The following is a 72,089-nucleotide window of genomic DNA, read 5'->3' on the forward strand; positions in this document are numbered from 1 at the left end:
AGCGTGACCATTTATCATCGCCTGAATTAATAAGGAAAGAACAGAAGAAAGATGGCTTGCTGCCAAACGGCTTGGGGATGCTCAGGGCTGCACAGATCAATCAGCGGGACACCCGGGCTATTGTCTGCTCATCAATTCATTTTCATTGAGTTTCAGAACAGAAAACACTAGGCGTTTTTCCGAGGCATGATCCCAAACCGACCGCCTATACTTGTTTTCCATTCTAACCTTTTATTCCCATAGGACACTCATCAAGGTGGCATATTGTGTTTAGATTAAGCTCCTTCTCTGGAAATCAGCTAGTGGCAGAGTACGCTCCTTTCCACTGCCCAAACGCACAAAACTCCCAACAATCCTTTGAAACTAATAGGCAAAAGAGATTCACATCAAGCACATCTGAGATGCAATGGAAATCCCTTGTACACTTGTGACAGCGTAATAGACGATAAAATGCTTTCTAAAGTACTGGGAGACACACAGGCCACAGAGGACAACTGCGAAATAGATTTGTAGAGGGCTGGGATAGCGGACATTCTGTTGTTTTCTTTTGCCCAGGAAGCATTCCCCTTCTACCAAAAATGGTTTTCGGACTTTTTCTCGGTAAAGCATGCTCTCTGCAAGTTTCAGATCTTATGCTTCTGATCAGACTTCACACTATTTTTAGTGTTGGATGACTTGACTTAGGTATGGCTCTCATTCCCCAGATAACGGTGTTTGGTTTATGAATGGACTCATGATGCAACAGAGCCAGTGAGACATAGAATTTAAAGGATCTTGGGCTTTTCTTTCTTTCTTTCTTTCTTTCTTTCTTTCTGTATTTCTATTTCTTTCTTTCTTTTTCTTTTTCTCTCTTTTCTCTCTTTCTTTCACTCAAGATGCTAACTACATAAATGGGGAGTCTCCAAAAGCCACTATGGTTGAGAACTTCTGCCAAATGGTGGAAGAATGAAATGAGAGAGAGACTGAAACCAGTCCTGATGAGATTATTTGAGCAGCTGCATGAAACCCCTCCTGAAGCTAGTGTGCTTCTGGATTAAGTGAACAAACATTGCTAATTTTTAAAAAGTCAAGTTTGAATTGGGTGTATATTACAATAAAAGGAATCAACTAATACAAGCAAAATTTATTGACTGGGTTACTGAATTTAGACCTGTGAATTCTAAACTGAAATGGTCCCCAAAGTTTCTTTTTGGACAGAACCTAATGAATTTCTCACTTGGTAATCAGAAACCAGGTGGTGGGTAATAGGGAGGGCACGTATTGCATGGAGCACTGGGTGTGGTGCAAAGACAATGAGTATTGTTATGCTGAAAAGAAATAAAAAATTAATTAAAAAAATTAAAAAAAAAAGAAAACATGAAAATATCATATAATTGAATTCCCTCCATGAAATTAGTTCTACCCTCTGATATGAGAAGTGAGGAATAGGGCCTTTGACTTCTGATAATTGTTCGCAGGGCAGTATGGACCAAATCTTTTGATGATGATAACTATTAAATCTTCAGAAAAATAAAATAAGGGTACTGAGATTTTAATAATGGAGGCAAGATTTATTTGGCCAAAACCTAAGAGAAGGCGATACTTGAGGGATGCAGTGTAAAGAATTTGCTATTCTAATGGAGGAATCTAAGAGTCTGAGCAGTATTTCTAGAAGGTTATAGGGAGGGGCAAAAGCCTAGGTTTGCTAAGGGGGAAATCAAGACTAAAATCCCTGAAATTTCTGTTGAGGCCCTGAATGTCTGTATTGTAGGAGGAAGAGTAAATTGGGGAAAAAAAATGTTTTTCACATAGGCTGATCTCAGATAAGAGACATATGGATAATCTAGAAAAATAACAACTTCTAAAACTGAATTTAAGTAATCCTAGATTAATAGAGCCCCACCACATGTGGCAGAAACAAACAAAATCTTCTATGGAGGAAGATAACATCACCACAGACCACAGATTATTGCTATAATTCTTAGAAACAATGGCTGGCACACAAGCACAGATAACAAGACACACTAGGAAATTAAATGGCATGAAAGGGCTTAACCGGGGGGAAAGCAAAAAAGAAAAAAGAAAGTTATTCACAGAATCTTCAGATATTAAAGCTAGACTTTAAAATGATTATGCTTACATTTCAAGGAGCTGAAAGATAAAATATATTGACAAATAATGAGATAACTATATATAAGTGACAGAGAGGATCTCAAAAGGATCAAATAGAAATTCTAGAATGGAAAACCTGAACTACTGAAATTAAGAACTCAGTAGAAAGATTTAACAGATTAGACCCAGTTGAATGGGGAATTAGTTTTTTCTGAGGAAATAATTCAATTTTAGTGTAGTACAATTCACCAACACTTTCTTTTTAGTTAAAGTGCTTTTTGTACTTATTTAAAAATGGTGCCTTTCTGTGAGGTCGTGCAGAAAGTCATCTAAATTATCTCCTAAGGTCTTTATTGTTTTAACTTTCCTATTTATATTAGCAATCCACTGTAACAATTTTGTGTGTGTGTGTGTGTGTGTGTGTGTGTGTGTGTGTGTATGGGATAGAGGACAAGAGTTTTTTTCTCCCACATTGCATCCAGGTATCCTAGAACTACAACTGAAAACACCATCTTTACCCATTACTCTGCAGAGTAATTAGAAGGTAATTCAGACCACTACCTTCATGACTTCATAGAAGAGGACTACCATGGAGTGGTAGAGGATATTTTAAAAATATATAACTGAGGGGAGCCTGGGTGGCTTAGTCAATTAAGCACCTGACCTTCGATTGTGGGTCAGGTCATGATCTTAGGATCATGCGATTGAGTGCCACATTGGGCTCTGGGCTCAAAGGGGGAACCTTCTTGAGATTCTTTTTCTCCCTCTCCCTCTCCTTCTGCACCCCCCCTCCCCACACTCTCTCTCAAATAAATCTTTTAAAAATATACAACTTAAAAAGTAATAATATACAAAATAATGAGTCTCAGTCATACAACAATAGACCACCCAATTTAAAAACTGTGTAAGAGGGCGCCTGGGTGGCTCAGTGGGTTAAGCCTCTGGCTTTGGCTCAGGTCATGATCTTGGGGTCCTGGGATCGAGTCCCGCATCGGGCTCTCTGCTCAGCAGGGAGCCTGCTTCCTCCTCTCTCTCTCTGCCTTCCTCTCTATCTACTTGTGATCTCTCTCTGTCAAATAAATAAATAAAATCTTAAAAAAAAAAACAACTGTGTAAGATACTTGAAGAGGATATTGACAAAAGAGGATATCCAAATAACCGTGACTATATGAAATTCTACTCAGCCTCATTAATAATAAAAAAAACCACCATGAGCTACTATAGCACAATTTATCAGAATGGCTAAAATTAAAAAGAATTAAAAATTAAAAAGAATACCAATTGATGTGTAGCAAGACAAATGCTTACGTACTGCTGGTGCAAGTATAAAATTGGTACTACCATTCTGGAAACAAATTAGTGATACCTACCGAAGTTGAACATATGCATATCTATAGACCCAGCAATTCTATTTCTAAACATATACTTAACAGAAATTCATGAATGCAGCAAGTGACAGAGACAAAGATTTTCATGGCAGCATATTTTTGTAAGTCTCTAACTGTAAACAGTCCATTAACATCAGAACTTATTAGAATTAGAATTGTCCGGGGTGCCTGGGTGGCTCAGTGGGTTGAGCCTCTGCCTTTGGCTCAGGTCATGATCTCAGGGTCCTGGGATCGAGCCCCACATCTGGCTCTCTGCTCAGTGGGGAGTCTGCTTCCCCCCGCCCCCTCTGCCTGCCTCTCTGCCTACTTGTGATCTCTCTCTCTGTCAAATAAATAAATAAAATCTTAAAAAAAAAAGAATTTGCCTACTTGTGATCTCTCTCTCTGTCAAATAAATAAATAAAATCTTAAAAAAAAAAGAATTAGAACTGTCCATTAACAACGTACAGTGATATAGGTCTACAATGAATATATAGCAAAAAAAAAAAAAAAAATATATATATATATATATATATATATATATATATATATAGTTACAGGACCAAAAGCTAGATGAATCTCATAGATATAGATATGTTCAAAAGATGCCAGACAAAAAATATTATATACTATATGATTCCATTTATATAAAGTTCAAAAAGAGCTAGACCTAATCTACACTGTTTAGCCATTGCAATCTTACATGGTAAAACTATTAAGATAATTACAATAAATGTCAGGAAACTGATTACTTTGGGGAGAGTAAGAAGGGAAAAGTAAAGGGCTTCTGGAATAATGGCAATGTTCTACTTCTTTCTTTTTTTAGGTTTCAAATGTATTTTTTTCTTCAATCATGCCATGTTTTAATGGGTACACAGTGCTTTTACTTGGCATCAAGTATGAGTAGGTTTTGAAACAATTCAGTTTTATACCAGCTGGGATGGTTACTGATTTCTCCATTCTTTTAGATGATTCTGCCAACAGGGATAGGTTCCGTTCTGTTTCAGTTTGTGTTGCTGTATATGCCCACACAGCAACACAGAAATGGCTCGACTAGCTTACACAGTATTACCATATTTGTCAGAGAAATCAGGTATCTGTTTCTGGTGGTTCTGCCTTGCCATTGTTTGCTGAATGCTTTGAACTCAGAGACAACTTAGAGCATTTTTGGCCACGGGAACACTGTGAAGCTGAGGACAGAAGAGTGGCAACTGCAGCTATTTGTTTGCTCCGAGTTTGTGCCAGGTCCCCTTGCAAAGAAGCAATGATTCATTTCTCGATATAGGTCGCAGATACATGAGTTTTTCCTTTATAATAATTTATTAATATTATTTTTACATATTTTCAATATATATGTTATATATCATAGTTAAATACCTTTAAAAATGTTAGCAAATGTCAACTGATCGAAGCAACCTCATGCTACAGGTGCATACCCTGTAGCATCCCAGGGAAAAGTCTCTGGAGTCAGAAGCCTGGGTTTAAATTCCAGGTCTTTGCTAAGAGATGTGTGGACATAGGTGAATAATTTAACTTTTTTTTAAGCCCCCAACATGGGGTTCAAACCCATGACCCTAAGACTAAGGTTGAGCTGAGATCAACAGTCAGAGGCTTAACCAACTGAGCCACCCAGACACCCCGAATTTAACATTTTTAACTCTTTATTTCTTAACATGTTGACAGGATGAAATTAAATAAATCACGCAAAACACTTAGCAACTGTCTGGTATATCAGTTAAGTTCAGTTTTTAGTTATTCATCTAGAAAAATATTCCCTGTGTGAGACAAATTCATACCTTGGCAGGAATGGTTTTATTTCACACCCTTCTCCAACCAGCCCTTGCCTCTTTAATACTGCTAACACGGCTGGTGACAGAAATGGAGATAATCACAGTTATATCACGTGAAACTGTGGGTGCTTTACTGTTTTGCAGTCACTGCCCAAAAGATGGGTCCCTAAATCACTTGGCTCTGACAGCCAATAGGGCTTGCATCCATGAGTCCCACAGTATTATGAGAAACAAAGGAAAAGACATTAATAGGCACAGGAGCACTCCTCTGTGGCTATACACACAGGCCCATCACAGAGAGGCAGACAAAAAGTGCATCTCTGAGTATCTTCCTTAATTGCATACTTTTCCAGCTGCTGCCTGAGGATCCAGCTTCCAACCAGCACACATTTAAATTCTGAATGTGATCATCCCCTTTGAGACAAAGCAGATTTCAGCATACCCTCAAATACTAGCAGTCACTAAAAACAGGGAGAGTGGCTTGGACAATTACAAAGGTTTGAGAGACAACAAGAACTCGGGCTGGGCTGATAGATAAGGTTCATATCCTACATGAGAACACTGTCAAGACTGGGAGAAGTGACTGTTCTATCTAATGCATAGAAATCAACCCAGAGAAGTCAAGGAAAAAGAAGGAACAGAAAAATTTATACCTCAAAAAGAAACAAGAAAAAACTCCAGAAATAAACCTTAATGAAATGGGAATAAGTGATTTGCTTGATAAAGAGTTCAAAATAATGGTCATAAAGATGCTTACTGAGATCAGAAGAACAACACATGAACAAAGTGAGAATTTCAACAGAGAGGTAGAAAATATAATAAAGTACTAAACAAAAATCATAGACAAGAATAACACAATAACTGAGCTAAAAAAAATTCAGTAGAGGGGTTCAACATAAGACTACATCAAGTGGAAGAAAGGCTCTGTGAACTAAAAAACATGGCAGTAGAATTCATCCAGTAAGATAAGCAAAAAGAAAAACAATGGGCAACAGAGAAGAGAACTTAAGGGACCAGGGGACTTCATAAAGCTGACCAACATTTGCATTATAGGGGTCTCAGAAAGAGAATAGAGAGTGAAAGGGGAAGAAAACATACTTAAAGAAATGATGGCTTAACACTCTCTTAACTTTGAGAAAGACATTCAGATCCATGAATCCTTGAGGGTTCCAATAAGGTGACTCCAAAGAAACCCACACTGAAGCATAGTGTAATTAAACTGTCAAAAGTTATGGCAAAAGAGAAATCTTAAAAGCAGTAAGAAGAAAAGAACTTTTTATACACAGGGAATCCTTGTAAGACTTAGTCACCTTTTCAGCAGAAACATTGCAGGTCAGAGGCACAAGTACTTGGGAGTAGCATCAAGGGCTGGAAGAAAAATACTGACAACCAAGGATCTTCTACTAAGTAAAGTTGTCCCTTAGAATTGAAGGAGAGAAAAAGAGTTCTCTAGACAAATAAAAATGAAAGGGGTTCATTATCAAGGGACTGGCATTACAAGAAATACTAAAGGGAATTTTTCAAATTGAAACAAAAGGGTTTTAATAGGTAAGAGGAAAACAAATAGTAGTATAAAGATCACTGGTAAAGAGATAATTAAAGTCACAATATTTTAATGTCATAATGATGGTGGATAAATCACTTATAAGCTGTATGAAGGTGAAAAGACAAAAAGTATTAAAAAGTTCTATAACTATAGAGGTACCTGGTGCCTCAAATAGTTAAGCCATTGTCTTCACCTCAAGTCATGATCCCAGCATCCTGGGATAGAGCTAAGCATAGAGTTCCCTGCTTGGTGGGGGTCTGCTTCTCCCTCTCCTCTGCCTCTCTCCCTGCTCATTCTCTCTCACTCTCTCTTTCTAAAATAAATAAATAAATAAAATCTAAAAAAAAAAAAAAAAAAAAGATCTAGGGCTCCTGGGTGGCTCAGCGGGTTAAGCCTCTGCATTCGGCTCAGGTCATGATCCCAGGGTCCTGGGATCAAGCTCTGCATCAGGCTGTCTGCTCAGAAGGGAGACTGCTTCTTCCTCTCTCTCTGCCTGCCTCTCTGCCTACTTGTGATCTCTCTCTCCCTGTCAAATAAATAAATAAAATCTTTAAAAAAAGATTAAAAAATATCTATAACTACATTAAGTTGTTAGTGGAAGCACAAGGTAAAAGACATAAATTAAGACCTCAAAACATAAAATGTATGGGGGGTGGTAAAAATGTAGAACTTTAGTATGAATTCAAAGTTAAGTTGTTATCAGCTTAAAATAAACTATTGTAAATATAAAATATTTTATGCAAGCCTCATGGTAATGATAAAGCAAAAACCTATAGTAGATGCCCAAAAGATAAAGAGAAAGCAATCGAAGTAGTATATACCATTACAGAAAATCATCAAATCAAAAAAGCAAGAGATAAAGAGGAGAAGGGAAATATGTGACAGTCAGAAGCAATGAAAAAAATGACAATGGTAATTTCACACCTATCAATCATTATTTACTGATAATATTTTAAATGTAAATGGATGAAATTCACTAATCAAAAGGCATGGAATGGATAGAAACAGGCGACCGAAAAACTCATTGCATCCCAAAGCACCAGAGTACACATTCTTCTCAAGTGCACATATAACATTCTCCAGGACAGATCATATGTTAGGCCACAAAACAAGCCTTAATAAATTTAAGAAGACTGAAATCATGTGAGGCATCTTTTCTTACTACAGTGGCATACAACTCAAAATCAATTGTGAGAATAAACCTGAAATATTCACAAATAAATGGAGATGGAACAATCTATCAGTGAAAAACTCACCGGTCACAAGAGAAATCAAAAGAGAAATAAAAAGATCTTAGGATAAATGAAAATGGAAATACAACATACCAAATTTATGGGATGCAGAAAAAAATAGTTCCAACAGGAAATTTACAGCAAAAATGCTTACATTAAGAAAAAAGGCTGTTTCCATAATTTGGCAGCTGTAGATATTGGTGCTTTAACATTGGGATGCATGTATCCCTTTGAATTAGTATGTTTTATATTCTTTGGATAAATACCTAGCAGTGAAATTCCAAGATCATAGGTTAGTTCTATTAACTACCGAACTTTTTGAGAAATCTCCATACTGCTTGGCCCAATTGTCCATTGACTGACAAATGGATAAAAGATAAGTGGCCTATATATACACAAGAGAAGATCACTCAGTCGTAAAAAAGAATGAAATCTTGTATTTCTCATATGTGGAATTTAAAAAACAAAACATGAGCAAAAGGGAAAAAATGAGAGCAAGAGAGGCAAACCAAGAAACAGACTCTTAATTATACTGAATAAACTGATGGTTACCAGTGGGGTGGAGGGATGGGTGAAACAGGTGATGGAGACCAAGGAGCGCACTTGCAATGAGCACCAGGTGTTGTATGGAAGGGCTGAGTCACTGTATACTTGTGAAACTAATATTACACTGGTATGTTAACTAAATGGGATTTAAATAAAAATTTAAAAAAAAATTAAAAAGGAAGATCTCCAATAAACAACCTAACTTATTTATACTTCCAGGAACTAAAAAAGAGGTAACTAAACAAAGTGAGTAGATAGAAGGAAACAACAAAAATCAGAGCAGAAACAAATGAACTAGAAATTTAAAAAACAATAGAAAAGATCAGTAAAAGCTAAATTCTTGGGAAGATAGTGCCTGGCTAGCTCAGTCGGTAGAGCATGAGACTCTTAAATTCTTGGGAAGATAAAGAAAATAGACAAACTGTTACACAAATGTTCTGAGAAAAGAAAGAAAAGTCAAACAAAATTAAAAATTAAAGAGGAGACATTACAACTGACACCACATAAATGCAGAGGATTCTCTGGGACCAGTATAAATATACAAACTATGAAGATGAAACCATGAATAGAAAATAGGAACAGATTAATTACCTGTAAGGAGATTGAATCAGTAATCAGAAACCTTCCAACAAACAAAAGTTCAGGACCACATAACCTTACTGGTGTATTCTACCAAACATTTAAAGAAGAATTTATAACAATCCTTCTCAAGTTTTTCAAAAAAAATAGAAGAGGGAATACTTCCAAACTCATTGTACTAACCAAGAATTAACCTGATACTGTTTATCAATTCCTATACCTATCTATCTCAAAGAAAATAAAACCAGGATATCAAAGAGATGTTTGCACTCCCATCGTCATTGCTGTATTATTCACAATAGCAAAGATATGGAAACAATCAAAGTGTCTGTCAACAAACCAACAGATAAAGATGTGATGTGCACAGCAGCCTTCCACAATAAGATTTGTTCAGCCATAGAAAGAAGGAAATCCTGCTGTTTGTGGCAACATGGATGAAGTTTCATCTTGAAGGTAGTACACTAAGTAAAATCAATCATATAGAGAAAGACAGATCCTGCATGGTATCACCTAAAAATGGAATCTGAAAAAAAAGTCAAACTCAGAAGAAGTAGCAAAGTGGTTGTCAGGCTGGTGGGGAATGGGGAGAGGTTGGAAAAGTGGTACAAATATGCAACTGTAAGACAAAGTCTGGGATCTAATGTATAAGATAGTGACTGTAACTGATTACACTGCATTGTATAATTGAAATCTGCTAAGACAGAACTTACATGTTCTTACACGCATAAAAAGATAAATATGTGAGGTGATGGTGGTGTTAATTAGATTGGAGAATCCTTTTCAATGTATATATACATGTATCAAATGTGTACTTTAAATGTCTTACAATTCTATTAATCACTTGATATCTCAATAAAGGTGAAAATTTTTTATTTCAGATGATATGATGATACCATTCTTCATGAGCTAATAATTGTTACATGTCTTATTATTTAATTGTTGTTCTGGGTATGATATATTGACCAAGGTGCCTTTGATAACTTTTAAAAGCAAAGAAGTTCTATAACTCTAATGGAGTGTATTAGCTAGATTTAAAAGCAGCTTAGAAACTTATCCCTGACCCAAGAAAAAAAACACTTATCTTTTTAATCTAGAATAAGCAAATTCCTTATATGGGAGTATACTGTGTGTACAGCATGCAGGGCTGCAGCCTTATTTCATGGCAAACAATTTAGGCTCTTGTTTTTTGTTTCTTTTTTTTTTTAATTAAAGCAATCAGAGATAAATGGTAGACTGGATTAAAGTTCATTACTTTTTAAAATAAAACACATGCTGTCAAAGACATTTCAGATTTATGCTAGCTCACTGTAAGCTAAGTCTCCAGAACCGTGAGGGGCAATCAATCCTTTGCACTTTTTTTGTTCTTACAGATTATTTGGTGAATAAGTTTGAGGTGCAGTGGATAAATGATCAAAAGAAACAATCCCAAATGGTAGAGACTGAATCAGAAAAACAGGAAGGTTCTCCTTCATGAACTCAATATTGCTGTTCTCCTGTTGTGTTGATCATTTGCTTCCTTATGTTGCAATACAGGGAACCGTGTTGCCCTGATGGAGGATGGCTCCCAGTCAGCTGTTCTGGCCATTTGGAACAATACTCAAGGTACAAAGCAACAGCTTCTCAGTAATGAGAAGGCAAGATGGGTAATGCTCCCCTGGGTTCAACTTAACTTCTGGGTAACAGTTTATCTGTTAGGATTGCATGTATCCTTTTACAGAGCACAATCATGAGGAGCTAATAGTTTTTTTAAGAATGCAAATCTTGCCTTTTAGCTTGATCAGGAGCTCCTTGAAGACTCACAAGTTTTGTATTTGCCATATGGCCTAGAACAGTGCTGGGAATAAAGAATTTTTTCACCCCTCTAACCAGATAGCTAGACCCATTTTATTTTCCACAAGTATTCAAGGTGGCTCCAGGCAATATAGACGATCCATAAATACAATTAATTTAAACCTGTCTCTGCTTTTAGATAACAAGATATAACCTGTGTCTTTTTCTGTACAAATTTTGACTAAGTCCTCAAAATTTAGGCCAATGGTTAAGCATACATTTTAAAGAGATGCTCGATAATTCTCTGTGAAAATTTAACAAAAGATAAAAAAAAAAAAAGAAAACAACAATCTACTTACTACCTCCCCCATCTAAGCTGGAAAAAAAAAAGGACTAGAGACTGGTGGAAGGGGTTTTTTGAAATAAATTCATGTGAGGAGAGAAAGGATGGAGGGAGTTACTTGCTACCTTTTCCCTTTCTTAGTATTTGAAGCATCTGTGAGACGGGCACCTTATTCATTGACTAGACCTGCCCGTTATAGCTTGTAGAAGGAAGAGGTGTCGGCAGTTTATTTTTCCACAGTTTGAAGAGGCAGACAAAATTGAACTCTTGAGAACCAAGTGAACTCAGCCATGCTGCGAAAATGTTAGTCAATATCTGCCTGCGTAAGTGTGGGGACCTCAGAGGTTAGAAACTGTGGATGTACCATTGGAGAGGTGTTCTAAAGGTCAGCTGGGAGATCTATCAATTGGGTCAGAAGTGCCTTTTGGGATCTCCAAAGAACACACTCAGGAATCCTACAAAAGAGCCAGAATTTGGGTGACTGCTAAGACAGAATTCGACAAGTGTGGGAGAACTATAGACACAATAAGCTGAGTAGATAAGCCTTTACTTCTTGTCCTTTCATCCTTCTGTCACTCTTTGTCTTCTCCTTTTCCCTTTTCAAATACCCTATTACACCAATCTTTGAGGATCAGAGTCTAAGAAACGAGAGTTGAGCAAGGAAGGAACAGGAAAGAATGGACAGACCCCTTTTTCTTCCAACTTTGCTCTGGGTACTGGCCGGGGGTGGGGGGAGGAGAAGCTTTAATTGTCTGAGAGACTGAAGTCTTGATTTAGACTGGGTCAGGGTTTTTAATTTCTCTGTGTGAGAAAACCATGGGGGTCAAAGAGTGGAGAAGAAAGATTCAATTCTTTTTTTTTTTTTTTAAAAATTTTATTTATTTATTTGACAGAGAGAGAGAGATCACAAGCAGGCAGAGAGGTAGGCAGAGAAGAGGGGGCGGGGGAGAAGGCTCCCTGCTGAGCAGAGAACCCAATGTGGGGCTCCATCCCAGGTCCCTGAGATCACGAACTGAGCCGCAGGCAGAGGCTTTAACCCACTGAGCCACTTAGGTGCCCCGAAAGATTCAATTCTTGAAGACAATAATTGAGAAGTCCAGGATGTTTCCTGATTAAATTGAACTGATTCAACAAAGGAGTTATAGTTAATGGGTCTAAAATATTAAAGTCCTTCGATGATTTGTCAATTAAATGTCCAGAGAAATATATTTAACTCCTCTCAAACCCTAAAATCAGAATAGCAGACCTTCTTACACCTGGGGAGCAGAGATTCATAGACTTTATAGAAGACAAAAAACAGCTTTCAGTTTGACAAGAGCATTTTAAGCACAAGAAAAGATTTTTTTTCTCCTCTGTTATTAGAAAATACATAGAGTAAAACTCATACTGATTTTAGAGAAAGTTGTCATTATTTGTGATCACCCAAATGCCTACCAACAGGAAATAGGTCCATAAATTGGGATATAGACACACTGTGGAATCAGAAGGAACCAAGGATTATCCTACAAGGTGCAACAATATGGATTAATATCAGAAGTGCAAATCAGACACAAGAGTGTATACCGTGTGAGTCAGTTTATGTAAAGGTAAAAAATTGGCACCATTAAGTTAAGTGAGCTGGTGGAAATCAGAGACCATGGTTACCCTCACTGAGGAGCTATAGTTGCACAAAAGATCTTCTGGAATTGTGGTAATATTCTGTTTCCTCATCTGGATTTGTAGGTGTGTTTAGTTTGTGAAATATAAGTTAATGCTTACCATTTGTGTACTTTCAAATACATATGTCATAGTTCAATAAAACATTCAAAATTTTTTTCTACCCCTCCTGCCCTTGTCAAGTAAATCAACTGTTAGAAGTACATACACAGGTTAACCTTATGCCTGGGGGTAGTGACTAGAAGGCAGTCTGAGGAGGCTCTGGAGGTTCTTTGGATATGTTCACTTTGTAAATATTCACTAGCTGCATACCTATGTAACGTGTACTTTTACTTGTGTGTGTGTGTGTATTATTTGATAAAATTTATATTAAAATAATGGAGCACTTGAATCTGAAATTTCAAACTTTATGTCCTGAATAAGACTTCAAAAATCTTTTTTCCTACTTTATTAATTTCCTACTTTATTATTTAATAAAATTTACAAGTTAGCTCTTTGCCAAGATAAAACTTACCAGCAATAATTGAGTATTTATTGATCAGAGGTCCAACTTGAGATCTATGAAATACTTCTTTGGAACTCCAGTTGTGTTTTCCCATTGGCCCGTTGTGATATTAAAATGACCATTCTGTTTGGGTTGGTGACAACTATATCCCACCTTGCGTATATTTAAAACATGGTAGTCCCTACATGTGATCTATCCACGTGGCTCACAGTCTTCCTGCAAGTCTTGCAAATATATCACATTGGAGTCTCAGGTGCAGCATCTCTATCATGACTCTCAACAATGTAGGTGAGGAGTTGTGAGACAGCTGATATCACAGGACTTAAAAACCAGGGAAGCACCTGGAACAACAGATGGTCCATCAATATGACAATTGGAGGCAGTTTTAATTTTCTGGGGTTATAGATCCTCAGGCCTTACTCTGTTAACTACATAGAGACAAGAAGGGCAGTGAGAGTCATTTTACCAGATAACTAATACGATCTGGTAAATAGAATCATTTTACTAACTACATATAAGATTATATAAGATTTACACTGGCCCAAAATAAAAAGATTTAAGGTGGCAACAAATGTATCTGTTGTGATTGGGTAGTTATCATTTTAATTATGCTATCTTTAATGAGGAAGGTAGAGAAACTATACTATTCAGAATATAGATGAGCTTTAGCGAACATGGATAGGGAAGATAAATACTGCATGTATCTTATTAGCTTTTCCATCAGCAAAGCTAAATCTATTCAGTATGTGCCATTTGAAATCAGAAACCACTGCATACCCATGAAAAATGCAGGGTTGTAGGCGCTATTTCATTCACAATAACACTGAAATAATCTCAGAAGGACAAAATGGTACACTGTAAAATAGACATGATGCTGTTAATTACCGAGCAGTAAATAATAAGAGGAAATCATGGAAGGAATAAGAGTAGGAAAATTCTTTCAGTTTCTGCCTTAAGCAATACATGCTTGGCAGCTGGATAAAATGTTTAATGTCAACCACATACAGCATGCCTACTGGAATAATCTCAGTAAGGAAGAGGCAAAAAAAAAAAGTCAAGAGTATTACCCTCACCATTGTGATCTTGAATTTTTCTTTTTAGATAAAATTGTTATAGTACGTTGTATCCCATTAGTTTGCTTTTGTTTTTTGTTCTTACAGAGAGAGAGAGAGACAGCGAGAGAGGGAACACAAGCAGGGGGAGTAAGAGAAGGAGAAGCAGGCTTCCTGCTGCGGAGGAGCCCAATGCAGGCCTGGAGATCATGACCTGCGTGGAAGGCAGACGCCAAATGACTGAGCCACTCAGTCTCCCCTGCTTTTAAGTTTTGATGATAAGAAATTCAACTGGCCCCTAAAGTGTATTATTAGAGGAAGTGTTTCATTGTGATGAAGAAAAAATGATAGGAGAAAACCCCTTTTCTCAAGTGTTCAGAGCTATGCAGTTCAGAGGCAGGCAACAGTTCAAGCAGTTACTATGTCTATTATCAGGGAAGTCAGTGAGACATGAAACAAGGACGAACCCCATTTGCCTGGGCAAAGAGCCCAGGGAGGAATAATTGCTAGTTGGGGGCGCAGCTGCAAAGAGAGGTTGATCAAATCCAAAGATCAAATGCTTATTTCATTCTGATGAAAATCATTAAATCATGAATCAGCTTACCCCAGGCTCCTCTACTCTCAGGGAATGACTATGTATACATCTGCATGTAACTGTCCCTTAATACATTAAAATGGTGGCAGTGGCTTTCGTTATGAAATCCCTAGATATAGACAATTTATCAAAGTGCAAGTTGTCATCATTCACATTTTATTTATCTACCAGAATGAGATTCCATGTTCCAACTTAGCATGAGAAATTTCAAAACAAAACCAAAACGTGGGAGAACAAAATGAAATTTGCTTCCAACTTTTAAAAATATAGTGTTTCTCATTGGGCTGCTCTTTATTCATATAGTACTGACTATAGAAAAACATTCCAAAAGGTTATTACAAATTATATGGTATAAATAGATTAGTAAAGTGATAAAGAAATATTTAAGAATTAAAGAATATTTCTTCACCATCAAAGAATTCATAAAATGCCTACGAAGAGGTATCTGATGACTTAAGCGCCAGAAATGAGTAGCTTAAAAATAATTCTGTATTATTTTTTATCTAAAAAGTTGACAATAGTTGTAAAGATCGGAGTTTCTTACGTCCAAAGACAGGACAAAAGGTTTCGGTTTTACACACACAGTAAACTGATTCCACTTTGTTTTCTGCTATCAGCTTTAGTTACTACCAATCTTCAGATGATTTGCGAATCTTTTTTTTTTTTTTAACATTATTTATTTATTTATTTGACAGAGAGTGACCACAAGTAGGCAGAGAGAGAGAGGAGGAAGCAGGCTCCCTGCCAAGCAGAGAGCTGGACACGGGACTCGATCCCAGGACCCCAAGAATATGACCCGAGCCGAAGGCAGAGGCCCAACCCAATGAGCCACCCAGGTGCCCCGGATTTGCAAATCTTTATCTATAGTCTCCATGTTCTTCTAACAACTAGATTCTACTCTACATTTCCTTTTGAGTGTCTCAAAGATGGCTCCAACTCAGTTTGTTCAAGACTGAACTCAAGGTCAGCCACACCTTCCATGTTTGTCTTTCTTCTTCCTGCCACAAGAACTTTGCTCACTCTGGCCTCTGCTGTTCCTCTTTCACTTACTTCATTCCTCTTTCAGCCCTCAGATCAAATGTTATTTCCTCAGAGGCTTTCATACCTGTGACAAGGTTAGATTTCTCTCTGTATATATAGTCATATTCTCTGTAACTTCCTCTTAGCACTTATCACAGTATAATTTTACATTGTACTGTATTTATGTTGCCTCTCATATTAAGTTAGCATTGTCTCTTGTACATACATACAAAATAAATGTTTATTGAATGCAGGACAGAATGAGTGAATACCTACATAGCTGAATTGTGCTATCTTTTATTCTGTGGAAAATGCCAAGCTGGTCTCTACATTTGGTCCCTGCAGTCACTATGAAAATGTGCCTCTTAACTATGAGTAATAGTACAATTGACGGAAGGTCCTGAATGCCGGATTCTGAAATCCCTCACTGTGTGTGCATCCAGGCCATGGCTCTACCATGTAGTTCTCTGGCCACAACAGAACATGACCAGGAGACTCAGGAAAGCCCATTCCTGGGAGATGCAGAGCTCCTCTTGTAAGAATGGAGGGCTCCACACTGACCTTGCCAAACTATCATACAACCTTTCCTCCCTCTGTCCTTCACAAGGGTCTGACCTGAATCATCATCTGTCTTTCCTAGTCTCCCTTCCCATTTTCCCTCACAGAAATTCATCCTGGGAAATATCTTTCATGTCTAACTGCGTCACAGTGCATGTTTCTCAAAGAACTGAAATTAACACAGTCTGACAAAGACCGTGTGCTTGGTGGGAATGCAAATGTGCTAATACAGTAGGGGAGATGCAGTGTTGAAGGCACTGTGCCTTTGTTCTAGTCCATATTTTGAAGAATGTCATTTGTGGTATTTATTCAATATTTCACACATAGCTACTGCGTGATACTGAATTATATGGTAACAGCTTTGTACCTCAGGCAGAACAGACACAGTAGTGTGCAATTAAATGAGATATTTAAGATGAAAAACAGTATGACACCCAGCACATAGTAAAAGCACAATAAATATAAGCTATATTGCCATTTGCAGGGTTATTCCCATCATTATTGCCACTTTCCTCTTCAGAGCTCTGCTCTCCTTCAAAGCATGGAGTGAGGTGTGTAAAAGGGTTTTACCCATTTAATTGTCTGGCCTCCCTAAATACTCTATAACTATTTCTGATGATGGACACAACTTTACTCAATACCAATCACAAAAGAATGCCTTGTTTCATTCTATTGTTGATTAAATACAAGTCCAGTCAAGCAGACCGCCCCCACCCCACCCAACTTGCCGCCAACTTAAGCTGATCAAAATTTACGGCTATATTAAGCAGACGGTAACAGTTTGGACACAGGAGATGAAACCCTGTTAGGATTCACCTTGGAACAGAGCAGTTTTCCTGTGATTTGACCCTGACTTCTGAGAAGTCGCATATTGATTTTGGAACACTTGGTCACTGTGGAATATTTCCAAATATATCTCTCCGGCTGTGCTAGAACATTGTTCAAGAGCCATAGTTACTAAAACTTGCTTCTAATTTTTGTAATCTATTTTAGTAATGTCAGAAGAAATATCGGAGCCCAAATAAAAATGTCAAAATGGCCATTATTTCAAGTGAAAGAATCTCACTGAAAATATTTCAGTCTTTTAATGTTTTCTGATCGTCCTGATTCTGTGTCAACAGACCTCTCCCTTTCCAAGGCTCAGTGACGTTGGCACAGAGCTTGGAGCTTCTGATCAGAAAGGGAAGATCTGCTTTTTACTATGTGCCTGTAGAATATGAGGCATTAATTGAATTTGATCTTTTTTAAGTCCCAGGGAAATGAAAACATTTATAATAATTTATTTTTCTAATTGAGAAGATGGTGAATAGGAACATCCAGAAGGATTAAGATGACTGGATTTGAAAAGTATAGAGACAAAGATTTGCTTGAGAGATTTTTCTCTCTTTGTTAGAAATATTATGTATATGCTGTTAATGAAAATCTTCAAAATGTTAAAATTATTATCTGTGGACGGTAGAAAAATGGGAGTTAATTTTTCTTTCTTCCAACTTGTAATATTTTAACATATAAGTCTGGGAGGTACCGTTTTAAAGATGAAGTGAAAGGAATTGGCTAGGGCTAAAAATTAGAGATTAATAGGATTCAGGCTGTCACATTAGCTTTCTATTCTTTTGAGGGTGCTGGAAAGAAAAGTCTGATGTCAAGTATGGCCTCTCTGAAGAAGTTGTCTGATGCTCTGCTAAATTCAATCTCCATACTTGCCCTGTGGCCAATGATACGTGTTTTTATCCTGTAACTGCTTTAGAGCTGTGAATTGTTTTTACATTGAAATATTACATTAAATTCTGAAGAAGAATGGCCAATTAACACGATGGACTTTAACTCGGGATATGTTGTGCAGGTGGAGAAAATATTTCACTTCCAATTTTTTTTTTAAATCACATTCATGTTGGTATTATGTAGACATAAAATCTGTGCTACTAACCCACAAGGTTCTGTGCATATTATAATATTCATTAGTTAGGATCACGAATTAGTAAAGGTTTAATTACTGGTCTCTTAGAATAAAATATTACCAAACAACCACTTGGAAAATGCAAGGAATTCTTACATAACTCTTGACTCAGTGGAGAAATAGAAATAATATCAAAGACTATGTAGAAAGTAATGGCAATAAAGAAGACAAAGACGATAAATATAAATAATGTTATGCTTGGAAGAAAAATTATAGACAAACACATTATTAAACAAAACGATAGAAATAAAAGAATGGAGTTCTTAGCATTAAAAACCCAGGAAAAGGGTTTTGAAGGGTCAGGGGTGGGAGGTTGGGGGAACAGGTGGTGGGTAATGGGGAGGGCACGTTTTTCATGGAGCACTGGGTGTTGTGCAAAAAGAATGAATACTGTTACACTGAAAAAATAAATAAAATGAAAAAAAAAAAAACAAAAAAAAAACCCAGGAAAAATAGTCACAAATTAAACCTAATGAAAGCAAAAGTAAAGGAGTAACAAATAATTTTTTTTAATATAAAGAAGAAACTAGAGAGAAAGACATTTCAGAAAGAACAGAGTTAAAAAAAATAAAAAACAAAAAAACCCAAGAACAATTTTTTTTAAAACCAACTAAGTAACAATGACCAGCAAGGAGTAATAATGAAATAAAACACTGGGACACAAAGATTTTAAAATGAGAGAAAGCATCAGTTTGGGAAATGGCCTAAGATATAATGCAAACATAATTACATATATATTTTAAAATTCTAAGCCAAAAAAATTTAATATCTGGCTAAAATGAATGATTTTCCAGTAAAATATAATATACAAAATTAGTGCCAAGAGAAATAGATAAATTTAACAGTCCCATAATGGTAGATATAATTTAGAAAATTGTCAAGGATGAAAAAATTTCAAAGCAGTAACAAATAGGATTTAGCATTAAACTTAAAGTATGATGATTCTCAATCAAGCAGGTTTATCTCAGGAATGAAGATTAATTGAACCTAAAGAAATGTAATAGCATAGTTCATTATATTAATAGGCCAAAAGTGGAAAAAATATATAATCATGTCAGTAAATATCAAAAAGTCAGTTGACAGGGGTGCCTGGGTGTCTCTGTTAGTTAAGCATCTGACTCTTGATTTTAGTTCTGGTCATCATCTAGAGTTCTGAGATCAAGCCCCATGTGGGCTCTGCACTGGGCATGGAGACTGCTTAAGATTCTCTCTCTCGGTGCCTGGGTGGCTCAGTGGGTTAAAGCCTCTGCCTTCGGCTCAGGTCATGATACCAGGGTCCTGAGATCAAACCCCACATCAGGCTTTCTGTTCCGAGGAGAGCTGGCTTCCTCCTCTCTCTCTCTGCCTGCCTCTCTGCCTACTTGTGATCTCTGTTTATCAAATAAATAAATAAAATCTTAAAAAAAAAAAAAAGATTCTCTCTCTCTCCCTCTGCCCACTTCACTTCCTGCTCTTGAAAAAAAAAAAAAAGGGTCAACTGACACAATTCAACCACTATTCCTGATTTAAGGTGTGTTTAATACATTATGAATTTAATGTTTTTCAATGAAATTATCATTTATATACTTTATTTTAATGAATACTAAAGATCATCTGTAAAATAAACATGTGAAAATATCCAGACTAGTTCTATGTAAATGAACAATAGGGGTTTATCTTACAAGAGAGAATGACATTAGAGAATGGACAATTAAAATAGTTCAATTAAAATAGTTATGTACCATGGAAGGAACAAGTTGAACAGTAGAAGCTAAAAGAGAGTCAATAAATAAACAGATCCAGGAATTCAGCACATGATTAAAGTGGCATTTCAAGTCAGGAATGAAAAGATGGGTGTGGTCTTTGTTAAAACAAGTGGAAAAACACATTGCACTTTTCATTCACTTCAAAATAAATCCCAGGGAATGAAAAAGACATTAGGGAAAAAAATCTTAAAACATAAATAAAAATGTCAGTATGAATTTTAAGATGGCCTTGAGAGTAAATATGTTTCCAGAATAACTGAGTCATGAGTTCTTTGATTTTAAAAAAGATACTCAATTAATCTAAGTTGCTAATTAAAAAGCATAGTTCTTCCTGAAGGGTTTAAGACAAACCTAAAATAATCCTATTAGTCTGTAATTAAATAAATACATTTTAAGAAAGATTTTGCACACAAGCTCAAAGTTTGTAGCATTTTAAGTTGTATTTATAAATTGATATATTGATTTACATTTTTAGACTCTTACAAATGAAATCATCATTTCTTAACTAAATCTTAGAAACACAAGTTAAATGTTTCAGTGTGTAAAGTCATATGCTATTACCAACAGTCCAAATGATCTTACGATAATTTCTGCTTATGATCAAAATTCCAGACCAATAGATGACTCAACTCAACCTTTTATTGCCAGCAGAGGGTTACTTGATGGCTCTACTAGGCCGGATTCATGCAAGTGAATCCTTAAAACAAAAGCTTGCTATTTTAGAGTATATTTACATCATCATCTCTACACTTAATTTTATAATCCCACAGAATTTAAACATGCTTTTCTATTAGGGAAGCAATGTGTCAACACATCTGGGACAGCCTAACGAAGAAGAATTTTAGGGGATACTATTTCAGCTGACTGAAGGTGAATATTGCCCAGAGATTTGGGAGATCTGGAGCTGCAGAGACCCAAGGCAATTTTTCTTAGGATCGTAAGAAAAAAAGTGAAGCCAAGTGTAAATTTTTTAGGCCAGAAGAAAACCTGAGTTCATGCCCTCTCTAAATGAGTTGGTCTGTGGCCGACATCCTTAAGATTCAAGTCATCCAGTATTTTAAATTCTCAAGTTGTGATGAGGCTATATTTCTTCAAAAAGTGTGTTATCTGACCTTCTTCACACCTTGGTTTGGACTGTGCATTTCTCTAGGTCTCTTAAGGTATTTAAATGACATTCTCATATCTCTCTGACTTTGTGTGGTTTCCGGCCACCATTTCTAGGGCTCCTATTCTCTGGTGCATGTGCTTTCCAACACTACTGGAACACCATTTCAGACACTTTTATTGTTGTTCTCAAGCTCTCTGCATTTCCTCCACCAGCTTCACTCAGAACTGAAGATCTGTCTTCCTATTCCCCAAGAAAAATGAAGTGATCAGATGAAAACTTCCAGACCTCCACCACGACACTATCCACCATCAAGCCCCTGCCTCCCAAACTCAAATTAACGACCCATGCTGTTACTCAATGTCAAACCTTTTTCTCTTGGCTATTCAGCAATTCTCTCTTCCCTCTTTCTCATATCATGGTTTCTCTCCCCCCTAGATATTTTCCATTAGCATCTAAAAATGCTGTTATTTTTCCCATCTTAAAAAGAAACAAAAACAAAAGAATGATCTCAGCCCCGTTTCTGGTGCCAAGCCAGCTATTTCTTTATGTCTTTGCTTTGCTACAGCAAAACCCCTAGAAATAATTGTTTGTATTTGCTGTTTCTATTCCTTCTCCTCTTATTTTCTTTTCAATCCATGCCAATCAGGCTTTTGCCCTCAACATTCCATTTAAACTTCTCAATGTAACCAGTGGCCTTCCTGTTGCCAAATTCACTGAGCAGCTCTGTCTTTATCCTAATCTTTCATCAGCATTTGATAGGGCTGATCACTCCAGCCAGACACACATTCCTCCCTTTGTTTACAGGACACCACCTGCTTTAGGATATCCTTCCACTTTACTAGTTGCTTTTCCTTAGTCTCCTGAGCTTTTTCTCTTCAATTGTTCCTAAATCTTCTGCAGTTGGAGTAACAAGGTTCCAGTTCTTGTCTTATATTTATCTACATTAACTATGTATGCTATTACATGTGATAGCATCCAGTAGCCTGACGGTTCCAAAATGTCTTTCTCCAGTCCAAATTAGTCTCCTCATCTTTAGACTCATCAGTCTACCTGCATCAGTGGGACCTCCCCTAACCCTAGGGCTAATAGAGGACTATAACTCACTGTGTCTAAAACGGAACTCCTGAGTCTATCCCCAAAATCTACTCTACCCACATCCTTTGCCATCTTGGTTGATTTTAACTCCAGCCTACTTGTTCAGGCCAAGAATCATGGCATCATGCTAAACTTTTTTCTTTCTCTCATATCCCACAATTAATTGGTTAAGAAATCATGTTAACTCTATCTTCAAACTATGTTCCAGAATCCATTTCTCTCCTGCCCGTGTTCCACCCTACTCTGAGCCATTATACAAATGACTGAAATAGCCTTTTTAACTATCTCCCAGCTTCGATCATAGTCTCCACATATTTTGCTTCTATTTCTGACTGACGCTACTAAAATGTAAATTCTATTAATAGCTCTCACTTCACTCAGAATAAAATCATCACACAGACTTACTGGGTTTCATATGACCTCCTCCAACCCCTTTTCCCCATTTTTGACCCCACTTCCTGCACATCTCCTCCTTGATAACTCAGCTCCACTCACACTTCCTGCTACTAGGCAGCCTCAGGTCCTTTGCTCAGGCCTTCCTTACGAGTAGACTGCAACCCCTTAAATGTCCACTTGTTTACTCTCTCACATCCTTCACACCTCAGCTCAAGTCTCACTTGCTCAATGAATATCCTGCCCTTCCTATTTAATATTCTGACCTGCCTTTACGATGGTCCTCCCCCCTAATTCTCATTACCTTGCTCTACCTTTCCTGTTCACATAGCACTTGCCTTTACTGTACTGTAGAACTTGTTTACAGGTATTCGTTGTACATATTTGAGGACAAGCTCCATGAGGGCAGGGATACTTGTCCTTGTTGTTCATTGAGGTATTATAAGCTCCTTAAAGCAGTATCTTAAACAAAGTTGGCACTTTAAAAATGCATTTGCTAATTAATGAGTTAATCCCAATGGGAGAACATTTGACACATTAACTTCTAAAAAATTTAAAATTTCTGTGGTAAAAACTTAAAATCAATGAAAAGCACCAATGGCAACCTTTGAGGACAAAGGATCAATTCTCTTTTAATAAAGAGTCCTTACAAATCAATAAGAAAAGGGCAAACATCCCAATGAACAGATGGGAAATTAAAGAAGAATTTCACAGAAAAAGAATACAAATGGCCAACGAATTAAAAAAGATATGATCAAATCACTCATAATTTAAAAATGAAAGATAACACAATGATATATTACTTATTTTCTCCAGCAGAAACAACAGATTTTTTTAGATGATCAAGGATCTCATAGATGAAAATCGATAGTATAAAATAAACATGTATCAATGTTTAAATGAAATATATAAAATAAGCATGTTTCAATATATAAATGAAATGTAAACAACAGGAAAGGCTGTTAAGAAAACTAGCAAGCCAAGGGGCGCCTGGGTGGCTCAGTGGGTTAAGCCGCTGCCTTCGGCTCAGGTCATGATCTCAGGGTCCTGGGATCGCATCGGGCTCTCTGCTTGGCGGACAGCCTGCTTCCCTTCCTCTCTCTCTGCCTGCCTCTCTTGTGATTTCTCTCTGTCAAATAAATAAAATCTTAAAAAAAAAAAAAAAGAAAACTAGCAAGCCAAGCAAAACTATTGCAAATAAAGATGGTGGAGGAGCAGGAGAGAAAAAATGTGCAAATGACATACAGCTGAGCTATTGGAAGTGAGGTAACAAGTGGGGAGAGAACTTGAGAGCTGGAAGCTAATTCTGAGGAACTACACAAAATGAGAATTTAGCAGAAATGGCAAATATAAAAATTAAAAGACAAAGAAGATATTTTCTCTCTCTGCTAATTTGATCAGCTAGGTATTGAGATAAACTTTTTGCTAACAGTTAAAATATTAAAGTGATATTTTAAATTAATGTTGGAAGAATCTTTGTAAAAGAAATATAGAGCTGACAAGAAATTAATGAATGATCAGGTCTATGCAAAGGCAGGAATTCCTGGAGGTGAGAAGAGCACTGACACTGTTTGTTCTGAGAGTTTGTGCCGAACTTAAGCAGTAGAGCTTAGATTTCTGACAACCTTCCATGGTTTAGGGTATAGTGATCAAGGCGCGCCTGGGTGGCTCAGTGGGTTGAGGCCTCTGCCTTCCGCTCAGATCATGATCCCAGCGTCCTGGGATTGAGCCCCGCGTCGGGCTCTCTGCTCGGCGGGGAGCCTGCTTCCTCCTCTCTCTCTGCCTGCTTGTGATTTCTGTCTGTCAAATAAATAAATCTTTAAAAAAAAGGGGGGGGTATAGTGATCAAGAAAAAGAGCAGTAATTATTGATATTGATTCTCCAAAAGGTAATTCACTCGGGTAACAATACCCTGAAACAAACCTTTCCAAGCCTACCCCAATCCTAAGTGACTATTAGGAAAGCTGCCTTGAATCTCACAAAAACTTCAGAAATTGTGAGATATTCCTTATAATAATAGACTACAAAATATTTGAAAGTTTGATAAAGTCAAGAGTTGAAATTGAGAACAAACAGGCATCCTCAGAAAAATACAAGTTGGTGACACCTTTCTGGAGAGCAATTTAACACTAAAACAACTTTAAATTAATATCCTATGGACTCAAAAAATTTACTGCTAGAAATTTATCCTCATGTCCACAGGATAAACATACAAAGGTGTTTAGTGTAATGTTTCCAGTTTTTGATTAAAAGAATCAATGAGTCAGAAATATTTAAATAAAGTAAACATGCAGTGGAATTCTCTGTAGTCATTACAAAGGACAGGGTAGATCCATATATATACTCTTGGAGAAAGTTCTCCAAGACACAAAAGCCAAGTACAAATAGATTAATTCCATTTTTGATAAGGATATACATAGGCAGACATCAGTATAAGCATACAGAAACATGTGTACATGCTAGTATTTGCAAACAGTTATACCTAGGAGTGCTAACAGTCCTATTTCCCATGAAACATGGATGACAGTAGGTAGAGAGAACTTTCATTTTTTCCTTTTTATGCCTATATGCAATTCTAATTTTACTATGCTTATTAGTATTTTAATGAGTTTAAACTGTAATGTTAAAGAAGACATGCAGAATTAATCCTCCTCAATACATATAAATACATTTTTATGTCAGGTGTTTTGTTAGATGCTAAGAATGTACCCACTAAATGATCATGGTGCCTGGTCTTATAGACCTTCCATTCTATTTGAGCAAGCTGAATGAAATTATGATTAAGAAAGATTTATCTTATGGCCAAGCAAATAGATGGCTTTTAAAACATATGAAAATCATTTCCTTTATGTAAATATTTCCTTCTATAAGTGGATTTTCTTATATTATTCATTCATACAGTGCGGTTTTTATTAGATGTCAAGTATTGATAGCATTCTATTTATTTATTGTCAACTGTTCTAAACTTTGGAAAGCATAAATATATGTGGTTTTACTGTATAGATTAATGGGATATATAACTATAGTATCCCCCAAAACAACGTGCTTGCCATATGTCCCTATCCTAATGTTGGCAGTGAGCTTTGCTTCTACATCTATCTAGTGCTAATCAAGAGATGAAGAGAAAATGAATGCCGATTACAATCCATTGTTTAGTCACATCCTTGGGATTTCTGTTCAGCTGGCTTCAATCTGGATATCCAAATTAAACTTGTTATTTGGATTTCTATTATTATTTACAAAATGTCCTGCAAACTAAATAATCATACAGTTAAATTTTCATATATTAGGATCAGTATTTTAAGAATCTATTGAAGAAATTAGGTTGTTGAAATTGTTAGTCTCCTATTAAAGACTCCAAGGTTCAGGGGGTTCACGTGCTTTGTCCAAGGTCACTTAATCTAGGTAGATTCAAGTGTCCTGACCCCCGTTTCAGTGGTCTTCCTCCTACAGAATATTACCTGTACCACTGCTGTAGATTCAGGTGGGATTTCTATTTATCAGTGATGCAATTTCCTTTTCTCTATAATCCTAGAGATATTCTGCACATATTACATGCTTTTTATGTATGTGGAATTATCTTCCAGTTTTTAATTAGCCTATTCAAAACATAATTATTCTTTCATTTTCTCTTTCTATTTTTGTGCAGGATTCAAACAGATAATTACAGGTGTAGACCAAAAAGCTCAGAGGAAAAAGAGAGCAAATAATTTCCTTAATACTATCATACTTATGGACAGATTTGTGATGCTGGTTGGAGTCTGCTAAGTAACTCTGGTTTGGAAAATCCTGGACAAATATCTTTATTAATAAGAAAATGCCAAGTTATGGAAAGGAGGAAAATCCCCCAAATTGTAATGCTCTTCCCTTTATTGTTTAATAACTAATTAGCAAAGTCACCTATTTCTTGACTTGATGTTTTAACTATGTGGCACATATTTAATTGTTAATATTTATTTTAAATATTATATGAAATTTTTATATTTAATAACATTGAAAAACAAGAATTTTTAATTTTTTTAATTTTTTATTAACATGTAATGTATTATTAGCCCCAGGGGAACAGGTCTGTGAATCGCCAGGTTTATACACTTCACAGCACTCACCATAGCACATACCCTCTCCACTGTCCATAAACCTACCACCCTCTCCCCCTCCCTCAAGCAACCCTCAGTTTGTTCTGTGAGATTAAGAGTCTCTTATGGAAAAACAAGAATTTTTTTAACAAAATTCTGTACTTAGCATTTTCCCCCTACGTTCGATCCTGACCTATAATACTTAAGTTTGAAATGTAAACATGAGAAAGAGTTTTAAGGGAATTTAAAAAAAATATTTTGTTTATTTATTTAATTGACAGAGAGTGAGAGAGTAAGAGAGGGAACACAAGCAGGGGAAATGGGAGAGGGAGAAGCAGGCTTCCATCCAAACAGGGAGCCCAATGCGGGGCTTGATCTGGGATCATGACCTGAGCCTCAGGCAGACGCTTAATGACTGAGCTACCTAGACACCCCTAAAGGAATTGTTTTACTCACAGAATTATGTTTAAACATTCTCAGGGCCCAATAGGATTAGATAGTGAAGGGTTATTCCTGCATATTGGACTGATTAAAGAAGTTTAATGCTCCACCAACAGATTTTTTTCTTTCTATACCCAATTTCATATGCTTTCTCTCTGTATAATTATGATGAGCCTAAATTTGGGACAGGAAAAGAAAGGAAAATAAAAAATTTTAAAAAAATGCAACCACACCTGAGTTGTTAAACTAAATGATGAGTGCTATTCAAAGAATCTAAATTATTTGCTGAGCACTTGAGTAGCTTGACAGATACGTACATACTCAAGTCTCTACAGATGGAAAGTTATATATAGCAAATTACTCACTGTAAGGGCATTACACTGAAGATAGTAGATATTGTTAGCATCCATAGTTCCCTTTCCATCCTCCTTCATCTCCTGTCATTCAGGGAAATCATTACTTGGTCAGAAAATTAGAGAAGAGATTTAGAAAAGAAGCATTCCTTGTAATATTTCAGCTCTACCAACCACCCTCCCTACCCCCTGTCTACCCGCCCCCAAAATAAATTTTTTTTTTTCAGAAGAAAAGAGATGAATGAGCCCAGGTGTGTAACTCAAATCTCCTCAACACCTGCATTTGGTCTCTATTTGATACACACACTTTCTTCCTCTTGAGTCTCCCTATCATCTCTAATGACTGGCAGAAAGCAAATCTAAGCAATGATTGGGGCTGAGAGATACCAGGTGTGCTAGTTCATTAAAAAGAACTAATGAAAGATTGTAACACACAATTCATATGATTGCAAATAGCCAAAATATGATTATAAAACATTAGAAAAATATTGAGTTTTCTGCATGCAAATGCTAATGTAACTTAACTTCTCATGTATCTGGGAGACCATTTTAATGCCAACTTGCATTCGTGAAAGCCTTTTCCTCAGAGACAGGCACAGCAGTGCTTGTGGATAATGAATGACAGAAATCCTGCTTCCTGCCTTCTCATTGGCTCAAGGAAGCAGTAGGAATGAAAAGAAATAAAGTCAGATTTTTTTTATACTCTATATTCTTTAAGATAACAGCAGGGGATCCAATCTGTGAGGGGAAAGCACTTCTTCCCAGAACATTAGACCAAAGAATTGAGGCATGTCTGGAGTCACAGTCTGCATTAGTCATGAAATTATTCCTCAGCCAGTATTATTGGATGGTTTGTGTATCACCTCCAGAGGTGAGGATGATGACTTTGCTCTCTGTCCACCTCTTATTAGAATGTTAAGAAGAAGGGAAAGAAACTTGATTGAGTCACATGATAACCTTTGGTAAAAATTTTAGACTTTTGTGTGAAAAAGTATCATTTATGTATAGTTGTTAAGGTGCAGATTTCTGGACCCCACACCTCATCTGATAGTGGGCATAACAAATTATCACAAAATACAGTGGCTTAAATTTTTATTTTGTTCATGGTTTGGGGGTCATAAATTGAGGAAGGGCTCAGATAAGATGTTCTCAATTAGAGTTTCTTACATGTTTGGAATTAGCTGAGACTACACTCATTTGAAGTATCAAGTGTACTGACATCAGTATTGCTTACACATATGGCCAGCAGGTGAGGCTGATGGCTAGCTGGGAGCTTAGCTGGGGCTCTTAAACAAAATCCCTCTATGGGTTTCACAAACACAGTGGCATCAGAGTAGACAGACTTTCATGGAAGCTCGTTTCTGCCACAATGAGTGTTGTCCCAACAGAACCAGGTTGGAGCAGCAGTGTTTCCTGGCCTATCCACAGAGGTCACATAGTATCACTTCTAGTACAATCTGTTGGTTGAAGTAGTCACAAACCTGCCCGGACTCATGAGGAAGGGACACAGTGCCTACCATTCAATGGTGGGGTTATCAAAGAATTTGTGACTGTTAAAAAAAATAGACTTCCCTCTGAGATAAATTATTTACATTCTCCCCACTTATAAAATAGACACTCATCTCATGACCTATAGTCTCAAAGTCTTCTCTTACTGTGAAGTCCAGGCTCCTGTCATGTGATTCAGGTCTAGAATAAGTGTTCTTACATTCAATCCTTGAGTACGGGTCCTTCTGATTTGAAAACCTAGGGACTAAAGATTGGTTAACTGTCTCCCCTTCTTCCCTATATAACATATAACTGGGTACAGGTATGGGATAACCATCATAAGTACTCCTATTTGGAAAAAGGAAAATGGGAGATAGAAGCAGTCTCTGGTCCATAGCAATTTTGAAATTCAACTAGGCACATGTTTTCAGTTTCCTGAATTAGGCTCCACCATTTTCCAGGGATCTTCACTCTCCTTCTGGATTCTGGGTTTAACTTTCTAGTAATTTTTCCCTTTCTATAAAAAATAGTCTGTGTTTACATGAGTATCATTCTTGTTCTACTTTCCGGTTATTTATTTTGTGCCAACTCTTTCCTTTTCACCACAAGCTAATATAATGTCTTTAAAAGCCTGGTGGCTGGGACACCTGGGTGGCTTAGTCAGTTAAATGTCTGCCTTTGGCTCAGCTCATGATCCCATGGCTCTGGGACCAAATCCCACATTGGGCTCTTTCCTTGGTGGGGAGACTACTTCTCTCTCTGCCTGCCATTCTCCCTGCTTGTTCTCTCTCTCTCTGACAAATAAATAAATAAAATCTTTAAAAGAAAAATAAAAGCATGGTAGCCTTTCTGTGTATATATTTATAAACCATTCCACTTAAAAAAAAAAAACACACACATACACTCAGAAATCTCTTTGAAATAAACATCTTTCTCTTTCTGTGGTTCCCTATGTAAGTGCCATGGGATGACACTATTAAATATTCTCAGGAGCCCTACTGTTTTACAGAAAGGGTTTTCCTTAGAGAAAAGGACTTTAAGAAAGTCTATCAGATACTACTTAAATCTTTCTATCTTCTTAAGAGATTATATTTAATCACATACGTGTCATCATTTTTAGTAAGATATTTTACTCAGAGTTCTCTGGCTTTGATATTTGCCCTGTGGCCCTTTCTTATTTCTTTTCTGAATTAATATAACATCACTTAAAATCTCAAAAGCCTTTGTCATTTTCATATGCAATATTCAACATTTATTCAAAAATAACTAAGCATACCAGAGAAAAACACTTGATAATGAAAACTGAAAAAGTGAAAAATTTCTACTTAGAACTAAGCACTATGAGAGAGTCAAATAAAGACTCTACAAATAAAAAATACTGAAATAAGGACTCGAAGTATGGGTTTCATGGCAGATTAGACACAGGAGAATAAGAGCTAGTGAACTAGAAGATAGGTAAGAAGAAAATGCCTAGATGGAATATAAAGAGAATAAAGAATAAAAAATACAGAAAAGAGTATAAAAGATATACTGAATACAGTAAAATATAAATGTATCTTTAGAATTTTAGTAGTAGAAAGCATGAGGACAGAAACAATATTTGAAAAGAGTAATGACTGCAATTTTACCCAAATAGATAAAATATATCAAAAATTGCTAGGAACCCCATAGGTTCAAGAAGTGCTGGGAATCCAAAGTAGAATGAATAACTGGTCATATCACAGTAAAATTACTCAAAAATCATATAGAAAGGAAAAAAATCTTAAGGATAGTTATGAAAGCAACAAAATCTGACCTTCAAAAAAGGAATGATAAGACCAATATGTGACTTTCTCAACAGAAACAAAAGATGCTAAAAAGGCAATGGACTGACATTTAAAAAATGCTAAAATAGAAGAAGTCTCAACACAGAAATTTAAACCCTAAAATGAAAATGAATAAGATATTTTTAGACAAACAACACTTGGAAGAATTTGTTACCATCGGGACTATGGAGAAGGAAATACTAAGGGGAGTTCTTCAAAGAGAAGAAAATTAACTGAGATGGAAACAAACACAAAGGAGGAAACGAGGAGATACAGAAAGGGTAAATATGAGGGTAATCTGTATAATAAAGTGGTAAGTATACTGTCCTATGGGGTAGGATACTTCTGGAATGAAGTCCATAAAAATAATAGTACAATGAACAGGAGAAGTTAAAGGCCCTTACATTGTGAAGTCTAATATATTTACTAGACTCTAATAAGTCAATATGAATGCTATAATATTTAGTGTCATCACTAAAAGAAGAATAAAATGATGGATAACTAAAAATCCAATAGAGGGGAATATGGAATATTAGTATAAAAGACAAGAAAGATAGTATTTCTGAACTGGTAGAACATATGGAAAACAAATAATAAGATGGTCCACAAATTCAAATATATCAGTAATTACATTAAAGGTAAGTAGGATATTTCAATTCAGATACTCCATTGTCAGACTGAATTTTTATTTTTGTTTCATTTTTTAGACTGAAATTTTAAATACCTAATTCTATGTTGCTTACAAGAGTGTGATTTAAATCTAAAGATACAAAAAGGTTGAAAGTAGAAGGATGGAAAAAAAAAAAGCCATATGATTTAGAAAGAGCTATGCCTAAAATAGGTCTTACAGTGATACTAAGTACAAAGCAGAGTATAAGGGAAGAAGTTTTAGTGGAGATAAAGAGAGGCATTTCATAACCCTGAGTCCATTCACTAAGAAACTGCAAGAATCCTTGACTTTTAAGCACCAAATCAAACAGTTCAGGAGTAGGCCAGATGTGACAGAAAATGAAAAACTAAGAAGAATAACAAAAACAAACATTTCAACAATGATGTACACTTTCATCAGTATCAAATAGGACAAGCAATCCTCCAATCAGTCAGTATAAAATACTTAAGTAACACAATCAACAGATTGGTATAATTGTCATATAGAGAATGTTCCTCCAAATACTGCAGAATATGTATTATTTTAAAGTCCATGCAAAGTACATACCAAAATTTACAATACACTGACCTATAAAGCAAGGGTCAACACATTTTCAAGGACTAAAACCTCCAGTATATTTTCTCTGACTACAGAAGAATTAGACCAGAAATCAATAATAAAGATAATGAGGAATTCTCAAAATATTTGGAAGTTAAACCTGATATTTCAATACCATTAAGTAAAACAAGAATGACAGAAACTAGAAAACATTCTCAACTGAATGATAATAAAAAACAAAATATAAAAAGTTAGGAGATGCAGTAAAAGTCACTAATAGAGGGAACTACATAGCTTGGCTATTTATATAAGAAAAGGAGAAAACTGAGAAACTATTATGCAAAGCCTAGGAAATTGATAAGGAATAGCAAAATTGGCACTCCTCAAAAAAGCAGAAGGAAATTAGAAACATAAGTACAAAAATTAATTAATTAAAAAATTAATTTGTCAGAATCAACAAATCCAAAAGATGGTTCCTTGAAAAAACTTAGTAGAGATGACGGTCCTAGTAAACTGGTCAAGGTCAAATAGGCAACAAAGAGCTAGCATACATAAAATGTCAGGTACTCCAATAAATACGTAGGAGAGAAACATAACCCAATTAAAAGAATAGACAAAATATGTGAAAAAGTGCCTTACATAGGAATATACTGAAATAGCCAATAAGCAAATAAAAGATACTCAATTAGTCATTGGGAAATGCAAATAAAACCACAAGGGCCTATCACTTTAAAATACACCAGAATAGGGGCACCTGGGTGCCTCAGTGGGTTGAGCCTCTGCCTTCGGCTCAGGTCATGATCCCAGAGTCCTGGGATCGAACCCCGCATCAGGCTCTCTGCTCCGCAGGGAGCCTGCTTCCTCCTCTCTCTCTGCCTGCCTCTCTGCCTAGTTGTGATTTCTCTTTGTCAAATAAATAAAATATTAAAAAAAAATAGACCAGAATAACCTTTGAAAACAAAACAAGTAAACAAGAATGCTACTTGAGTATACCAAATGTTGGCAAGGATGTAGAACAATTATATTTTGTAGGTGGGAAGAAAGCCACATTAGCACAATGGCTTTGGAGAACCAATTGGCAATATTTGTTAAATGCTGAACATGCACAGAACCTCTGACTTACATAGTTCACTCGCAAGTATAAAAAACAAAAGAAACAGATACTGGAATGTCCATTGCAGCATTATTTAAGCCCCCACTCCATGGAAACAATACAATGGTCCTCAATAGAACATATTTTTAAATAATTATATCTATGATATACTTTGTATATAAGATCTATACCTATATAATAGTTCATTATTTTAAAAAAATTACAGGCACTCTTTGCTTTGTGTTGTAGTACAGAACTGTAAAAATGACAGTACTAACTAAAACTGTATAATTAAAGAAAATAATCAATATGGAAAAAATTAGACTTTTATTAAATACCAACTATGGGTCAGATATTTTGCTAGGTGGCTGAGAGTCACAGATCAGGGAAACAAATATGGTCTCTTTCCTCAGGGAGCTTACTAATTAGCTGGGAAATAGCTATATTACCTTGGACTACGGAATGAAGTCTGATATTTGCTTTTATTCACTATTAACATTCATGTCACTCATGTTGTGTCCTCTTAAGAAAACCAGCCATAATCTCAGTCCTTGCTGATTTACTACCCAATGGAATGAAGCATGATGTTCTTCTGTTCTCATTGGCCATGGAAACATTTTGCAGAATGTGAAGCCACTGTTCATTTGGAGCCTTGATCCTACACTCTATTCACTTACAGCTTTCTATGGTCTTACCTAATACTCACCGAGTTGCCTTTCTAACTGAAAGATTATTTGGAGCAAGTGGGAGAGTACTAGAAAGGCAAGTTCTAATGATATATATCACGTGGTCTTTGCTTATGTTGTTCCCTCCTCCTCAATGCTTTTCCATTAGGTGTTTTCCATCTCTTTCATATAATTAATACCAACTTGCTCTTTAGAACTCTGGTCCCCAACCCTCCAGTCTAGGTCAAGAATTCCCTTAGATGTTCTTATAGTACCATATAACTTTCTTTCCTAACATTCATCAAAATTTTCAATTACATATTATTTGTGTGAAGATTTGATTAATGTCTCTCTTTCCCAAGAAGTACTCAACTCCACAGTACCTGGCACACAGAGTAGGCACTCAACAAATATAGCTGAATAAAAGAGCTTGGCTTGTGGGTAAGCCAAATTTTAGAAATAGGAATGTGATAAAAGAGAAATTGTTCTTTGACTTCCAAATTTACTTTCTGATCATTGGCATTCAGCCAGGGTAGAGCTGGTGTCTGAAGAGATTTTGTCATGACATCATTTCTGGCCTTTATCCCATGACCTTCTTTCTTTCCCCCTGCTCAGGAGAACATATTGTATAAGGTCGGTAAGATGGATCTGGAGAACCAGTTTAATGTCTTCGCTCGCCAAAAAGATTGCTTCTGCTCTGGGGCACACACCTGCTTCTTCCTTCTCTGCCAGCTCTGTGAGGTGAGGCAAATTAGAAATGCTCTTCTTCCCAGGGCTGGTGTGATAAAAGCCTCTAGTTCTTCATACCTCCATCAAATGGCAAGTATTCAATAAGCATTTACCATTTACACTGCACAAGACCAAACACAACAGGTGATGGAGTTTTATCAGTTATAAACTTAGTATAGGGGAGGGGCAAGGTAGACTGCTATCAATCACAATCCTGTTGATTTAAGTTCCTGGACACCTTGCCAATCACCACACTTCTGTCTTTATCATCACTACCCAAGATTAAGCTGCCATCTTTCTTTGCCTCTGTCTCTTAAGACATGTCCCAGCATCCACTCTGGCCCTGTCCGGCTGATCTTCTCGCTGAAGCTTAAGTAATGTGTCAAATGGTAAGTTGGATCATTATGCCTCTCTCTATGCTCTACTCCCCACACTTGTTTAAAGCCCTACAATGTTCTGCCATTGCTCTTAGGATAGCAAATACCCACACCATACCACATGAGGCCCTGCAGGTTCATGTCCTGTCTATTCCTTCAGTTTTATCTCATGCTGCTTTTACCCTTACTCTGTGCTCCAGCCACTGTGCCTTCTTTAGGCTTCCTGAAGGAGCTCTGCTCCTACTCACCTCAGAGCCTTTGCACATGCAGATACTTCAGAAGTACTCCCCTGCCACCTCCAGTTTTTCAGCTTGTCAATTCCTCTTTTACTTTTAGTTACCATCTCAAATGTCACCAATAAAGATAACAATTGGACTTCTAATCCAAGTCTGTTTGTCTCTAAAAGTTGTTGCTATTCTTACCATACTCTGTTTCCCCCCAATAAAGAAATAGGACATGGTAGGCAAAACACAGGGGGTGGGGGGCACATGTTAGTTCATAACCTAGGAAATACTTCTGGTCTAGCCTCTTTCTCAAAATCCAGTTTTATTTTCTCCTAGGCAGAGCAGCTGTTAGAGGGCCATTTCTTCCTCCTTCCTTCAGCATCTTTTCCACCCAGAAGTTTCTCTGCTTGGATCATGGGAAAACAGGTTTCATGAGGTTTCACGGAAGGACTACAACACTGGGTGTCAGGCAAAGTGGGTCCAAGCACCAGCTGTGACACTCACCAGCTGGTGTGAACATGCTCAAGTGACACGATCTTGCTCAGTGTGACAGATTGGGTCCTCCAAGAAACACTCTAAGACAGAGGCGGACATGCAAGAGGTTTATTGGGGGAAATGCCTATGCAGGTTAAAGGCGAAGAAGCAAGAGTAGGTAGAAAGAGTTTTCAATACAGGCCTGACGTCCACAAAAGAATAGGGGAAATGAAGGAGAATTGCATCCGTGTTCAAGAAGGTTTAGGCTAGGGTGAGGGGTAGTCCTCTAGCTCAGGCACTTGGTGGAGGGGTCCCACACCTCAGATGAGTGGACTCTCACCAGTATCACCTCCTGGTTCAGATGCTGACTGAGAGCAGCCCGGGGAAACCTGGCTTTTGCACGAACATGGGGTAGATCTGGGGGACAGTGGCTGGGCATGCTCATCAATTATGCTTCCCTGAGAGGGCGATGTGAGTGGCATATTATCACCTTCAGCTTCAGTTTCCTCATGTGTAAGATGAGGGAAGAATCCTCAGTGATCCGTGGGGTGGCTTCTAGCTCTGAAACTATGAAATTGTCTATTTGGTTCCATATTTTCTTATTTAACTCTTCTCATTTTGAAGTATTTTTTCTTTCTTTTTTTTTTTTTTTTTCTGGTAGTAACCAAAGAAACAAGAATGAAAAATCTTTTAAAAAGGGGATATTTCTAATAAGCCTAAAAAAATAAGTACTGGGTTTTTCCTTCTTTCCTTGATTCAACTTTTAGTAGAGGTGTAAGGACTTTAAGTCTTATGTACCCTTGCTTCTTCAGGACCCAGCACAATGAATGCCATATAATGTCACATAACAGAGACTTTCTCTTGACTGAATGACTGAAATTGAATGGAACTAGGTCTGATTTTAAAAATATTCATTTACTTAACTTCTAGGTTTTCCTTCTGGGAAAGAGTACCATGTAAATATGCTTTTTCTCTTGTTTTGGCAATGAGGGTTCCTAAATCCCTCCCCTCAGGAGCATGCTCACTTTCCTCATCCTTGTCTCCCTCTCCCTCCTTCAAGGCTCAAAGAACATTATTTTCCCACTAGAAAATCTCTTATCTCAGTGTTCCCTAATCTTCCTCCAGAAAAATCATTTTTTTTTAAACAGAGAGTTTTTTAAAATTTTGTTTATTTATTTATTTGTTTATTTATTTGAGAGATAGTGAGAAAGCACCAGAAGGAGAAGGAGAAGAAGACTCCCCCCACTGAGCCCCATGTGGGTTTCCATCCCAGGACACCAGGGTCATGATCTGAGTTAAAGGTAGATGCTTCACTGACTGAGCCCCCCAGTTGCCCCTAGAAAAACAGTATTTGATCATCTCCCCACATACGGTCCCTATTCTCAAGGAACTCATAGTCTAGTTGGAAAATAAGACCTGAATCAGTAACAAATTCAAGATACATCATAATCATGACTATAAACACAGCAGCAGCTATTGCCAGGCATTGTACTAAGTGCTTTTCATAGCTGGGACCGGATAAATAAATGAGAAAAGGCAATTGGAGGGGACAGATGGATGCTGGAGAGCTTTACCTCAGCTGAGTTGGGGCAAGGAGGAGCCACAATTCTCCCCATGGAGGGCAGGACAGGGGGTTGGAATGCAGATCCAATGTTGCAGATCTGCTTTTCCGGGGTATGTAGAAACAGGAAATCAGATTTCAATACACAGTCATCCCATTTTATAATAACAGGAAATAATTCAAAAGTTTTAAGACACGGTATTGGGAAAATAAGCTCATTTGATTAGCAAATCCGGCTCATGCATATATTGGGACCTGTGGAATAAGTAACACCATTTAATAGTCACTGAGTGCTAAATACAGAGTTCACATACTGGAGAAGTTGAGAAGAGGAATTAATGATTTTGTCAGAGAAAGTTTGGTAGAAGAGGTTAGTACTTAAGATGATCCATGAGAAATGAGTATCAGATAGGCGGGAGCAGGGGGGCATTTCAGGCAAGAAGAAATAGGCATGTGATGAAGTTCTGATAAGTGGGAATGAGCAGGACATCTTTCTAGTGACAAAGAAAATAAGACTGGAACAAGTTGGGAAAAAAATAAGAAAGGTACTGTCACTGGAGATCATCTTTGGAAGTGATGATCTGTGGAGCACCACACATGGGCTAGGTTCTAAGGATAGAAGGCTGGGGCATATCTGAAGCCGAAGGAGGTTTTGAATGGAGGACGGACATTGTTCTGCCAGAGTACCAAGGCAGTAGGAACTTAGCTCTGCTGAAAGGAAAGGCCTCCTCCACTGCAGATGCTCAGCCAGTATTTGTCAAACAGAATGTAACCCAGGGGCAGGTGGGGCACAGAAGACAAACTGTCCTCTGGAGTCATTTAATAACCTACTTCAGGTTGGTCAGTCAGTGCTTGAATAGTAAAAAGAATGGAAAAGGAGATCAAGCCCTCTGAGTGTAAAGATGGACATGAAAGACTGATGTGGGTGGCTCTTAGGGAGAAAGGGGGAACTATGGCAATGAAGAAAAGAACAGGGAAACACCGGAGTGAGTAAAGGACAAGCTTTCACTGGTGATCTAAGAACTTGAGATGGAATACAACAGGATGATTTGGCCTTTCAGTATAAGTACATGAATACATCTTATAGTTAAATCCAGTGGTTTCCGTATGTGTGCTGGAAAGCAGAGGGAGGGAGCGGAAGGAGAGGAGGAGGACAAAATGGAGATGGAGAGAGAGAAGAAAGAGAAGATGCCAGATGGAGCCAGAGAGAGGGAAAATGAGGAAGAGAAGGAGGGAAGAAAAGAAGGAGAGAGAGATTCTAATGGAGGTAATTTCAGTGGCCATTCTACCTCAAGAGCTCATGTCCTAGGAGAACATAAGTGGTGAAACATCCATAGGCTGGTATTTGCAGCTGAGTTCATGACCCCTTACTTCTTACACTATGAGCTTCTCACCACGGCAGGTGTGAAATCACACAATGGCTACTAAAAAACAAACAAACAAATTAATTCATTTGGTGTCCAAATAAGGAGATGGCTACATGTTCCAGTTGTGGAAGGCAATCTGGTTGCTTTGAACCTATTGAGAAGCGTATGTGGTCTCCAATGTAAGATTCTCAAAGTTAAGTTTGACTCTACCTGGTAATTTTTCTTTATGTAAGAACTGACGGCACAATTCCTCTACAGAACGCAGCTCTACCGAGGAACAGAATGTCCACTCTGGTAGGGCCAGCTATAGAAACCTATAATTCTGATGAGTAATGACATGGAGGCAGCAGCTGCTCCAAAGTGGGCACCCAATACTTTGGTAAGAACTGGAATCTGCAGGGAATGAAGGAGAGATCACTGCCAGGGAGAGAGAAGAGCTGAGGCCAGGTCAGTAGATTCAAGAGCACTGCCTCCAGTGGAGCTGCAAGGAGCCAGGAACAGGCCCGCGAGAGCCCTACAGACCAGAAGAGATGCGCCAGACTGTCTAGAGATGCTGATGAGAGGCCAAGAAGAGCCGCTAGAGAGTGAGCTCATCCATCCTTAGGGCGGTAACAGTCCACAATGAGTGTCCAGGAGAAGTAGAGAAGCCATTTCCAGGGAGTGGAAAGTACACTCTCTGGGGGACGAAAAATATCAAGAGGAAATTTGCTTTTCAAAGGGAATAATGCATGTTACTTAAAAAGAACGCAGCTGATGGCTCACACTGTTATGCAGCCTGCTGTCAGATTCAGCAGAACTCAACTCTCTCCCTGCTCCATCAGGCAGGAAGGCAGCCAGAGCCTTTCTCAAAGTTGATAGCATGGAACTTCTTCCATCTGCCAATTACTGTGACCTTAGAAATTCAACAGACTCTATCGGGCACATGCAAGCCACTTAATCATGAGGAACACAAGAAAACATTTGCACAACCGGAAGACACACCGCATATGAACATCTTAAGTCGTTTCCAACAACCAGGGGAAAAATGCCTGTGTACACAGACCTAGGCAGAGGAGTGATGACAAGCCCGCAAGTGGCAGAGATGGAAAATATTAAACTTCATTAAGTCGTGGGCTCCCATAAGTAATATTGAAACAAGTAAACAATATTATAGAGCACACAGCCTCATTCATGCCATTACCATGTGGCCCAGACCGAACATACTGTTGGACTGAAAATGGTCTCTGAAGCTCCCCACTGGCACTCACAATGACACATGTCTCAAGCCATAAGCCTCTTGGTGGAAGCTGGACTACCTGAGCCTGATCCCCTCCTTGCCCCAGGTCTCAACACTGCTGCCCTGATACAACAGGAAAGGGGACATAAAGGGTGATTTCTTTTTTTTTCTTTTTTAAATACTTTTTAAATTTATTTATTATTTTTTTAAAGATTTTATTTATTTATTTGACAGAGAGAGATCACAAGCAGGCAGAGAGGCAGGCAGAGAGAGAGAGAGGAGGAAGCAGGCTCCCTGCCAAGCAGAGAGCCTGATGCGGGGCTCGATCCCAGGACCCTGGGATCATGACCTGAGCGAAAGGCAGAGGCTTTAACCCACTGAGCCACCCAGGCGCCCCGACTTTTTTAATTTATTTGACAGAGAGAGAGAGAGATCATTAAGTAGGCAGAGAGGCAGGCGGGGGGGGGGGGGGGAAGCAGGCTCCCCGCTGAGCAGAGAACCCGAAGCGGGGCTCAATCCCAGGACCCTGAGACCATGACCTGAGCCGAAGGCAGAGGCTTAACCCACTGAGCCACCCAGGCGCCCCATAAAGGGTGATTTCTAACACGATCTGCTGACAACTGGCTTGTGGCACGGATCACCCACCCCAGCTCATCTGCCATCTTGAGGGAGGAGGGAAGACATGTTGCACGGGCTCAGTCTCTTGCTCCAGAACATTGAGTCCAGACAGACTGACATCACCCTGTGACCTGCAAGTCACACACTGCCCCTGCGTCATGATATATTAGGGGTCTTATTTACACAAACCTGAAAGGCTCCTTGACTCCAGCTGTGGCTAGTGCCTGACCTGTGGGGGCAGCTGCAGGGGAACGAGCCTCCTGGTGAATGCTCTCATTCCACAAAGCCCGCCAGATGTTGCCCATGAACCTTAGTCTACCAAGAGAATGGTCACTGAGTTTGGCGGGGCAACACTTCTAAAATATAAAACTAGTTTGTAAGGATTTAGGGGGAAAACTCCTCTATGCACCAAAGAGTTTAGGAACGAAGGAATAGAACGTTGAAAAAGAGAACACATTCACTTCTTGCCTATTTCAAACCTATTCATCTTTTTAAATCCCAGGTTACATACAACCTACTACACCAAGCTTTAACCTAAATTGCTATCACAAAATTATTATGTTCATTCTTATATACTCCAGGGCTCCTACATGATGCTGTGTTTACATCTATTAACACAGTTCTAGAAACTATACTTTGCACTTATGTCATTTTCTTGTCAGTTTTCCCTGCTCTTTGTATACTCCTTGAGACAAAATCTGACTAATGAAAAAAAAAACCCAAACTGTGTCCATCCCTTAATATGGAAAGCAGAGTAGTGCTCAACATGTTTTCAGTGATTTAATGAATTCATTTTGAAATAAAGAAGGTTACAGATCCATAACCAGAGTACTGTTACCTTGCTTACCACTAAAGGTACTAATTCCAAAGCCTCACAAGCCTTAGAGAAAAGATTCAGATCTTGTTTACTTATGTATTTTTTAAGTTTTTATCAGTATCTGCTCACTGGGCTAACTAAAACAGTCCTCCTATTTAACCTCCAGTAGAGAACGGAATTTGGAGAGAGAATTGGGCTAATGGAAGTAAATGTTCAGAACAAGTATTATTTTATTTAATCTTGCTTTGTTCACTGGGCTTCTTAATTGGTACTCCCACTAATTGTTTTTCTTTGAGAACCAAAACAAAAAACACTAACAACCTAAAATAGCCAGACAAAGGGGAAAGCCATCTAGATTCTCAGACGCCAGCTTCCTCCAGGGAGCGATGCTCAGACGGATGTAACTATGGACAAAGCATCACAAATTCTTCCTGTGAGAAACGGATGTTCCTGTATTAAGGGCCCAGTGAGAAGAAAAAAAAAAAAGAATCCTTTTAGGGAGACTCACATGTAAAAAAAAAAAAAAAACGTGTAGACAAAATGAATATAGAACTCCTTACCAAATCCTATGCTCAGTTAATCATAAATTTGCGGCACATATGCAGGGCTTTTCATCTTCGAAAAGAAACCTTGCTGCTGGATTTCAGAAATATCCTTGTTTTTTAAAAGAGAAATCCTAAAGAAGGGTTTCCTCGCATTGTCATGCATATAAATGTCATCCTCCAGGAGTCTTAAAAATCTAGCGTTTCTAGCCCAGAAGAATTTTGTATGCCTATTTCACTAAAGAATTGTTCTGTTATCATTATTATGATTGCTATTTTTATTGCTATCATTAGTCTTTCCAGCACCCTTCACCTGTCTGAGAAAAAAGATACTTCTTTTCCATAGGAAATATCCCATCTGACGTCAATACCACGTGACATGCAAGGTTTGGTCCACACCCAATGGGATCCAGGCCCAGCCAACCTACAATACTCTATTCCTCTGATTGTTGGGATGGGCAAATGACTTACACGGTCAATTACAAGCTTCCCTGAGATTAGGTACTTAGAGAAATACTAGCTTCTTCCTTTTAATCATTGATCACGATCAGGTGGGTTTGGGATTATCCAGTGCCCTATAGCTCTATAGATGGAAAGAATCTGCCAGAAAATAAAGTCAGCCTGTAGAGTCAGGGTTGAGAAATGGAGAAAGACTCTAAGCTGTGAAGATGTCATATATAGGTCTCTGAGTCCAGTTGGGCTTGTGATTTAGTTAACCTCATACTTCACAGTCCTCTCATCCAAATTATAATCTTTTTTTTTTGCATTTTTTAATATAATTATTTTTTTAAATTTTTAATAAACATATAATGTATTTTTATCCCCAGGGGTACAGGTCTGTGAATCGCCAGCGTTACACACTTCACAGCACTCACCATAGCACATACCCTCCCCAATGTCCATAACCCCCCTCCCCCTCTCCCAACCCCACCTCCCCCCAGCAACCCCCAGTTTGTTTTGTGAGATTAAGAGTCACTTATGGTTTGTCCAATTTATAATCTTTTAAGTAAATTTGATTTTATAATCTGTGACATGCAACACAAAGAGGTCTAATCAATAATCCATATTTTGCCTATATTAAGAAAAGGATGCAACAGTGAGGCTCTGAATACATCTATAGCTTTTGGTCATGCTCCTCTCCCTGTTTGAGACACTTCTCCTCCCGCCCATTTAAGTCTTAAGATCCAGCTCAAGTTGATTTCTCCCATGAGCTTCTTCCCTTCATTTTTGGGGGGAACTTCTCATCTTGGATATACTATCCATGTTAAGAACTTCTCAAACTAGAATCCAAGAATGCCCAGGATCCTCAAGTTATCCAGGAAAGGCTTTTATTGTTATTCTATGTTAAATGTTTACTGAGCCATTACTTTGTACCAGGTTCAATCCTAAGTATTGGGAACAGACAAATGAACAAGATACACAAGTTTTTTGATGTAGTTCATATTCTAGTGAGGCATGACGGATGGGCAATAAACAAACAAATATCTGGTAATAGAAATAAACAAGTAAGCAAGTTTCAGATACTGATAAATGCTATAACGATGGTCAAGCAAAGCCGTGTGTTATAGTGTCTAGGGGAGGAGGAGGCTGTTTCAGATAGGTTGGGATGGATGTTTAAGCATACTTAAGCAGAGGACCATAATGAAAATAACCTAAGACAGCACTAAGAGCAAGCAATAGTTTTTTTTCTTTTAAAAGGGGTTCCCAAAATGCTAAAAACATAGAGTTAACATATGGCCCAGCAATTCCATTAGTAGGTATATACCCAAGAGAAATATAAATATACATGTACATGAAAATGTAGACATGAATGTACATTGTATCATTATTCATAACAGCCAGAAGTGGAAACAGCCCTAATGTCCAAAGCTGATGAATGGATTAAGAAAATGAGGTATAGGGGCACCTGGGTGGCTCATTGGGTTAAGCCTCTGCCTTCGGCTCAGGTCATGATCCCAGGGTCTTAGGATCGAGCCCTGTATCGGGCTCTCTGCTCAGCGGGGAGCCTGCTTCCCCCCCCGCCCCCCCGCCTGCCTCTCTGCCTACTTGTGATCTCTCTTTGTCAAATAAATAAATAAATAAATAATAAAAAATCTTAAAAAAAATGAGGTATAATCATATAATGGACTATTTGCTTAGGAAAGTGAATGAAGTACTGATACATGTTACAATATAAATGAACCTTAAAAACACGCTAAGTGAAAGAATCCAGTCACAGAAGGTCATATGTTATATAATTCTATCTATGTGAAATGTTCAGAGAAGGAAATTCCACACAGGTAGAAAGTAGATTAATGGTTGTCTGGGGCTGGAGAAGTGGAAATGGGAGTGACTGCTAATGTGCACAAACAAGTCTCTTTTTGGGATCCTGAAATACCCTAAAATCAGGTAGTGGTGATAGTTACACAACTCTTCACAATGAAAAAAAAAAAAAATCACTGAATTGTCTACTTTACTTTTTTCTTAAATTGTATACTTAAATGGGTTAATTTTATAATATATGGATTATATCTCAGTGAAGCTATGAAGAAAATCTATCAAAAAAAGAGAAAGATCTCACATTTGGGTTTGAGGGACACCAGTGTATAGTTTTACATTAACTTAATCAAATGGCACCTTGGGTTGTTATTTTGTGTTTCCTAGAGTTCTTTCAGCCCCAACTAGACCATAAAGCTTCAGAAAAGTAAGGAATATGCATTTCTTTAATATTTCTTTGACACGACTTCAGAGGTGTACACATAATAGGGTTTCATTATTACATGCTGACTGATGGATGGAAGGCAGCAGGCATGAAGATCTTGAAGTCATGTTTTTCTAGGGCTGCAGTAACAAAGTACCACAAACCCGCTGGCTAAAATAAGAGAAATTTGTCCTAATTCTGGCGGCTGGGATTTTGAAGTCAAAGTGTTCATAGGGATGGTTCCTCTTGAGAGCTGAAAAGGAAAGATCTGCTCTAGGCCTGTCTCCATGGCTTGTAGATGGCTGTCTACATGTTCAGATGGCATTCTGTCTGTGCATATGTGTGTATGTGTGTGTGCCTGTGTGTGTCCACATTTCCTCTTTTTTTTAAGGACACTAGTCCTGGTGGATTAGGACTCACAAGAATGACCTCATTTTAACTTGATTATCTCTGTAAAGACTCTATCTCCCAAAGGGACCACATTCTGAGGGAATGGGGATTAGGGCTCTGATGTATTGTTTTTTGTGGGACACAATTCACCTCCTAGTAGAGTGAGATTTTAATTTCTATTTAAATTTTTACCCATGAAGTTCCTGATTCTGTAAACTCCCTGACAGCTCCCAGGCCAGGGCATTTCAGCCATGCCTCCAGTAGTGACTATTATTATATCTCTAAAGCTGAACAGAAAGTGTCTCACTCCAGTGACCAGGCTGTAATTCAGCCTTTTCGTTAAGACTTTCTTATTTTGCAGTCCACTACTTTGCCCTATCACGAGGTGAATTCATTTGGCTTAGCCTTATTCTTATGTCCACCGATTTCTTAATGTCAAATAAAAGGGCAAGCCAAGTGAGGTGCTCAATTTTTCTGAAATGTACAAAGCATTACTATTTCTCAAATCACTGGGAGGTAGGCCAGTCTGAATGACTAAAAATCTTGGAAAAATAAATAAATGTGCAGGAAGTTTGAACTGGGTTAAATCCCTCTGTATACAGTCACACATTTAGCACCCATCCACAGGGACTGGGTTTAAACAAAATATTTTCTGAAATGGACAATTTTTTAATAGAGTAACATAGTTTTCTTTTTTTTAAAGATTTTTTTTTGTGTGTGTATTTATGTGTTTAAGGTAGAGAGAGAGGGAGGGAGAGAGGCAGAGGGAGTAGGAGAAGCAGGTTCCCTACTGAGAAAGGAGCCCGATGAAGGGCTTGATCCCAGTACCCTGGGATTATGAACTGAGCCAGAGGCAGTTGGCTTAATCAACTGAGCCACCCAGGTGCTCCAACAACATAATTTTTAAATCGTCTTCCACAGGTTTTATGTAAATAATGATCCTAAAAATCTTGAAAAGAGAGGAAATTTTTGTTTTGTTCTTTCCCACAATCAGGGAAATCTTTATCTTTAAACTTGCTTGCACTCTTGCTTTGCTTAGCAGTTATTAGTACAGGTGAAGGTCTCAGGGGTGTTAGAAACTTTGGCCTGCACGTCAGAACGTGTTCTGGATCTGTCCCATCTTAGGTAGTGGATGGAGACATGCCCCTTAACCTCCCAGAGTCCTATTTTGTACATCCTTAAAAAGAATATCATATTACCCAGGCAGCTCACTGGATTATTGAGAACCAACTGACTGTACTCCAAAGAAATTAAAACGTGATAGTGTTTGTGATGGAGGTTAAATTGTTCATTGTTTATATGTTTATTGACTAGAAAAGTGGCACCTAGCACAAGCTAGGTGCGTCTCAAGTACAGGTTAAATGGATACAAAATCACAGATACCTCCCTAGAAAAAGAGAATCGTAAATGACGTTAATGAAATGTTACATTTCAAAACCAGATTTTTGACCTAAAAATATAGTACTACTTTTGAAGCTTCTGGTGAATTTGCAATCGTTTAAAAATAAAAACTTCAAAGCAACAGTGACAAAACCAAGTCTCAGTGAAACGGAGGTATTCCCGTGGAATAGCTCTAGAGAGAATGCCAGCTGTCATGTGCAGTAAGCCACAAAAAGTATGAGGATTTGTGGCTTAGGACACATGCCACTGCCTGAACAGGACAGATACAAAGGGGCTGAAGAGAGGAGAGAAAAAAACAAAAGAATAAAGAACAGCTCAATACACACAAATGTGTACACACACATCGTAATAATTTATAAGAAAAGAAAGCTTCCAAGAGGTTTTTTCAGCTTTATGTACTTACAGTGGCTAAACAAAATTATACTTGCCACACAGGTTACTTTTTAATATTTGAAAAATTTTAACTAGTTCTGTCTCATGATCAGTAAGTTGGGCTATGATAGGATCCAAATGAAAAGGCAAAGAGAATATCTGCAGCTGATTTTATGTTCAGAGCGTTTAGGAAAAATTTCCATTGTTCAGTTATGTTATGCAGAACTTGGGATACAAAATTTGTAGAAAAATTGTTTTATTTTTACAGGGGTTAACTTCCTCTGATGGTTTTGTTCCAATCCCAAGAGAATTGTGAATGCTGGAAGTTACAATGTGTTATTATTATAATGCCTTTGTCAAGAACACATTACAACAGCATTTAATTCTCTTTTTTTTTTTTCAAATAATTTCAGTGGTGTGAAAAGCATTATGTAAGTGGTTATTTTTCCCCATTTATAAGCTTCTTTTTCCAAATGATGAAAACTTGAAAAAATAATAACACCAGTGAAAAGTGGGGAAAACTAGATTACAGATGGTCTCAGACAAGTAACTCCTCTACACTGGTGTTTTGTGGCAAACTGCTTATATCTTTGGAAGACATCATCCCAGAAAAAAGAATTTGTGTGAATAATAGTCTCTGCAACAGGGCGAGCCAGTGTCTATGTTTCCAACAAATACGGACTGGTATTGATCATAAATCCGTTAAATAATGTAAGGCACAGCTATGACAGAGGACAAAAGAAACGGCCTAAGATACCACAAGACCACATTACTGGAAGAAGGGAGGTAACACGTTGGCTTAGAGGCTGAGGAAAGAGAGCTTGGGTTCAGGTCTGAAAAGTAAGTAAGAGTTAACCAAGCAATACCCAAGAGAATTTAAAACATATGTCCACACAAAAACTTGCACATGCGTATTCATAGCAGAATTATTCCTAATAGCCAGAAGTGGAAATAACTTACATGTCCATCAACTGAGGAATGAATAAGTATGGTACAGCCCCATGACGGGATGTTATTATTCAGTCATAAAAGGAAATCAAGTACTTATTCCTCTTGTAACATGGATGAATCTTAAAAACATTGTGCTAAGTGAAAGAAGCCAGACACAAAAGGCCACATATCACATGATTACATTCTGCAAAAAGTCCATAATATTCAAATCCATGGAGACAGAAAGTACATTAGTGCCTGTCAGGGGCTGGGGGAGGGGAATGGGGAGTGACTGCTGATTGCTACAAGGTTTCTTCTGGGGATGATAAAATGCTCTGCAATTTGACAGCCCGATGGATGTGTAACTTTGTAAATATACTAAACATCAGGGAATTGTACACTTTAAGTAGATGAATTTTCTATTATGTGAATTAAGCCCCCCCCCCCCCCCCGGCCCGCCAAAAGAACTAACTAAACAATGAAAAAATGCAGTGGTAAAAGCCTGACACATAGAAGGAAGTGAAGGAAGCCTAGTGTTGCTCGAGCAGAGAGCCAAGGGGACAGGGCAAAGAAACTGGAAAGAGGGGAGGCTTCAGACCAGACATTGCCTTGGGCATGGTTGTTGGCATACTAATGCTTCTAACCATTTGCTTCTGGTCTCCACTACTACATTGCTCCTGTTCGCTTTCGAGGGATATTCCAACCCAACTTGATCTCATGAACTCCAGTTGCTATTTTTCCCCACAAAGCTTTTTCCCCCGCCTCAATCAACTCAAGCTCCTTATCTCTGAATCATACCATGTTCTTTTCCATGCTGTTCTACACCTAAAATACTTCTGTCTGACCTGTTCTGCATTCTAGGGAAGATGCAGCGTGCACGCCAATGGTGGGCAGGTCTCCTGCTTAGTCTAACACCTGGCGGAAAATTTCGGGTAAATGGAATGATATTGCTAAACACAGTGTTGATTTGTCAGGCAAAAAAGGAGCTATCGTCCTCTGAAAAATGAAGTCACAGAGACTGGGATTTTGCAGTTTCCGTTTTGAGAATTTGCAGATAGGAGAGAATGACAGGGCTATCAAGATAGGATAGCAGTTCAAACTGAAGTAAAAGAATGGGGGTCTGACTATGAGGTAACCCCTATGAAGGATTAGCCTTGCATTTTCCTTCAGATTTTGGAAACAGCCGTATTGTATATGCAGCGTGAAGTCTTCTTTTTTCTTTTTCTATATTGTAGTTAGTGTGGTTAATGGACGCAAGTTTTAGTTAAAAATCACAGCCATGACTTACTCATTGATTGTTGGCTGGCTCCTGTGGTTTCGTTCTTTTGTGGTTCCCTGAAGTTAATACACCAGTCTCTCTCAGAGCCATTCCAAAGGCAGAATGAAAGCAGTCTGGCAGATAGAATCTAAAGAAAAGAATACAATCCTTCATGCAAAATGTGTTTATGAGTACTGTCTATGTACCAGACCCATTTCTAGAAGCTGGTGATTCTGGAGCGTAGAACGCAAATCCCCTGGCCTCACAGGGCTTCCATTACATATGCCTCTCAATACTTACTGAACGCCTTCTGCTTGCCAGGTGCTCTGCCACGCAATGGAGTAGAACAGAAGAAACTCATAAGGGCCTTTAGCAAATCTTGCTCATCATTTTGTGAAAAACTAGAGACAGCATAATCCATTGACTGGGGGCTGAATCACCCAAAGTCCCTAAGAGAGTGGCTCCAGTCCTCCATCCTGCGTCTCCTAGCAAAGATACATGAAAAAGCATTCTTATCTTTTCTCAAATGAGAGCAACCACCTCCTGCCTACCATCCTGTCCCCCCACCCTTGGGGGGTGGAGGAAATTGCATCCTTGGAGTCAGAGGTCAATCTCCTGAGACGCAAAAATGAGCTGACAGACTCCTCTGATGCAGGCATAGGCTAAGAACTGTAAGGGATTCCAAACAGCTCAAATCTGCAATGGGGCTCAGCTTCCTCCTCAGAAATGTGGGTGACAACTGAGCTGTACAGTGTATCATGGGAAAATGGTGGACTTCTCAAAAATACTTTTTATTTTGAAACAGTTTAGCTCATAGGAAGTTCCCATGTACCCTTCATTCTGTGTCCCCAATAATAGTATCTTACAGAACCACAGTTCAGTTGTCAAAACCAAGAAACTGACATTGGCAAAATACTAGTACCTCAAATACAGACCGTACTCAGATATCGTCAGCTTTTTTAGACACTTTCCCCCTGAGGATATGTAGCTCTAGGACGTTTTACCACACATGCAGGTTCTGATAACCATAACCAAAATTGGAATACAGAACTGTTCCGTCACCACAAAGGATCTCTCTCATACTAGCACTTAATAGCTGTACCCCTCACCCCGGCAACCACTGGTAAATTCTCTGTCTCTCTAATTTTGTCACTTTGAAAGTAATGGATTTTTTAAAAAATTTAAGCTCAGTGTCCTCCTTAATGGAAAACAAGCTTAATTATATTTGGGGGTTTTTTTGGGGGGGGTCTTATAATTAATCATACTTCCCACCACAAAAACTCTCTTTTCCTTTCCTGCTGCTCTCCCTTTCATATTTTCCATTTAAAAATCTCTGAAGAGAACTTCACCCCACAGCTAAGCCATCTCATGGATTTCAGATTCCTTTATTACTTTAGTGTCTCCACCCTGTCACTGGCCCCAGCACAGCAGGAAGGAAAAGATTAATGTATGTTTCTCTCAGGGCCCAGAGCTCAGCATGTTCGTGCTATTGTGAGGGGAAAAAGAAAAAGAAGAAAAGCAACCTAGACATTTCTGCTTTAGGTCCTCTTCTGGCCACAGCAGAACCAAGAGAGATTCACTTTGGGCTCTAGAGATTTTGGAAAAATCCTCAAAGTTAAGACCGTGAAGGTAGTTCAGAGACATTTGTTCATGTAGCCTGGTTCACACACCATCCCTAAGTTGATGTGGTATGCGATTCCTTAAAAGTCATTTTTAAAATGGGGGTTGAAACCAAACAAACCAAACCAAACCTTAAATTAGGACATACACCACTGTGGCACTTCTAGTATGTTCAGTGGAGTTACTGATTACCATTCCATGGAAACCCTATGGGAACAGTCTTAATGTTCTGCAGTTGCTGGATGTAATCTAAAGCAAGATGGTAGGGAAACAATTTCACAAAAGGCTATGTAATGTCACAACTCTTCTGAACACGGAGAAGCTGCCTGCCTGAAAAGAAATTAATGCTAGGGAATGTGGCCAAAAGTGTGCAAGTCTACTATATTTCTCTCAATTATTATTTAAGTGTTTGGGAAGGCTCACTGTGAAATGAAGAGGCTAAACACAGTTTTTCAGTCCTGTTCTCTGATATAAATATGCTTCTAGAAAGTGAAGAACTAAATATATAAGCACCAAGAAGTAGGAGAATGTGGGTTAAATTCTTTAAATGAATTAAATTTTTAGAACTTTAGGGGCACCTGGGTGGCTCAGTTGGTTACATGTCTGCCTTTGGCTCAAGTCATGATCTCAGGGTCCTGGCATTGAGCCCACTTTGGGCTCCCTACTGAGTGGGGAGTCTGCTTCTCTGTGCCTCCTCATGCTTGCATGCTCTTGCTCTCTCTCTCAAATACATAAAATCCTTTTAAAAAACTTTAATTGCACTCATTAATTCTCTTAATGAAATAAAAAATAGCTGTACTTTTAATGCAATTTTTTCAATCAACAAATCTGTAAAGCTTTGTTTCCATGCAGCTTACCCATGTGAGGAATGTCTACTTCCATGTGGCAGATATCATGCTACTTAACCATGTTCCTCTGGAAGCAGAAAGGAAAGGACACTCTCCCGAAGGTCTGTAAAAATCACTCCTGGACCAATAAAAGTAATGCGGTGGGGCGCCTGGGTGGCTTAGTGGGTTAAGCCTCTGCCTTTAGCTCAGGTCATGATCTCAGGTCCTGGGATCGAATCCCACATCGGGCTCTCTGCTCAGCGGGAAGCCTGCTCTCTCTGCCTGCCTCTGTCTACTTGTGGTCTCTGTCACATAAACAGAAAATTTCTAAAAAAATAAAGAAAGAAATAAAAGTAATGCGGTGAATACACAGGGAGGGATAGACCTTTCCACTGCTGGGCCATCTTGCATAGAAGCTTGGGTTCCAGACCTCTCCTGGAGGCAAAACCTTTGCCTCATTTCCCAACTGCTATGCAAAGAACTAAAACTTCACTCTGGACATTCTGTCCTGATAAGGATCCTCTGAACATTTGCTGTCTCTCCTACCTCTGCCTTTTTGGTCCCCACCTCCTTTCCCTATCCTCGATGACAATATCCTCCATCATCTTCATGATACAGCTAAAATTTTCAAAAGAGAGAGAGAGAAAAAAAAAAAGCCGTTTCAAATTGCCAATACCTGTAGGAAAAGTTTCTTGACTTCTGTCCAGCTCCCAGTTTCGTCTAAAGTCCCCTGGGAGGGGAGGGGACGTCCACTGCATATCCACTAAGAGCCAAGTGTGTTAGTGTGTATGATCTACTTTAAGCCTCACCCCAGGAGAGGAAGGCATTATTCTTTTTCGAATGAATACAAAAAATTGCCCAGAAAAGCGATTCTGTCCTTATTTTAAGTACAGCAGGGAGTGGTCTAGCCACAAAATTCTAATTCTAAAGCCCCTGTTCTTTGCAGAGGTCCCCTTGTTTTCTGCTTCTCTCAATTACAGCCTCTTTCCCCCACCTGGAATGTTTACTCAATGTTGGATGCATCTCTATTTAGACTATCAACCTCTTGGAAGCAGGGAACCCCGTCTTTCCGAACCTTTATCACTCACAGTCCTAGAGTGCTCTTTGGATAGGAAATACTCAAAAATGATTCCTTTGTTGTTTCTTCTCCCTTTGTTCTCTTTTTATTCAAGTCTAGGTTTGCCCGACAGATTAGTTTTTGAAGTAGCTAAAGAGGCACCATTCTCAAACACAGGGAGCTAGAGTGTGACGACGTGCACATGGTGAGAAGGAAATACCCAGCTGTTCGGGCAGGGCAGGGGCAGTGACGCCACAGACAGGCAGGTCAGGACAGGGGCTCCCGGGCCCGCAGGCCGGTGTACTGCACTCTTCCTTCTGGCATCCTCAAGAGAAAAGAGTTGCGGAGGCAAAGGGACTTTTGGAAATCAGCTGCCAGCCCCACATTTTACAGATGAAGAGCCCAGAACCCAGGAGATAAAAAGTGGCTCACTGGAGCCTCCCAACGGACTCTCTTCTCCTCAGGGCCCTGCTCTCCAAATCACTTATTCTCCCCCTAATTATAGAAGCATGTATACTCAATACCAAAGTTGTGAAATGTACTGAAATTTTTTGAAAATGAGGAGAGAAATGCACCAATAAGCCAACAAGGCAGTGATCCGCACCCTGGCTGGCTGGGCCTCAGCAGGCTTTGGCCCCTGGCCACATTCCTCCCTTCACCTCACTGGCTCGCCGCGGACTCCACAGGTCTGAGAGACTTGCTTCGGTCCTTTCCGAGTGCTCTGTTCTCACTCACCTCCCGTTCCTACCTGAGGTGCCCTTAGTCTTTGTCCTACCGCCTCCCACCCTGCATCTCCCCCGTCCCTCCAGCCACCAGGCCTCTCATTCTCAGCAGGTCCGTGGCTTCCTCAGGGGCACTGCCCCATCTCCCAGGCTCGCCTAGCTTCCCTGACGCCACTGCTGTGCACCTTGTATTTCTCCTTGACTGAGCTCCTCAGCTCTCTCATTACTTCCTTCCTTTACGTCTTTCCTTACGAGGCTCTGTTTTTGACCTTCAGTGCCAACCACTGTGCTCACTAGGCCTGCCAAAGAGATGCTTGATAAATGGTTGTGGAAAGAATGAGTAATTACCAGGACTCTTCTTCCCCTCTTCCCTCCTTCCCTCTCTCCCTCCTGCCTCTCCCTCTCTCTTTTTCCTGGTCTCTTTACACACACACACACACACACACACACACACACACACATCCATTTAATTATGAACATAATTCATTCAATAAAACTTCACGAAGGCGCATGAAAATTTGCATACTGTTTTTTGTAGGTAACAGAGCATGAACAATTTACCATTGCAAAGGTTTTTTTTTTTCTTTTTTGGTGAAAGGCGTTTTTAAGTAATTGCATACATCTATAACTCTAGTTATAGAAATGTAATATAATTTACATATTTCCCTTTTATTGGCCATTGAAGGTTTTTAAAATTTTTCAAAATATAAATAATACTGCAATAAATGTGCAAACAGCTGTCTGCATCTCAGATTCTTTTTTTAATGGATTTCTAAAAGTGGAATAACTGGATTAAGGAAAAAAACAAAACAAAACAAAACAAACAAACAAAAACCCCCTCTTCAAGCACACAGTCAACAGTTTCCAGAAGAGAAGTTTATTTTGGCACCAGCATGCAATTCTTCTTATCAAAGTATTTGTTGCCGAATGATCCTGAACAATGTAAGTGACCTTGACATCAAAGGCCAGTGTCACCCAAGAGCAAGCTCCATGGTCAACACTGTTTATATCGAAGCTAATGAAAGTATTTTTTGCTACCTCCCAAACTCAGCTCTCGCCATTCTGTCCTCTTCTCTGCATACTCAAGCACTATACATACTTCCAGGTGTGGTTTAAATCTTACTTCCTCAATCAAACGCTCATCTCTTTAGAACTTGTTATCTGCATAGTCTTAGGTATCTTTGTTAACCTTAAAGTTAAGGAGCAAATGTTTGAAGCTTGTCTAACACACTCTGCTATTTTCCTGAGGTGCTTAGCAGACTGTGTGGTACACAGAATTCCTCAAGATACGAACGTTAATAGATGTTGTGGACTCCTGTTACTTTTAGAATACCTAGTACGTTCTCATTTGGGGAGCCTTCCCTTCACTGCCTGGTAGGAGCTGGTCATTCTTGGGGTCCTGGGTTTCCTAACTCAGGATTAGACAGGTAATAATTCTGACTCGGATTCCAATTCTAACATGTGGGGTTTTCTCCATATCAAGCAATTCCCCAACACCATCTGGCTGTCTTACAATCAGTTTTGATGCTACCTTCTCAGGGATGGCGCAGAGCCCAAGTTTCAGGGCTGTCCTGCAAAATTGTCCCCTCCTCCCCCAACCCACCTCTTCAGATCCCAATCACAACCCTGTACTCCTGACCAACCAGCTATCAACTGAAGGTAACAACCACCCTTTCCTTGGGTTTGACTAACTTGCTAGAGAGGCTCACAAAACTCAGAGGAACATTTTACCCACTAGATGATTGGTTTATAAGAGAAGGATATAATTCAGGAAAAGCCAGATAGAAGAGATTCCTAGGGCAAGGTATGGGAAAGGGCAAAGAGCATCCACACTCCCCCAAGACGCACCCTCCCCAACCTGTTCACCAACCTGGAAGCTGTCCAAACCCTGTCTTTTTGGATTTTTATGGAGGTTTCATTAGGCAGGCATGATTAGTAAATCATTAGTCATTGGTGCCTGAACTCACCTCAAAGTTGGGAGGGGTGGGTAGGGACTGAAAAGTTCCAACCTTCCAATCACACTGTTGGTTCCCTTGGCAACCTCCCTCAGCCCTCGGAGCATTCCAAAAGTCAACTTATTAACATAACAAAAGACACCCTTATCACTTAGGAAATCTCAAGGGTTTTAGGAGTTCGGTGCCAGAAAAAAAGGGATGAAGACTAAATATGTATTTCTTATTTCCAATTAAATCAGAACATGATACTCAGATGGACCAATATAAGCTCTTCCTGGGATTTGTGGTTGAAGCAATTGAGTAAAAGCATTTCAGCTAGAACATGGGCCAGGGATAACCATGTAGCTTGGAGCTGCTGGTAGTCAGATTTCCTCCCCATGGAGAAAGTCCATCTGGGAATAAAAGCAGCAGGAAAGAAAGCAGAGCCAGAGCCACAGAAAAGAATCTAGAAGACATCATCGGAGTACTCAGAACCAGCTGCCACAAGCCACTAGCTCTGCCCTCTTACAGGAAATGTTAAGTTCTCCTCTCCTCCTTCTTAGACTCGAATATTTGTCACTTGCAACTGAATGAAAGCTTACTACTCCAGCTCTAATGGTGATAGTAATATACATTGAAATAAGCACATTATCCTGTGTATTTAGTTGCCATTTTAAATTCAACCCTGCTCTTCTTTGGAATGGGAGTTACCTCCTAATTCCCAAGAAAGGTTAATTTTTATGAATTCGTAAGCCCTTAAGAATAATTTTTCATCTGATGTTTGCCTCTCTGCCCTGATATTTCCCTCAAGTCATCTTGCTCGTATTTGACTTTACGAAAATGAAAGTTGGTGATTTCAAATTACATTTTAATTATTTCCTTCATAATAAACCAAATTGCATTTTAAAAGCTAAAGACATTTTCTGCTCTTGAACTTAGAGCTGTAGCTTTTAATGAAATCTGCTGTACTTTTTAAAAATTTTAATCAATTTTCTACATCTTACCATGCAGCCTATCTTTTTTTGAAAGAGATGATCAATGTTTAATTTTGCCTTATTATGATGTTCTTTTTATTAGAGTCATAGAGAAACTTCTCTTCGGGTTAGGTATTTCCTCGTAATACATGTTTTACTTTATTCTCTGACCAACTTTGGTTTAAGCTTTACAATTCTAGTCAACTGAGTATTTCCCCCGTTGAGATATTCTAAATTCACTGAAAAAAATCTGATTGAAGTCTGTCTCTAGAAGAATCATATTAATTTGTGAGGTGTCATGACCTAAGCCAAAATCAAGAATGGGACGCTTAACTGATGGAACCACCCAGGAGCCCCATGAGGTGTTTATTTTGAAATATCACCTGTCTGGTACCACTCTATCCAATGGAAGCTTGTGTCATTCCTCATAAATTTGTCTTGACTTTGTCTCCATGAGATAGTTTATCCAAACTTGTTAATTACCCAAATGTTTCTTTTCCACAGGCAGAGGGAGAAGCAGGCTTCCTGCTGAGCAAGGAGTCTGATGTGGTCTCCATCCCCGGACCTTGGGGCCATGACCTGAGCCAAAGGCAGCTGCTTACCAGCTTAACCCCTTAACCCAGGAAATCAACCCAGTTGCCCCTGGGTTTTATCTTTAAGCAGAAATACCTAAAGCAAATTCATTGTTTTTTTCACTCACACATACTTTAAAAAAATGTAGAGGTGTCTGGGTGGCTCAGTGGGTTGGGTTAAGCCTCTGCCTTCAGCTCAGGTCATGATCTCAGAGTCCTGGGATTGAGCCCCCGCATCAGGCTCTCTGCTCAGCAGGGAGCCTGCTTCCCCCTCTCTCTCTGCCTGCCTCCCTGCCTACTTGTGATCTTTCTCTCTGTTAAGTGAAAAAAAAAAATCTTGAAAAAAAAAGAAAAAAAATATAGAATATTCAAGTGTGCAAAATATACATAAAAAACATCAAGAAAGGACCATTATTAAACTTCGGATTTAACTTTCTTGACTTTTATGCACGTTTAAACATATAAACATACTTTGAATCAAATCTTGCATACTGTTTCTATACTGCCCACCCCCCACCAAGGCACACAGCACATCATGATTATTTCTACAATATGACTTCATGCAGATTTACTTTAGTCCTTATATGGTAGCTTAGTATCCTATCAGGTGACTGTACGTTATATAACCAATGCTCTTTCAGTGGATATTTAGGTTGGTTGTAGGCTTATGCTATTATAAACAATGCCTGGAAATGCTACATTATCTATATCTTGACCCAATTATCTGACAATTTCCTTAAATATTCAACAAAGACTGTTTTAAATTTTTAAGTAACACTGCTGGATTAAAGGGTGTGCTTATTTAAAATTTTAACACATATTGCCAGACAGCCCTCCAAGAAAGTTATATGAAATTACAGCTTCACCAAGGTCACACAAGAGGACCTAGTCTCACTATTAAAACCTCTAGGCCAGTAGTTCTTAAAATATGGTTTTGGAATAACCCTCAGCCTTAGATGTATACACAGGAACATCAGTAACTTAATTGATCATAACTGAAGTGGACTGAGCCTAGTCCACAAATATCTTCATTTTTTTAAGTTTGGGAAACATTATTCTAGACATATCATTTTAGAAGGCATTTACTAAACCAATGGTTAAAGATATGTTCTCGTATTTGAAACTACATTTATCTGGGTTTATCTTTCCAAATATATATTGGTTGTTTCTTCATCTGTCACAACTGTCCGCATATCTGTTCCGTCCTTTTTTCATCTGGGATCAGGTTTCATTTTTTATTGATTGATACCATCTTATTATATTTTAAGTATATTAACTTTCTCCAAGTCATATATCCTATAAATGTATTTTTTAATCTTGTTACTTGTGTGATGGGATTTTTTTGACCATGGTAGGTAAAACTGATAATTTTTGCAGAGTAAAATCATTCAGTCTTCTTGAGATTCCCAGCTCTCCTCCAATTCCCTGCCCAATATTAAAACCATCTTTCAGATTATTGCTTGTGACTTAAAAATTTTTAACCAATCTAGAATCTATTTTGGGTATCTTTATTTTTAAATAGAATGTGAATTTCTAATCATCATTTACAGAACGGTCCCCTAATTCTGCCTTACCTGACACACAAAATGCTAGCAGTCTAAGGCCACTGATTTTTTTTTCCATACCTTAAATAACATTATTTTTTTAAAAATTTTTGAAATTCAGAAAGCCTATTACAGTAAGAAAATGTTCATTTATATAACACTTAGAAAGCTTGGTCAGTATTTTTTTTGAAGTTTCTTGACTTTTTTTTTTAACTCCAAAGATATTTTCTAATAGTTTATAAAAAAAATAATTCTTTTATTTATGCTGTTCTTTGTATATTTTCTATCATGTAGAAGGAATATGATGTTATGAGAATTTCCTCTGTATCAATTTTATTTCTAGAAGTTTATACATAAACTTTTAGGAGGTAGGTATTAATAGAACACATTTATGTAGATAGAAAAGTGCCTAGCTACGTCATTATTTATACTCATCAAAAAGTGGAAATATTATTCAATATTCTTCTTCAACCAGTAAATAAAATATGGCATCAAGAGCTAAGGATAACATAAGAAAATACTTCTGTGTGAATGTTCAGAGGAAAGGAAGAGTGGGGAGGGGATGGTGCACACTTGGTACAGTAAGATTACCACGACATAAAAGAGTAGCCAAATCCACGCAAGGAAATACAGAATCCAAACTGTTGTAGTTATCACTGGGATAGGAGACCATGAATGACTTTTTTTTCTATCTATTTTGAGTGCTCCTGCATGCTTTGGGCATGTTTTTATAATGGGAGACTTAATACAGAGTCTCACTTTGAAGCTAATTCTGAGAAAATCAGCATCGTGGATTCCTCTAAGTCGAAGAAACAGCCACCATGGTGGTCTGGGAAGGCAATTAGCTGCCGTTGCAGCTGGAGTACACGGGGCTGGTAGGAGTAAAGGGTTTTGCAAGGAAGGAAAAAAAAACAAAATTGGAAATGCGGCCCTGAAAATCCCTGAGATATCTCAGACATGACCTTGAATTGTCCGCATGGTGTGTTTCTCCTCCTTTAGAGCTTGAATGTTCTATGGCTCTTCATTTTATTTTTATTTCTACCTCAGGCAAAGAGAGTATCTCTAAGCAATTCTTGTTTTCTTATATTTTATACCATTTTGGGACTTTCACCAAAAGAAGATAAAATGGCAAAGACCACATTATGTGATAACAAGTTATTTGATATTAATGTTTTTATCTTTTATTTATAAGGAAAATACTATATTTTGCTTTTATTCATTTTTGCACCTGTTTTATTTTTTTACAATAAAATTCTAAAAGTGTTTAATCATCTCCCTTATTTATCATAACAAATCTTTTATACATAAGTAGCTTCTCTGCTTAAAAATATTTTTAAAGTATTAGTGATGCTTTTAATCAAGATGAAAAAATAAATTAGTATCTTAAAACCCATCTGCTTGTGTTACTCAGAAGGCTTATGTATAGTCAAATGACAAATACTCAATGTCAAACAGTGTAAGATTCAGTAAGTTTTTGTTTCCTATTTCCAAACTTCTAAAAGAATAAGGGATGAAATCAAAGACTCAACTGGACAGGCTCCTTCAGCAAAAGGGTATTTTATTCCATCTCTGACCAGGCAGAGAAGGAAGATATTCCAATATTCCCCTTAGAAGAGAACAGAGAAGAGAACCCAGTTAGCCTAGTTTGGGTCATATGTCCATCTACAAGGCAATCATTACTCTCTGTGAAATGGGTACAACAGTCCCTAGTCCTGGTCTTGACTAGGGAGGGAAACCATTTCTTAGCAGGAGAAAGATGTGAGAGAGGGCTAGGTATATACAATCAGCCATAGCCAGATTGCCTATTTTCTTTTTTTTTTTTTTAAAGATTTTTTATTTATTTGACAGAGATCACAAGTAGGCAGAGAGACAGCAGAGTGAGAGGAGGAAGCAGGCTCCCTGCTGAGCAGAGAGCCTGATGTGGGGCTTGATCCCAGGACCCTGAGATCATGACCTGGGCTGAAGGCAGAGGCTTAACCCACTGAGCCACCCAGGCGCCCCAAGATTGCCTATTTTCAAAAGCAAAAGACATTTTTAGGTCTCTGATTCTACTAGACATGTATATAAACATCCTCGTGGGTAGGTTTGGGTTCAGGTGTAGAAAAGCTTGAATGAAAACACGATTCTGTAGATCAGAAGAATATTCCTGGAAAAGCTGTTTGCGAAACAAGTATGCACCAAAGTATTCCACCTTTGCATTAAAGGGCTGGTTCCCTGACAGGTATTCAAATTCTTTGACTACAAAACACAACCCCCAATTCTGTATGGAGTGAAGTGTCTGTAACTGGCATGTCTCCCAGGTTAGCAACCTGAGAACCAACCTAAACAACAACAACAACAAAACCAGTTTCTAAGCAAACTAAATGGGTACCCTAGCAATTCTGATACTGCAGAAATGAAATCATTTTGAGTCTAAAGATTATGTTCAAATGGCCATTTAGTTAAAATTTTATCAGTTAGAAAAACAAATTCCTTGAGCACACTTTGTCAAGATGGTGTTTCGTATGATTATTTCCGAATTGTCAAGGAGTGGATTTCTTCTATCTGTCATGGGAAACTGGGACACCCTTTTCTGCCCGACTGTCTCTAGATGCTACAAGAAGGCAGTAAATGTTATGACTACATCTTTGATCAAGATTGTCTGTCTGCCAGGTTGTCTCCATCAAGAACACATTTCTCTGGGTGTAAGGCCAAACAACTGGTGATTCAGGCAAAAAGTGCTCATCATAGATCACATTCTTCAGTCAGTTTTAACTTTCTCTGGCTCAGAAAAGCCTTTAAGGCTCTTTCTGGCCTCTGTTCGGTGTCCAGATTGAAGACAGATAGAATTAACTACGTTGTGCTTGCACACGGGGTGTCCTTGAGTGAGAAAACTTTGTGTATCATCTTTCTTTTCACAGCGCATTTAAGAATCTAAGTGCTTATTGGGTTATTCTCACAAATGTGTTCAAAAGATGGGTTACGATCTAAAAGGTATGTTGAGAAATGATAGCCAGCGCTTGGTGAAAAGGAAAAATGAATGAAAGGGAATGTAAGTGCTTTGACGTGTTTTCTTTTCAAATTGACAATTTCATATGTGAAGAAAGTGAATGAGAATAAGGAGTCTGCCAGGTAGAAAACAATATATACGGGCTTATAAATAATATTATATCCAATATACAGAAAAAAACCCACTAAATTCTGAAGGGGTAGGTAACTTGCTCACCATATTTAAATAGCACCTAGAGAAGTTCCATCCAAAGTGACATAACAGGTACTGCATTTACTTTTTTACTGGAAACAATAAAAAAAAAAAGAATAAATAGAAAAAATACATGAAAATGGTTTTCAAGATAATGGACATCAGGCAATGAAGGACAGTGATCTCTCAAAGACAGGAAACTAATGAGCTGAACCCTAGGATCAGGTCAGCTTACTGCCCCAAAGGATTTCCAGGTCACAATACAGTAAGGGGCGACTGAGTCAGGCTCTGCCAGATACACCGGGTTAAAGAGATGGAGTTAAGATTTGGAGCAGAACCAAGATGGCTGGAGTTCATAGGACAGAGTGCTAAAGGCAAGAGAGCTATTCCAGAGGAAATCCTGGAATCTGCCAAGGGTCCCTCTTGAGTGGTGAGCAAGAATTGGGAACAGTGCACAGGTGTCAGAGAGCTACCTACTCAGAGCTCCTGGAAAGACCCACCCAAAAGAAAGAGGGACAAGTATTCAGTGCTTACAAGAAGCTGGGAATAGCACAAAGTTTCCATTCATCATAGTGGTTATTCCCATATCAATGAAATGTTTCATGCTATAAAATGGAGAGCTGAAGCAGAGGAACACTTTGTTATGCTGGTATTTAGGCCAGATCCTAACCCACAATGTCACAGACCTATTTTCCGAGTGTCACAGAAAATGCAAACAGGCTTGTATTTGCAGTCAGGAGAAAGGGGGTCTCCTTTTACAAGCTGGAGAAGGGAAAATCTTCTCATCCTAATCTTAGAACACTGCAGGGATGGTATGTGTATGTATGTTTCCAAACAGAAATTAGTGGACTCTAGGGATCTGACTCTAAATCCAGGGGCGCCTGGGTGGCTCAGTGGGTTAAAGTCTCTGCCTTCAGCTCAGGTCATGATCCCAGGGTCCTAGGATCCAGCCCCACATCGGGCTCTCTGCTCAGCGGGGAGCTTGCTTCCCTTCCTCTCTCTCTGCCTGCCTCTCTGCCTACTTGTGATCTCTGTCTGTCAAATAAATAAATAAAAATCTTAAAAAAAATAAATCCAACCATTTTTCCTTTACTTAAAATTGTTTCTTCCCATCATTATGACTTGTGTTAACGAAACACAGTAGTAAATAAATGTAGTATAAGAGACCCACCCCCCGCCGCCATCGGCAGTTTTGATTTCCTTGGTTCCAGGTACGCATAGTCAACTGCAGTCCCAAGCAGATGATGCTCCTCCTGACATATGGTCAAAAGCTCCATAGTAGCCTGACGCTACGTCACAATGTGTACATCATTCACCTCACGGCATCTCCTCTCATAGTTGTTTCACCATCTCATACCATCACGAGAAGAATGAGTTCATTATTGTAAAATATTTCCAAAGGGAGAGACCACATTCATATAACTTTTATACAGTATATTGTTACAATTGTTCTATTTTCTTATAAGTTATTAATCTTTTTTTTTTTCATGTAGGCTGCATGCCCAGTGTGGAGCCCAACATGGGGCTTGAACTCATGACCCTGATCTCAAGAGCTGAGCTGCGATCAAGAGTTAAATGCCTAACCAACTGAGCCACCCAGGTGCCCCTAGTTATTGTTAATCTTTAACTCTGCCTAATTTACAAATTAAACTTTATCCTATGTATGTAGAGGAAAAACCCAGGATATATAGAGTTCAGTACTATGTGCAGCTCAGACATCCACCGGGAGTCTTGGAATGTATCCCCTGCAGATAAGGAGGGACTACTGCATCTCTTCTTATCTCATGCCCTAGGCCATGTGAAGTGCAGATAGAGACTGAGGAGACTGCTTTGCGGACTTCTCTGTCAATACTACAATCAAAGGTTTATAACGATATAAATGAGGTCACATTGTTGCAGAGATCACTGGGGAGAACTATGGCTTGATTCTGCTTGAGTCAATAGCTCAGCTTCATTCCAGCCCTTTACAGTTAGGTGGGGTCATGTGACTAGGTTCTGGCCACTGGAATGTTTGCCTCTTTGAGGTGTGGACCATAAAATCTCTCTCCACATCATCTTCCTCCTTTGTCATCTTTCTTGGTTATGAAGGAGCCACATCTGTAACATGGACATGTCACAAGGAGAATGAACTGGGAATGAATAACTACATGAATAACTACATGAATAACTACAGAGCTCAGGCCTCACCCTTCACCCTGCCAGACACTGAACAGTGATGTGAAAGAAGGACAAACTTTTACTCTGTTAAATCACAAACATTTTGGAGTCATTTATAAAGCAGAAAAACTATTATAAAAGACATATCTACTCTGTATTAGATCAAATAGGTAAAGTCTATCGGTTGGTGGGGGACAAAGATTTTTATGTATTACCTAGTAAAATTAGCAAAGATTCATGATTAAATTTACATAGGAAATTTAATGGCCATTTATTCTTAAAACTTGGTATGCAATTTTGGGTAGTAATTCTTTATTTTATATTTTAACTGGGGGGGGTGGGTCCGCTACTAGGGGGAAATATATTCTGCCCTTTTCCATTATCTATCTAAAGCTCTTGAAAAATTTATAAAACCTATAGGTCTCTTAGCTTTCATTTTTCAAAAGATAATGTCTTGCTTGGAATCAGTAAGATTTGGAGCTCACACTGTGAAGAGTTCACCAAGACCATTTTTTATTGAACGCTGAGCACTTAGTGGTCAAAGAATACACTCTGTCAAAGTAAGGTAGGAATGACCTTGATAACAACTCACAGGGTCAAATAAGGAAATTAAAGGGTAAGATTTTTGCTTGGATTATGTTATTTCAATGAATTATCTACACAAAGGAAACGGAATTTCATACACTATTTCACTCTATAATTGGTATTATTGTGGCAGGGTGGGGTTTTTTCCCCCCTTTGATTCCTCCTTCTCCTTTCGAGGTTAAGTATAAAGCACAAAATAATGCTATTTCATAGTAGCTGCTCCAGAATTTCTGTGGAAGATGGCCATAATGCTTATAGCCTGGAAGGAAAAAGGGGCTCATCACTGACATTGCTTCACAAGGGTGCTATTTTCATTTTTATTTAAGGGGATTTATTATTTATTTTTACTGAAGGGACTATAACAACAACAAAGTTCACTAACGATGTCTTTTTTTCCATGTTATACATTGCATTGAGAAAATATCAACTCTTTGTAAATGTATATTTTTCTTTTGGGTGGCTTGAGGGAGCTGATATTTTTTAAGTGGGGAGGGTAATAGAACTCCACGGTGGTTACTTTGTGGACATTCAATTATTAAATATTTAGTGAGTACTGCAACGGGCTAAGCATCGGTCTAAGCACTGAAGATAGACCAACAAACAAAACACATGGATCCATTCCTTCATAGAATTTACATATTTGTGGGAGATACAGGTGATAAAAGAAAATTACCTAAAATATATACTGCACAATATAGGAGACAAAATATAAATGTATGTAAGATAGAAATATGTATATAGTGCCAAGCATACTATAAAAAAGTGACAGAAAGGACTAGAGGTATTAGGCACATGGGAAGAGAAGAGACAGTTTAGACTTTTGACAGGCTGACTGGTCAGATCCTATGGGGTAGGTCTCGATGAGATATTTGAGTTGAAACCTGAAAGAATTGAACCATGTGGGTATCAGGAGTAGATAATTCTAGGTGGCAAGAGTATCAAGTGCAAAGGTCCGGAGGCAGGAACTTAACTTGGTCTATTGAGGACAATATAAGCCGATCATAGTTATCAAATCTGCAGAGGCCATCTGCTAAGGTCAAACCACTGTGAAAAGGCCTCCCCCCGCCCCCATTTCTCCCCAGGATCCTGAGCCCTGAGGGCACCAGGGAAACCCATGAAGCTGAAGTATTGACAGAAGGCCAACACAAGGAAAGATGTGTTCCTGAAGTGAGAAAACTGGCTGAATGTCATCAAACGAACCAGATGGTGGATTGGGGAAGGGGGGAAGGGTGCAGTATGTCTCTCCTGCCTGTTTGAGTTCTCTCAAGTCAAGATCTGAGTCTCTGGGCCAGTGAGAAAAAGTGAAGGAAAAGAAATAGCTCTGTGGAATGTGGCAAATGAAACCAAACTGTATTGATCTCCAGCTTTAAAAGGTCTCCTCTTAGAAATCCAACAAGTTAAAAAAAAATTGTTCCTTAGAACAAAACTAAAACGACCTAATAGAATCATGAACCTTTAAGAGAGGTGGGAGCAAACTTAGAAATTGCTTAATCGAACTTCTTTCTTTCATGAAAGGGAAAAAGAGGCCTCGCTAAGGAAATTGATTTTGAGAGGTTAAATGACATGTCCAGCATGATAAAGTCAGTTGGGAGCAAAAGCAGGTTGTCTGGCTGCCTTTTCAAGGCTGTTTCTTCAACAATTTAAGTGATGTTTCTCTCTTTTAAGTGTGATTATCTTTGAGATTCTTTCCTGGAAGGAACTGGTGCTTTAAAGCAACATAATTGGCTATAGGCAATGTAATAGAGTAGACAGCCTTCTGACTCAGCCCCAGGTTTAAGTTTTGGTTCCAAAGGGATGACTTTGTTAACTAGGTGGCTGGGATGTTATCACTTTCCTCCTGGATTTGTTAGTATGTGAAGTGCTTGGCAAACATTAGGAATTCCTGAACTATAATGACAAAAGCCTTGAAAGTAACTTATCTATGGAGGAATATCACATCTTATCTGATCCAAATATAAACATTCCACACCCCAGTTGGCAGAAGTACATTATTATCCACAATGCCTGCCAAAGGGTCTTGTTCACTTGACCTCAGACTACATGGGAGAAGACGGCACCCTGGCCTTGGAAGAGTGTCAGGAGGCTTCCCAGGAGGCAGGCAAGCAGTGTTTGGAAAAATCCATATAAGTCAACCTTTCGTGAGAATCCATACCCACCGCACTCCCACTCTATTAGATGGAGGGCAAGACTGGGTCTCAGGGTAGACTCAGGGAAGCTCCACAAACACCACCATGTTTCCAAGATAACAGCGTGTGAAATGATGGTGAAGGCTACAGTCACCAGACTGGTGAAGCTCGGGTTTGAACACAGGATCCTATTACAGACTTATGAGCTGTGAGTTCTTTCCATCTAAGTGCAGGGCAAACACTATTTCCTGTTGGAGACAACGGTGTGTGAAATGATAGTCCTTGTAAAAACAGCTGGAGTGTGAAGCAAATGCTTTAAGGTAAAAAGCTTATTACAGACTTAGGAGCTGTTAGCTTTGCTTCCTTCGGGCGAGGGTCTGGGGATGTCTGGGAGTTCGATCTTGCTCCTGACTTTGGAGAGACCCTAACACACTTGCACGGAGGCAGTGAGGGGTGTGGGCGGTTGCTGCCCAGGAGCTGAGCTCTGCTTACTTTGCCGCCATCCCCACGGGGCTCAGCTCTGTGAATAACTGCTCCAGTGAAGCTCCTTGAAGTAGTTTTGTCCTCTCTGTGCACGTGCAAAAGTGCCTGCAATTTCAACATACAATCCCTCTCGAGGTATCCTGCCCTTTACAAGATAAATATTCCCCAGGGTGCTTTCCACACAATGGGCATTAACTGACCAAAGTATATTTTCCCACACTCATGGACAAGGTCATAGATATGAACCTGCTTTACAGACCTTCAAAATTGAAATATGGATGAATAGGGGAAAAAAACTGAGAGAGCAGGAGCCCTGGAAAGTGATTGTTTTTCTAAAACAAAATCTTCCCTTTCATTTGGAAGTTGTTGTATTTAAGGTTCCTTTTCATTTCAAAGATAATTAAAATTGAAAATGACATAGTTTCTAAAGGTTTTCCTAGAAAAGAACACATACAAGTCCTGGGAAAATGGATTTTATTAGATCAAAACTCATGTTCTTCTCTTTAAACAGCCTTGTACAAAGACTGCTTGTAGAGTACAGAAGGAAATATCAAAGCTGTGCCTCACTGTGCTTCCAACTCCTTTTTGCACCATCAGAAGCTGAGGGTGTTTTGTTTTCCTGACTTGGAGGAGCAGGATCCAAATTAGAAGTCAGATGAGCTCACTTTACTATTCTATCTCAGGCTCACAAAAAGAAATCTGAATTGTGATCAAAATCTGACTCTATCATTATAGCTGAACATTATCACAAGACACTAAGAGATGGAAGGAGATGAATTTTCTCCAAATGATTCATGTGAATCCTTGAGATTTATTAGCACTTGGAATTACATGGCTTATTGTCACAAACCAATAGGTCTACTGAGGCTTCCATGGTGTCCTCCAGATGATGGAAAGATACAGCAAATTATAAGACATGATCTCTGCCCTTAAGGAGGTGACAATTTCCTTTAATAAATACAAATTAGGAATTTTAATTAACTAAAAGAAAGTATAACTAACTAAATTTATGAATTAACCTGACTTACTGAAGTCATTCCCCAGCTGTCAGGGGAAGCTGGGGAGATGAGGAAAGAAAACAGAGAAAGTCCTGGTGGACCTAGGGGCTTGAGAAGGGAGACTTTCAGGTTCGGGTGGGACTTAGAAATACAAAGAGGAGAGTACAAGACATTCCTTAGTCCAAATGAACATGACAGCCCTCAAGTTTAAATCTATTGATGTGCAAGGGGCGCCTGGGTGGCTCAGTGGGTTAAAGCCTCTGCCTTCGGCTCGGGTCATGATCTTGGGGTCCTGGGATCGAGCCCTGCATCGGGCTCTCTGTTCAGCGGGGAGCCTGCTTCCTCCTGTCTCTCTGCCTGCCTCTCTGGCTACTTGAGATCTCTGTCTGTCAAATAAATAAATTTAAAAAAAAAATCTAAAAAAAAAAAAATCTATTGACGTGCAAGAGTGACAGACCCTCTAAGCACAGAAACACCATATGACACGACGTAAAGGACTTGGAGGAGCAATACGACTTCACTTTATCCAACTGGAATGATGGAGAGTGAACAGATAGAAGGTACAAATAGTTTCTTAGGTTCTTTTGAGGGGCCAAGAAGATCACAAAAAGCAGGGAAGCAGGTTACTGATGAATGAGAACTTAAGGAGTGGTGGCAACTGTTGGAAACTGTGTGCCTAACCTAAAGGCAGTCAAATAATAAAAGCATTTGAAAGGGGCGCCTGGGTGGCTCAGTGGGTTAAAGCCTCTGTCTTTGGCTCGGGCCATGACTCCAGGGTCCTGGGATTGAGCCCCACTTCGGGCTCTCTGCTCCGCAGGGAGCCTGCTTCCTCCTCTCTCTCTCTCTCTGCCTACTTGTGATCTGTATCTGTCAAATAAATAAATAAAATCTTTAAAAAAAAAAAGCATTTGACAGGCTCATGGCCAAATAAGAGTAGGCTCATGGCTAAATGCGCCAACATTCATCATTCCTCTGAGCTGTGTTTTGCCTCAACCTAGAACTTTTACCCACTCAGTATTAACAGTAGCATTTTCCTGAGGACTGAACTTGGGACTCCCAATGACCCCCTAGTTACTTCCCCAGGTATCTCTTCTACACCCCCCCACCACTTCAATAACTTATGCTAATGCTGAACTAGAACATTTTGTTCCCTGAAATGACCCTGTTTTATCTCCTCCTTTTACTCTCTTCCCTGCCCTCTGTCTCAGCTATTCTTCTCGTCAAAGTCCTCCGCATTCTTGAAGGCTGTGTTGGTTATGCCTCAGTCCTCAATGGTAAAAACCCAACGCAAATGAGCTTTACTGAAACACAGAAATTGCTTAGCTCAGTCTTTGAAAGCTAGGTGTTTCCTTAGCCCTGTGCACTGGAACGACTCTGCTCTTTATCTCTCCGATCTCTTGGAGCTCTGTGTTTTGTTTCCTTTTCTCCCCACTGTGGATTAGCATCATTCTTTTTGTGGCCTTACTTCTTTGTGCATGGGGAGGTGGTGGTGCAGGAGGGCAGTCAAGGGGAAGGTAGAAAGCAAAGCTGATCCAGAAGTACGTCATCCTAGCTTAGTGACCCTGGAGGAAAGAACACTCTTACTTCCAGCATCTATGAATAAAGAGTGTCAGAAATCACCCTGATTGGCCTGATTCGCTCCTTTGCTGTGGCACGGGATCTATGATAGCCAGAGGTACCACACAGAGTAGCAAGATACCTTCCCACAGAGAAAGGGAAGGGAACCTAGGCAAAGATGTAAAGGGATTCTGAGCAGCCATAATCAACAGCAACCACCCGCAGCCACACCAGCCCTGTTCTAGGGCCTTACTTCAGGAAGCAGTATAATCTTAACAGGAAGAGCACAGAATTTATGAGACAGCCTGAGTGCAAATTCTCTTGCTAATACTCCCTGGCTGCATAAACTTGAACTTATGAACCACCAGAAACCTCTGTTTACTTGCTAAGTGGAAATGACATGTGCTTCCTCTCCCCCGTGCTGAACGCGTCGTGAAAGTTAAACGAAACGGTACAGGCGGTGTGCCTAGCTCACTTCTTGGAATATAGGAAATGCCTGATATACAGCCACTGCTATGAGGGGGCTGATGCCTACGGTCGTGATTACTACCTTCCCTATTAATGCTACTCTCCTACCCACTTTTCCTTCGTCCTCCCATTTCTTTCGCCCTGAGCCAAAAAAGACTGTTCTCTTTTCCCTTCATCTGTGGACAAATTTTAGCATTTCTAATGCCCTTTTATTACAGTTATTGTTCACACATGTGACAAGGACAAAAGACTTGGAGGTACTGAGTACTTGTGAAGGTTCTCAGCGTTTTTACTTTCCCTCTTCCTGCTGAATAGAATTTCTTGATGTCCACTCCCTTGCCTCCACCCGCCGCCATTCTCTTGGAGTAGCTGGTTCCTTGATATTTGCATGTGTTTGTGTTTATTCATTTTTTTATTCAAGCACGATTGACATACAGGGTTAGTTGCAGGCAGACAATTCTACACATTACTCAGTGTTCACCATGGCACGGACAATTTTAATTTCCTTTTTCTATCTCACCCATCTCCCTCCACAATCCCTCTGGTAGCCACCCGTCTGTTCTCTGTATTTGAGTGGGGTTTTTTTTTTTTTTTTGGCTTTTTTTTTTCTGTTTATTTATTTTGTTTCTTAAATTGGGAATCAGAAGATAGGGGTGGTGGGGGGAGAGGGAGGGAATAAGAGGAGGAGAGAAGAGGGTAGCCTGAATTTGGAAAAGGTGTGACTAGGGGTGTATTAGGAAGGGAAAAGTTCCTGTGTGGCTACTCATATGGGGAAACAGAAGGAGATGAAAGAGGATGAAATGGAGATGAAATGGAAAGTTCTAGTCAGATTTTTTTCAAGATTTACAGACTATATGCATCGAATACATTTATAGTCAAATTTATATCTACTTACCTAGATATATACTCCCCAAAGTATTAACCACCAAAGGTGTAAATTTTTTGCTGTTGCAGAGTTTGTGGATTGATTACAAGCATGGGTTCATAGAACAAATGGAGAAAAGCCTGGGTGGACAGTTTTAAAAATCACATCTTTTAATGATACTATTTGTGTTTATTAAATTATCCATTAAAGTCCATGTCCAGGAACAAAGCAAATAATTAGAAATAATGACCCTTTATCACCATCTTCCTTGAAGCTAACATCCTAACACAAGGCATGGTCTATCCAGGGATTGGGCAGTAAAGCTGTGGTTATCTGATCGGACAAAGGGCTTTGCTGCCTCCATTCACATAGCATCCATAATGCGGTGTTTCTGCCTCAGCACCTGTAGAATGTGGGCTAGAATCAGAGGGGGAAAACCTCCTTAACTATCGCTGATGACCATGAAAATTCTCCAAGATATATATGACATGTATTGCTCACGATTCGATCTTCTCATCCCAGAGAAATAAGGAGAGTTATACTAAACATTGATAAGTCTATTGAGACAAATGCCAGCACTTTCTCAGAGGGTCCAACTGACCTATTTTAGAGGGCTGGGGACACCTTTCTGCCTTAAACCTTAAAAGAGGAAACACTTACAGATGATTGCTGCTGACTTTCTAAATATGTCTTTCCACTTCCATTTGCAGCGCTACTTGAGATTTAATGCTCTGAAGGTTAACAGAGCATCCCTAGCTGACTTTTTCTCCCTCCTTCCCATGTAAGCTGCAAATATGCACATTGGCAGCTCTTAATCACCTAGAGTCCTCTGCTCCCTAAAGCATCAGCCTGAGATTCCTGGGGGCTGCCAGGACCAGAGGAGGTCAAGGTTGGTTCTTCCTTCCCTCTATCATTCAGACCACACTCATAGGTTTATTAATCCAAGTTTTGCCAGATTATACTTTTACAAAGATAGAAGAGAAATTTTTAAAAATAAAGTTAAAAGAAACATTAAGATAGATTTTAAATGGTCCTATCCTTTGGGTCAAGTAAAGTAAACAAGTATTATCTCCTCCTCATTCCAGATGGGACAAAGGATGGAGGTTATAGCTCTGAGTAAGGTTTCCTGACTCTGAGGCTCCATCAGAGGAGAGAAGTCCTGGAGAGGTGTGTTGTTGGGGAAGGGCAGACACCTTCCCCCCATCCCCAGGATACTGGCCCAGTGTTGGAAGAATTTCAGGTGGTGTATGATCTTAGGATACACACTGAGGCCAGATGCTGAGCTGTGGCTTTGATGCTGCTATGGTTGGTGAAAAAACCCACTATGAGATGCAGCTGTGGTGAGCAGCAAAGCCTAATGGGCAGTGGGGTAGCAGCCCTCACCCGT

The 72,089-nt window shown here is 38.8% G+C and overlaps 1 pseudogene; it reads right to left on the reverse strand.

The window, feature by feature from the left end:
- Positions 1-4,402: 4,402 nt before the first annotated feature.
- LOC123932225 lies at positions 4,403-36,319 on the reverse strand (annotated as a pseudogene).
- Between the last annotated feature and the right edge of the window lie 35,770 nt (positions 36,320-72,089).

This window comes from Meles meles, chromosome 20 (assembly GCF_922984935.1).
Source record: "Meles meles chromosome 20, mMelMel3.1 paternal haplotype, whole genome shotgun sequence".
Taxonomy (NCBI): domain Eukaryota; kingdom Metazoa; phylum Chordata; class Mammalia; order Carnivora; family Mustelidae; genus Meles; species Meles meles.